The sequence below is a fragment of the Miscanthus floridulus genome, chromosome 3 (genome assembly GCF_019320115.1).
Source record: "Miscanthus floridulus cultivar M001 chromosome 3, ASM1932011v1, whole genome shotgun sequence".
Classification (NCBI taxonomy): Eukaryota; Viridiplantae; Streptophyta; class Magnoliopsida; order Poales; family Poaceae; genus Miscanthus; species Miscanthus floridulus.
In genome coordinates, this window is record NC_089582.1 from 120,513,473 (window position 1) to 120,585,262 (window position 71,790).

The 71,790-nt window shown below is 46.1% G+C and overlaps 4 protein-coding genes across 4 annotated transcripts; 2 read left to right on the plus strand and 2 right to left on the minus strand.

Annotated features, from left to right (window-relative positions):
• Positions 1-20,528: 20,528 nt before the first annotated feature.
• On the plus strand, positions 20,529-21,189 carry LOC136546696 (auxin-responsive protein SAUR36-like). Its single transcript, XM_066538654.1, has one exon. The coding sequence runs from the start codon at positions 20,604-20,606 to the stop codon at positions 21,033-21,035; it is 432 nt and encodes a 143-aa protein (XP_066394751.1). The 5' UTR covers positions 20,529-20,603; the 3' UTR covers positions 21,036-21,189.
• Positions 21,190-23,021: 1,832 nt separating this feature from the next.
• LOC136546698 (auxin-responsive protein SAUR36-like) lies at positions 23,022-23,655 on the minus strand. The gene is made up of 2 exons (XM_066538657.1): positions 23,279-23,655; positions 23,022-23,166 (listed from the first exon to the last, which is right to left on the minus strand). Exons 1-2 carry the CDS (start codon positions 23,577-23,579, stop codon positions 23,024-23,026), a joined length of 444 nt encoding a protein of 147 aa, XP_066394754.1. The 5' UTR covers positions 23,580-23,655; the 3' UTR covers positions 23,022-23,023.
• A 1,056-nt stretch (positions 23,656-24,711) lies between these two features.
• Positions 24,712-25,414, plus strand: LOC136546697 (auxin-responsive protein SAUR36-like). Its single transcript, XM_066538655.1, has one exon. It carries the CDS (start codon positions 24,802-24,804, stop codon positions 25,231-25,233), a length of 432 nt encoding a protein of 143 aa, XP_066394752.1. The 5' UTR covers positions 24,712-24,801; the 3' UTR covers positions 25,234-25,414.
• An 11,905-nt stretch (positions 25,415-37,319) lies between these two features.
• LOC136546699 (uncharacterized) lies at positions 37,320-40,304 on the minus strand. Its single transcript, XM_066538658.1, has 7 exons — positions 40,012-40,304; positions 39,768-39,900; positions 38,962-39,065; positions 38,694-38,865; positions 38,449-38,589; positions 38,274-38,365; positions 37,320-38,186 (listed from the first exon to the last, which is right to left on the minus strand). The coding sequence occupies exons 1-7, from the start codon at positions 40,119-40,121 to the stop codon at positions 37,511-37,513; spliced, it is 1,428 nt and encodes a 475-aa protein (XP_066394755.1). The 5' UTR covers positions 40,122-40,304; the 3' UTR covers positions 37,320-37,510.
• Between the last annotated feature and the right edge of the window lie 31,486 nt (positions 40,305-71,790).

Consider the following 71,790-nt stretch of genomic DNA (forward strand, 5'->3'; position numbering starts at 1 on the left):
GATCCTAGAAAAACGGCCCTTATCGGGGCCAACCTGGATCCCAAATAGGAAGACGCGCTCGTCAGGTTCTTGAGGAGCAACGTGGATGTGTTCGCATGGAAACCTGCTGACATGCCCGGTGTACCTCGGAATTTGATCGAGCACTCCTTGAATGTCAATGGCAAGACCAAACCTATCAAGCAGAAGCTACGATGGTTTGCTCGCGACAAAAAGGAGGTGATTAGGGTAGAAGTTACATAGCTTTTGGCAGCCAGATTTATCAAAGAAGTGTATCATCCAAAGTGGTTAGCCAACCCGGTTCTTGTACGCAAAAAGAATAATAAATGGAGAATGTGCGTTGATTACACTGATCTCAACAAACACTGCCCTAAGGACCCCTTTGGCTTACCTCGCATAGACGAGGTCATAGATTCAACCGCCGGTTGTGTGCTACTTTCCTTTCTCGATTGCTACTCTAGTTATCACCAGATCACTCTCAAAAAGGACGATCAGATCAAGACATCTTTTATCACGCCTTTTGGCGCCTACTGCTACACGACCATGTCGTTCGGGCTCAAGAACGCCGAGGCTACCTACCAACACGCTATATAGGCCTGCCTCAAAGACAAGATAAAAGATAACCTCGTCGAGGCTTATGTTGATGATATAGTTGTCAAAACCAAGGAAGCACATACCCTTGTTGACAACCTGGAACGCACCTTTGTGGCCCTTAACACATTCCAATTGAAATTAAACCCAAAGAAGTGCATCTTTGGTGTTCCTTCTGGCATACTACTCGGCAACGTCGTTAGTCATGACGGCATATGCCCTAACCCAGAGAAAGTCAAAGCTATCTTGGACATGAAGCCATCGAAAAAGGTGAAGGATGTTTAGAAGCTTACCAGGTGCATGGCTGCCCTCAACTGTTTCATATCAAGATTAGGCGAAAAAGGATTACCGTTCTTTAAATTGCTCAAAGCATCTGAGAAGTTTGAGTGGTCGGAGGAAGCAGATGCTGCCTTCACACAGCTAAAACAATACCTTACGTCACCTCCGGTCCTCACTGCTCCTAGAGAAGACGAAATACTCTTGCTTTACATTGCGGTGACTAATCGAGTGGTCTCCACGGCCATGGTGGTCGAGCACGATGAGCCCGGCCACATCTACAAGGTATAACGACCAATCTCTTTCATCAGCGAGGTACTCAATGAATCCAAGACTAGGTACCCACAGATTCAGAAATTGATCTACGCCATACTGATAACATCCCAAAAGTTGAAACATTACTTCGACGGATATCGTGTGGTGGTCATGACTAAGTACCCTCTGTGAGACATAATTAGCAACAAGGATGTGAACAGGCGCATCGTCAAATGGGCAATGGAGCTATGCCCCTTCTCCTTGGAATTTGCAAGCCGTACTACAATCAAGTCTCAGGCACTCGTCGATTTCATCATCGAGTGGATAGACTTAAGCACGCCTGCCTCTCAGGGGCCCAACGAGTATTGGAAGATGTACTTTGATGGTTCTCTCAACATCGACGGCGCAGGAGCAGGAGTCCTTTTCATGTCACCATCTAAGGAGTAGCTCTGGTATGTCCTCAGGATTTATTTCCCAGCATCTAATAACGCCGCCGAGTACGAAGCATGCCTACATGGTTTGCGCATTGTGGTCGAGCTCGGTGTTAAACGTCTCTATGTCTATGGAGACTCAGCTCTGGTCATCAACTAGCTCAACAAGGACTAGGACATGACCAGCGAAAAGATGGATGCATACTGCAAATCGATAAGAAAGCTGGAAGGCAGGTTCTATAGCATCGAGTACACACACGTGGTCTAGGACAAAAATCAAGCAGTAGATGCGCTGTCAAAGTTAGGATCATCCCGAGCCAAAGTCTCACATGGCATATTCGTCCAAGTCCTGCTCACGCCTTCTATCGAAGAGGAAGATTCCACGGTCGACAAGCCTCTAGACCAGCAATTGGTGGCTACGGTTCCGGTGTCGAGCACCACCGAACCACCTCCAACCACTCATGAGCCTAAATGGAGAATACCTTTCATCAAGTACCTGATAGATGGCAGCGGTTACACTGATCGGACAGAAAACGAGCGCTTGATGTGTCGTAGTAAGCAGTATCTGCTCGTCGATGGCAAGTTATGGCACAAGAATGCAAAGGAGGAAATCTTGATGAAGTGTATAACCTAGAAGGATGGTGAACATCTCCTGGACCAAATCCACTCTGGCTCCTGTGGCAACCACGCAGCCTCGAGAACGCTGGTCGTTAAGGCTTTCTGAGCAGGGTTCTATTGGCCGTCAGCGGTAGCCGATGTAGAGAAGCTAGTCCGCCATTGTGAGGGTTGTCAGTTCTTTGCCAAGAGAATCCACATGCCAGCACATGAGATCCAGACAATACTAGCCTCTTGGCCCTTCGCATGCTGGGGACTGGATATGATCGGGCCTTTCAAACTAGCTCCTAGGAAATTTACAAGTGCCTTTGTCCTGATCGACAAATTTTCTAAGTGGATAGAGTACATGCCTCTGGTATAGGCATCCTCAGAAAAAGCTGTCACATTCCTCGACTAGGTCATCCACCGCTTCGGCATACCCAACAGTATCATCACTGATCTAGGCACTCAGTTCACTGGGAACGCTTTTTGGGACTTCTGCGATGAAAGGAGCATAGTAGTAAAATACGTCTCGGTGGCGCACCCTAGAGCTAATGGATAGGTCAAGCGGGCAAACGATATGATTTTGGACGCATTGAAGAAGAGGATGTACAGAGAAAATGACAAAGCTCCCAGAAGAAGGCTCAAAGAGTTACCAGCCGTGGTCTAGGGCCTCAGAACCTAGCCCAGTCATAACACCGGCGTCTCACGTACTTTATGGTTTACGGCGCTGAGGCAGTCCTCCTAGCAGATATAGTTTTCAGATCAGCACAGGTCGAGAACTTCAACGAAGGCAAGGTCAACGAAGTGTGGGAGCTAGAAGTGAATAGTGCAGAAGAGAAGTGGCTTGATTCTTGCGTACGTATAGCCAAATACCTTGCTGTTTTGCGCACGTACTACAACAAGAACGTTAAAGAGCAATTCTTCATGGTCGGGGACTTGGTCCTAAAGTGGAAGACGAATCAGGCTAGGGTTCATAAACTCGCAACTCCATGGGAAGGGCCCTTCATGATCAAGGAAGTCACACGACCAATGTCTTACAGGTTAGCTCACCTAGACGGTACGGACGTACCCAATTCATGGCACATCGACAAGCTTAGGCGTTTCTATGCTTAACTACTGAGATATGTACTTCTCTTGTACTTTTGATTTAACTCAATAAAGCTATTATGATTTCTCCGACCACTATGATGTGTCACTTTGAATTTTACAGTTATTCTAACTTAGCCAGTCAAAGCCGACCACCATTCCTTCCCGGGTTTTCGGAGCAGGCCCTGTCTCCGATTTCCTCCCAAAGTGTGCATGGGATCTGCTCTCTACGCTACGAGTGATCTGTAACACCCCAGGTGTTTGCCACCAGTTAAGCAATGGGTTTGAGCTAAAACATGGAATATTAAGTGATGATGAAGATGTCAAGGTCAAACCTATAGAAACGAGCCCCAACCTAAACTTGGATATTGCACCTTTGCTCGCCTATAGACCCCTTTTCAAGATATATGCTTGGGTGGTGTTATTGGAATATCTTCATGTGTCTCACATCAATACCCATCTATATGGATCATTGGAAAAGTTTCATGAAGTTTGGAATCAAAAAGTCACATGAAATGATAAGTTATATCCTTATTGGAATGATTTTACTAAGTGCCTGAATTGCACTATAAAGTGAATGGAATTCTTGATCGTCAACCAAATCTTGCAACCTTGCCCAAATGACTCTAGATGAACTCTACAACAAAAGTCATGAAAGGTTCGTGTTGAGGAGAAGTCAAGAAAATGCCTCAATCGGTCAATAACTCTAATTTAAGCTTTATAGTGACGATACTTTGACCTATGTTGACCAACCACTTACAGTGCTTGTATGGAGTTGCACCTTAAATAAAAGTTAAAGATTGGGTAGAGTAGAACAAACTTGGTTTTTGGACTAAGAGCTAGATCAGCTTGGAAGTAAGTCAAATCAAGGTCACAAGATCAAATTTGCTGCTGATTTCAGCACTTAGAAAAATTTCTAAGTCTGGAATCCATTGTCATCACTGTTGGCATTCCGCGTTCTCCGAAATTCATTAAACAACTTGAGTTGGTCCAAAAAGAGAAGTTGAAGGTTATACTATGGAGAAGAGCATGCAAAAAGTTGCACTGAGTTTGACCGAGTTTTGACTTCCGAAAGTGAATTTTCGTGACCGTTATCAAGGCGCTGACACTGACAGTTTGTGGCCTAATTACCCGCTGTTAAAGAACTCTAATGACCTTGGTCTCTAAATGAAAAATGTAGAGCAGCTCGCGGGCTTCAAACTTTGTTTTAGGCCCAGTAACTAATTCGGCCTGTAGCTAGCCAGAACTGACGCCCGCTCTGCCCACTTCTACGCGCACCACGTGTTCGACGATATGCCGCGTGGTCTTCTTGCATGGACGCCGCGCGCCCTCTCCCTTGCCGCGTGCCCTCGCCTCCCTGCGGTCGCTTCGCTGCTTCTCCGCGCGCGCCAGGCCGTTATGGACGACCGGGCTCACTCTCTCCCTTGCACCCTCGCCTCGCTGTTGCTCGCGAACGCGGGCAGCCATGGCCGCCATGGCCGAGCTCGGCCTCGTCGCGTCCCCGCTGCTCAGCCCTTCCTCTTTCCAAGCCGTCAGTTCCATCACCTTCCTCTCACCACGCCGCACCTCTGAACCTCCTTTACCGACGCCTTTGGCCGCTGATGCTCCCCGCCGTCGGAGCAGCTGCCGTCGCCGCCGCGGCTACTGTGGCCGCGCCACCACAGGCCGCGTCGGGCCAAGCTGAGCAGCCTAGCGTGTGCGTAAGGGCCCCCTAGTGCTCCCCCGCCCCTCAGCCGCCGACGACGTGCCTTCTCCGGCCGGATTCCGCGAGCTCCGACGACCTCTCTGTTCAAAATTCGCGTCAGGGACTTCGCGCGACAATTCGACAAAGTGAAGGGGCCTAACTGCATTGTCATTGACTCATGTGAATAGTGCGTGAGGACTGGTTTGTAATTATTTTGCAGGAACTTTGGAAATTCATAGTAAATCGTAGAAAATTCGTAAAATAGTAAATGAGGACTTTTTGGAATCCTTGTGAAATTGTCTATGCAGTGGATCTATAATATGGCATGTTTTAGTTTAAATATTTTGCGGTAAAAATAGATTTGTGCAGTAAGGTTTTAATGCTAGTTGAATTTGTTATTTTTCATAACTATAGATCTAGGGCTCCAAATGAAGTAAAATTTTTGTGGCATGCTACTCATGTGATAGTTGATGTGTGGTAAAAATTTCATGAGTATTGGATGAAGTATGAGTGAGTTATTGGTTTATCTTGCTCTCACATGAATTCTTGCTTTAGCAACTTGTCTTTTTCGTAGAGGTTGCTATACATATCCAAATGGAGTGAAATTTATACAGTAGACTATTAAGAGGATATGTGAGCCACTGTAATTTTTGTAGAAGCTATTGTGCACTTTTGGTATATGTTCATTAAGTCACCTTATTATCTAAAATAAATTAAGAAATGCATTAAAAGAATTTATTTGGTCATGGACACTGGGTTTTCTGGTGTTCTTTAGTCATGTGTGACATGTTGGTAAAGTTGGTTTTGCCTAATTATGTATTTGTAACATAAGTTAATAATTATTTTCTTGCCGATGTGGTTTATGGACAGATCTGGGAACTTAGCAAAGTTCTTCATGATAGTGTGCTTTGTTGTGAAACTTGTTTATACAAAAGTTGTAGATAATTCATGTATCTAGCTTCTATTAAAATTTGGTGTCATTTGGCCAAGTAGTTTAAGAGTTATAGCTGTTTAAAGTTGGGTTTCAGAAATGGCTGTTTTCTGTCAATTGTAGACCAGTTTCTGTAAATGAATATATATTTGACTTAGTTAACTTGAGAATCATGCTGAGATGATTAAAGATGAAATGTAGATAATTTCCTAAGCTTTCCAGAATGTCTTGTTTCATATCATTTGGATTTATAAAACTCCAGATATGATTGATTTATGAAGCTGCTGTTTGCAAGTCCAGAAATTGGCATATTCCGGTTATAGTTGTTGCTTCACCTTGACTTGCTTTGCATGTTGCTAAGTGTGGTTCACGTCCTTGATAATTAAGTTAAATACACCTGAGATCTTGTGAGACTTATGTGCCATGTATAATATTCTTTGTTATCTTAGCATGATAGATTGTGTGATGTTAAGTTAAGCATCGCAAAGTACTTAAGTGTGTTTAGTGTAAACGATGCTTGTCTTGCTTGCTATTTGTGATGCGTCTCATGGTACTATTCTTCATATTCATGCACTTGCTTCTTGCATCTCATTTAGGTACGCTAGATGAACCATGTGAAGGACGTGATGTTGGAGCCAAACCCGAAGACGGTGTTTGATGGATCTATCCCGAAGATGGAAGGACTAAGCGAGTGCTAGGATCTGAGATGTCACTAGGATGGTGCAAGCTAACTGAACTGACTTGTGTCGGATCCCAGGCAAGCCCCGGAGCATTATAAGCCTCCTAATTTATAAAAGCAATTCTTTCTATATATGAGTTATATATTGTTGCATTAAGTTGTAGGAGTTGGTTGAAACCGTTGATGCATTTATTACTATCCTTGCCTACCTTATTACCTTTTTACCCTGTTAGGTCAGGATCGAATAACTGCTTAGCCTTGCTTAGACCGGTAGCGATCGGTGATATCCGGTCACCTACATTATAGGTGGTTACTGGAAGAATTTAGCTATGGAAAGAATGATATCCTGGAAGTAACCATGGGGTAATGTAAATGGAGACCGGACGGGATGTCGATAGAGAAGCAACAAGACATGGAGGTCTTGGGTGTGGATCTATCCCCGTCTGTGTCGATTAAGGACTGACCGTTGTTGGGCCTCGAGTCATGTTGAACGCATGCCTTACATTTAGCTGGCCGGATAAAGTACCTTCCGACCGCGAAGCTGGGAGATTTTTCGGGCCGAGTAGATTGCCCGCAACGCACTGTGCCGGAGCAGGTGTGGTAGGACACGGGGGCGAGATGATAAGACCAAAGTGCAGTCGGTCGGCCCCCGGGTACATGTGGTTCCTGGCAAACTCGAGATTCCTGGAAAGTTGACTCGGTGATCAATATCTCACTTTAGCGGGTGAGTGAGGTTTGTGTAAGGAATAAATCACCAGCTGGTTAGGAATCGATTCGAATCGCCATCGCTCCTGGATAGTGAGCACTTGACTCGAGTTACTTCATCGTAGTAATTATTATGGAACAATGATGGTTATCTGGATGGTATGGGATATGCTAAATTTAAATTGGTAACTGGATGCTATTGGTTAATCAAGTGATTGCTATAGTACAGGTGCTTACCTAGATGGATAGGTCATAATAAAGATGATGCAAAGTACTTAAATTGGTTTCTTCATGATAGCTTATGCTTTTCGCAAATAAGTCAGCTAGCCCACTAAAGAAAGCCTTGCATGATCCTTGGTGTCATTTGTTTTGGTTTTCGACGGGTAAGTCTGGCTGAGTACATTCAAGTACTCAGGGTTTATCCCACCTTGTTGCAGGTGATGTTCTCGACCTGTTGATGATGGTGGCTAACCACCGGTGGGCTCGGTGATTCTATACTTACTTCTCATCTATATGCTTTTGTCGGATGATGTCACTTATGCTAGCACTATATTTGGAACTTATATTAATGTAATCATTGAAAGCTATGTTGTTTTCACTAAGCGGTTTTGAAACCTAAACTTGTACTATTATTTGTTAACCCCTTTGTAATATTATTTCCGCTGCAACTCGATGTATGTGATGTGTATTTGCTTAATCACGCGATCTTGGTTGTGATGTTGATTTACCGAGGTCTTTCGGGACACTCGGCGGACTACCGGGTTTATATGAGTGAAAGTATGGGTGTGTCAACGTGTTAGCGGGGACAACCGTACTTGATCTTGTATAAATTGGGCGGTTCTGTTACATGATCGGCAGGTTCCCCCTGGTTTGACTTGTCCGCGTCTACGTGTGCATAGGTCACGCACCTCACACTCTGACCACATGGCAAATTAGGGCCATACAAACTTTTTAGGATGACATGTCGAGTAAACTGGTACAACTAAACAGAACGCTAATATGTTCTCACTTAGTTACACCAACACGAGTTTCAAGCTTAAATACATTTTATACAAAACAAACAAGCTTATGATGATATACAGTTACGTTATTACAAGCTTGCCTGAAGAAGTCCAAGTTTACAATAACACAACTACGTCCTTCTTCTACGGCTCTAGCCTATCCTGTTGGCTGGTCAGGGCATGTGGCACCTGCTGCTAGCCGCTTCCAACATCCTGCTCGAGTCTCGAGGACTCTTGTACTGGTCGAGCTGAAGAGGATGGCCCCGCTGATGCCTAGCTAGTCGAGACCGCAGGCTTCACCGGTTGGCTCACAATTGATGGCGTTTTTAGCTGACTTGTTGATGGCGTACCCTATATAGGTGCTGTCCCACCTCCACACAGGTTAATGTCGCCAATTATCTTTGAAGATAGGTCCAGCTGGGTCATCTGAAGCTCCTCAGCCTTGTCTGGATCTACCTCCTTCGGGTACCCAGCCTCCAGGCACTTAAGATCGATCAAGGGGTAGTGGGCATGCACCATGCTTAGCACATGTGCGCCTGTGTACTCGCCTGCCTCCTTCATGAACTCTTGGAACCATCCCCATGCCTTTTGGCATCTCTTGACCAGTCCGAGCTGTGGCGTCCTTGGCACTTCCTCTGTAAGCGCTGGGTCGATAAGGTCGAGGACGGGCAAAATGCCAGTTGCCACTTCCTAGCACCGGTTCTTCCATGTGTCCCGATCCTCGATGATCTCTAGGCATCGCGCCTTCCAGCCATCACGATCTTTCATCATGTTTTCCAGATGCTTCTTGGCATTGACTTTTAAAACTGCAAACCGCACAAGACATTAAAATGTCACGCCATGACAAGATAAGGCGGGCAACAAAGTGAGCAAGGTAGTCTAGAACACTTACTTTTCAGTTCCTCCGTCATCTTAGTTGTGTGGTCCTGGAGTTGCGACTGGTCGTGCGCCAGTTTCTTGTTGTCCTCCTTTAGGCGACCACACTCTATGGCCACACGACTATTCTCCTCTTGGAGATGGACTACTTTGCCTTCTAAGCCTGCATTACAGCTGTTACTACCAACAATGCAACTACACGTGTCATGCACTTGTTGTGATAAAGTGACAACTTACTTGTTTTTTCCTGCTCTTTATTACTGAGCTGGATGACCAGGTTCTGGTTCTGTGCCTCTTGCTCCGTCCTCTCCTGGTCGGTGGCTTCAAGTTGGTGGCGCAAGCATTCCACCTGGGCCGCCAGTTCTCTATTGCTTGCTGTGATCCCCTCAATCTGGTCGAAGCACTTCTTTCGGTACCTTGCAATCTTCATCAAGTCCTACATGTAAAAAAAACTAAGTCAGACAGTTTGACTGGATAGCAGGATCAAGTGGTCAAGCAAAACATACCTGGACTTCCATCACCAGACGTTTTGCCACTCATTCAACTTTCATGGTCTCTTCGACCTCTAGGATTTCCTCATGCATAACCCATTAGTCGTTCCGCCAGCGTGACACATATACATGTTGTCGCTTGTCCTGGGGATGGCCCAGGACCTCTTCTACTTCGTCCTCTTCGGTCTCTTGTCCGGGCAGCGGCGTTGGTCCGAAGTTTGCAGCCTCTGTGATCACTATGGCTTTCCCATGGGCCGTAGCATCGACAAACCTGCTCTGTGCCACCTCTGGCTACTGCTCCTTGGTTTGGTCTGATACCCTTGGCGCCGAAGTATGCCCCTCAGCAGGGTTAGTGCTCAGAGCACCTGTACTTGGCTTGGCTCTCCCCCTGACCACCTGCTCGGGGACTGTTGTCTGGCCGCTCGTCTACTGAGGCTCTGGTGGACTTTTTACTATAGGTTCCTCCATAGCCGGTTGCTGGGCAGTTTTCTCTGGGATTGCTGGTAGAGCCATGCCGCACCCGGCTAGTTGGTCAGGATTTTTAGTGGATGCCGACCTAATGTATCAGAGATAAGTTCAGAAGACAACAGTATTCAATATAAATTGTAAGCTTATATCAAGGTTACAAATACTTATAGCTTGGAAGCACAGAATGATGTGGCGAAGGCATGTCTCTTCGTCTGTGCTTGCTCCACGTGTTCTTCAGGTGCCACCGGGTCTCTTTCCACGACCAGTACCGGCACCGGGGCTTGGTGCTCGACCCCTTTGCCGCCTGTCCTCTACGTTGCAGTGGTCGGTGATGCGAGTCCCACTGGCACGGAGGAGCCACCCTGCTCCGTCGACTCCAGTTGTCTCCTCCTCTTTTGAGGGACGAGTCGGAAGATGTCTGCATCCTCTGTTTCATCATCTATCAATGTAAAGATGGCCTGACGACGCTTGCTGGCCGCCGGTCGCTTACCAACAGCCTTAGCCATTGCCTCCTCCCCAACTTTGAGTACGGCCCAGTCGATGTCTTCGATCCTGGCGCTGGTCTGGGCGATGGGGCCGGCAACTTGCAGCCAATCCACACCAGGGGGTGGAGACACAAACACTGATGCTCTGTCATGACCATTAATTTGGGAAACACAAAGGCGATAACACACTAAGTTTCTGTTACAACATAACACTACGGGTACAAGGTAGCATAATTTACCTTTGGGGGAGGTCGGGCCAGCTTGAAAGCGTGCTCGATGTCGCTCAACCTGACATAATTTGGATCAGCTAAGTTGAATAGCTCTCCAATCTTGGCTTTGACTTCTATCTTGTCAAGTGCCTCTTGCCTGGTCCTAGTTGGGTCTGCGCTACCTTGGTACTCATAGCCGAGATGTACCCTCCTCTGGCAAGGCTGGATCCTTCGGCTAATGAAGTTCCTAACCACGCTTGGACCATCTAGTTTCTTCCACGGGATCATCCCAAGAAGTTCTGAGATCTATTCCAAGTGCTCGGGCTTCTCCGACCAGCTGTTCTTCTTCTCCGAAATGAACCCCACATCGCATAATGTGATTGTGTTTGGCTCCTCGCGGATGTAGAACCACTTCTTGTACCAGTCGTCCAGCAATGTGTTCCAAGGGTAGTGCAAGTACTAGGCCTTCATCCCATCACGCAGATTGAGGTACACACCTCCAGCTATCTTCGAGCCGTCGCTTCCTTTCTTCTGTAGACAAAAAAAGATGGTGAAAGAGGTCGAAATGGGGCTGGAAGCCACCATATGTTTCGCAAAGATGGATGAAGGTGGAGACAAGAAGAATCGAGTTGGGATGCAGATTGCAAATCCCAATCTCATAATACAAACAGAGCCCCTGAAGGAAAGGGTGCACTGGAACCCCAAAACCCCGCTTGAAGAAATCCTCGAAAACCACAATCTCACCTGGTTGTGGATCGAGGCAGCCTTCTCCTTCTGGTGCACGCCATCCTACGAGTGCCTTGTTGTGGAGTACTCCCATGATGACGAGGTCTTCGATGGTCTGCTCGTTGCTCCTTGACTTCCACCACTCCTTCGCCATGACTCCGGCTTTCTTCTGGGTGTCTGTCTTCGCCATGAATCCGCCCTTGCTAAGGGGGTGGATACGGTGGAGGGGTGATTGGTGATGATCTCAGAGGTATAGGGTTTGGTAAGAGGAAGAAGAAGGCTACGGTGGCGAATGGTAATGGGGATCGGTAAAAAGTAACTTACCAGTTCTATATTATAAATAACCAAGAGTTTCACCGTTTTGTCTGCCCAAGATTCTTGGGAGATGTGCGCATGTGCCGTAGACGGTTGTTCCCACAACCTCGAGATCTATGCCAATATATGCGCCTCTTCGTTACCAGTGTACGTGCCTCTTCGTTGCTAGTGTTAGAGGGCCCGCACTGACGCACCTCCTTACAGGTGCCAAGCGACTATTTGCTTGAAAGGACAAGAAGGCAGTATGACGTGCTATACCCGTCTGCTTTTTTGACCAGACATGTCAGATTGGACTTGACAGAGAAAGAAGATAAATAAATGCAGCAAACAAATAGTACAAGCGGCATCCATTTCTTCGCTGCATCTCTCGCGCTCAGGGATGGTCCAGACCACTACCGTGCTCGAGGACTGCCCGGACCACTACCATGCTTGGGGACTGCCCGGACCACTACCGTGCTCGGGGACTGCCCAGACCACTAAGGTGCTCGGGGATTGCCTGGACCACTATCATGCTCGGGGACTGCCTAGACCACTACCGTGCTCAGGGACTGCTCCGACCACTACTATGCTCAGGGACTGTTCCGAAGATTGCTCGGCGATTGCTCTCCTCGGCTACATGTGACGTGTACTCGCATATAGTCGAGAGGCATTTATTTGGACCTTGCTACAAGGCTCATACCTCGCCTTCCAGCAAGCTCGAGGACTACATCGGTATGATGCACCTGCCAGTGCATCTTGTATCGCCTGTACGATGATTGGGTTCTCAACTTAACTAGGAATTCCTTTTAGACCCTGGCACCACGTGCCTACATCACCTACTACTAGGCTCGGGGACTAAGTGGGCACACTTCACCTTGCAGTGAATGTGTATATTTTATCGACCCCTACGCTTTGATTAATTGCCAAGATTACTATTGTCCAAGGGTCACTTACATTTCTTATCAGAAATACAAGTGGGCACACTTGATAAGGAAAGAAATCTTTTTCTTTTTTCTTTAAGAGCACCATGCATTCTTCGGACAACCGGAATCTTCGGTTATAATCGTGGTCTACTGCTTTCAGTTCTGATCAGAATGCTGGCGCATTTGATTGGTCAATGTTTCAATCAGTTGAAGATGACATGAAGACAGATCACATTAGTCGAAGGAGATCCAACGACGTGTCGCAACATAATACATGGTGCTCGGGGACTAGCTGTGGGGGTATTAACCCCTATACCCTTATGGCTAGGCTTGGGCCGGCCCGGATCAGGGGGTCTGGTCCACTGGAAGACGACGCGCGGCCCGGCCAACCTGTTCGGAGTCCCGCGCAAGGAGTCAAGGCAGATTTGAAGATCGAGCAAGATCCTGGTCGGTTAGAATAGGAGTCCTTATCCGGCCACCTATGGCAATTGTAATTAGCTAGGATTAATTTTCAGATCTGTAACCCTGCCCCCCGGACTATATAAGGCGGGCAGGGGACCCTTCTAAAAAACATCTCTCATTGACATACAACAATATAATCAGACGCAGGACGTAGGTATTACGCCTTCTTGGTGGCCAAACCTGGATAAAACCTCGTGTCTGTCTTGCATCACCGTCTTGTTTGTGGCTTGCGCATCTGTCTATCGATAATCTACTACCTTGGGCATACCCCTAGGTAGACTGCCGACCATATTTTGTCGACACCTACCCAAGGCAAGCCCCGGTGCATAACCCATATTTTTAATGATCACTGAATATATATATATATGATGTGCATTTAAGTTATAGGAATTTTATGAAAACTATATGCATAAATATATTTACCTATGAGTCCTACTAGCATAGGTCGAGTAGCTGCTATGCTCAGGATATCGGTAGCGTGAGTAACCTGCCGTTACTCACAAGTAGGTGATAAATATGATCACTCATGATAAAATGTGTAAAGGTAAATGGTGACCGGATAGGGATGTGGTTTGGGTATTGGTGGGTGTAAAGGGTTGTGTCCTGTGGCCAACAGGGCATAGCTCGGTTATACTTTTTCCCTGTCTATGTCGATTAAGGACTGGTCGTTGCATAAGTCTCTAGGCAAGTCATAGATCTATTGTCCTAAGCATATACTTGTGTATGGGCGTAGGGAAGACTCATTGCTCTCTTGTCGTAGATCTGGCTCTTTCCAGACCGACTGATGGGAGGCGGGGCGGTGGAGGTCCTTGCACCGCACTGAGTCCGGGACTCAGGAGTGGGAGCTTGGAGTCCAAGTTTAGACGGGGACCTGGACACCTAGAACAGGAGAGTGATGGGTTGGTCCTGCTTGTGTTTGGGGTACAAGCGAGGCGTGTGTCTTTGGGGGCACCCAGCTAGGCATATTGATTCGTAAATCGTTGGAAAATCTGGTACTGCTTGTCTGCGGTCTAGCACCATAGTAAGAACTAAAAGATGAAAGGTGATGAAATGGAACTGATTGCTCAACTCTTGCTTGAAAGTAGAACAGGTGCTTATATAGACTGGATAGATAATAACTTAATATGGCTGATAATAATAACATAAATAAGGACTCACTATTAGTATTGCTTTCTGCTAAAAGAAAACCAGCAGACCATAAAGCTTATCATATTCCTTGGAGTCGGAAAATTATTCCCACTAGTCGGATAAGTCTTGCGAGTACATTGTGTACTCAGGGTTTATTTACCCCTGTTGCAGGTGATGCATGAGAAGTACCTTTATGGGGAGGATTCTTCTAGTGGGCTTAGACGGAATCCTCGTTCTTATCGCTAGATGTTTATTTAAATTCTGATGTTTATCATTTCGCACTCTGACATTTGGTAATGTAATAATGTACTTTTTAATAACCTCTGATGTATGAAATGGACCTGTATTGTAACTCGTTCTCATTATTGGATCATTGGAAAAATGTGGATCTTTTGGGTTCTCCCTTGGGGAGTGCCCGATGGATACCGCTCGCTGTAGCCTGTTTTCGGGGTGCTTAGTGTCTGGTGGGAGATGAGCACCTCTGTAAGCATGCTATTTCGGGTGGTTTTGCCATAGAAGCTCCACGTGCTGAGGACTGATCGCGGCGATGAATTCACTTCGGTGGAGTTCGCTACGTACTACGTGGATCAGGGTGTGGTGCGACACCACACCATGCCATACTCGCCACAACAGAATGGTATGGTGGAGAGGCAGAACTAGACAGTGGTCAGCATAGCCCGATCCATGATGAAGGCCAAAGGCATGCTGACAAGGTTCTAGGGTGAGGCAATGACCACGACGGTGTTCATCCTCAACCACGTTTCGACCAAGGCCCTGACGAGCAAGACGTCATTTGAAGCTTGGTATGGGCATAAGCCGAGCATGTCCTTTCTCCGGACATTCGGCTGTATCGGCCACGTTAGGAAGACAAAACCAATCCTCACCAAGCTAGAGGACAGGAGCACACTGATGGTATTCCTAGGCTATGCAGAGGGTACCAAGGCGTACCATCTCTATGACCCACGTAGAGACAAGGTGCTTGTCTCATGCGATGTCATGTTTGATGAGAAGGTGGCTTGGGACTAGAGCAGTCTGAGCACGGGGGAAGCTGGCGGCTTCACCAGCACCTTTGTCATCAAGCATTTGGTCATCCACGGTGGTGGAGACACTAGGGAATAGGTGTCGAGCACTTTGGGAGGGGTGATGAGCACTCCAGCAACAGAGCCGAGCACTCCTAGGGTGATGTTGAGCACTTCGGGAGGGATGCCGAGCACTTAGGGAGGAGTGCCGAGCACTCCTAGAGGGATGCCGAGCATGCCAGGATTGATGCCAGGAGGTTCTATAGTGGTGGTGACTACTCCAGGACAGGTGTCGAGCACTCCTATAGTAGAGCTGAGGGGTCTTGCAGTGGTGCCGACCACTGCAAGATGTGTGCCGAGCACTCCGGGAGGGGTGCAAACCAGTCTAGGAGTAGTGCCGAGCACTATAATTGGGGTGCCGAGCACTCCAGGTGTTGTGCCGAGCACTTAGGCAGAATAGGGAAGTCCATCAACACTAATCGAGTTCGCCTCACCTCTAAGTGACATCAATGAGTTCGTGGATGCCTTCCATGAAGGTGTGGAGATGTGGTTCCGTAGGCCGGACAACATTGTTGGCAGCACATGGCCCTCAGGCCTAGCTGGTCGGCTACTCAATGACCAAGAGCTACTGCTCGTCAGTACAGAGAAACCACCCACGTTCGCGCTGGTAGAGCACAACAAAAACTAGCTACAGGCAATGCTGGAGAAGATGTAGGCGATCGAGGAAAACGAGACATGGTAGCTTGTCGATCCACCTCCAGGATGGCGTCCGATCAGCCTAAAGTGGGTGTACAAGGTCAAGCGGGACGAGCTCGACGCCATTATCAAGCAAAAGGCGCACCTCGTGGTCCGAGGCTTTGTTTAGCACGAGGGCATAGACTTTGAGGAGGTCTTTGCGCCAGTAGCACGCATGGAGTCTGTCCATTTGCTACTAGCCTTGGCAGCAGCAAAGGACTGGCGCATCCATCACTTGGACGTTAAAGCGGCCTTCCTCAACGGTGAGCTGGCGGAGACGGTCTTCATCAGGCAACCTCTAGGTTTCACCATCAAGGGAGAGGAGCATGGGGTTCCAACTGCGCAAGGCGATCTACGGGTTGTGGCAGGCCCCACAAGCATGGAACGCCAAGCTTGACGCCACGCTGGGCGAGCTTGGGTTCCAGCGGTGCGCAACCGAGCACGCGCTCTACACGTGGCGACGGGGGAAAGAGGAGCTCATCGTCGACGTGTATGTGGATGACTTGATCATCATCGGCGCGCGCACAGAGGACATCAACAGCTTCAAGCGCGAGATGGCGGCTTGTTTTTGAATGAGCGATCTCGGCGCACTCTCCTACTACCTTGGCATCAAGGTGAGATAGGGGAAGAAGGAACTCACGCTTGGTCAGAGCGCGTATGCCTCAAAGCTATTGGAGCAGAGCGGCATGGCTAAGTGCAAATCATACGTGACTCCGATGGAGGAGTGGCTGAAGCTGATGAAGGCCAGCACCACAGTGACGGTGGATGCAACACTCTATCGGAGCATCGTCGACGGTCTGCGCTACCTAGTCCACATGAGGCCGAACATTGCATTTGTCGTGGGCTACGTCAGTCACTTCATGGAGGATCCCAGAGAGGATCACTGGGCTACGGTGAAGCGGCTACTGCACTACATCAAAGGGACAGTGGATCAAGGGTTCATCTTTCCCAAGACAGGCGGGAGTAGGCTGTAGCTCACTGTGTTCAGCGATACAGACATGGCGGGGGATATCAACGGACGGCGGAGCACCTCTGGAGTGATTGTCTTCCTCGGGTCGGCTCCAATTTCATGGCTGTTGCTGAAACAGAAGGTGGTGGCGCTATCTACATACGAGGCAGAGTACATAGCGGTGGCCACAGTGGCGTGCTAGGTTATGTGGCTGCACCGGCTGCTGGGCGAGCTAACCGGTGCGGAAGCTCACCCACCAACACTGATGGTGGACAACCAGCCCGCTATCGCCCTCGCGAAGAATCTGGTTCTGCACGACCGGAGCAAATACATCGACGTAAAATTTCACTTCCTCAGGGACTGTGTCGATGGAGGGCAGATCGTCATCGAGTTCGTCGAAACTAGTCGGCAACTCGTGGATGTCCTCGCCAAGCCGCTCGGACGTCTTTGACTCACGGAGCTGAAGGCGATGATGGCATGGAGGTGGTACAAGGGATAACAGTAGAATTAAGGGAAGAATTGTTAGATAATCTACTGCTTCCTTGTATGAACACATAGTAAGAGAAGACGGCGCCGAAAAGGCTCCCTGCTGTGGTACTGTAGCCGCTGTAGAGGCAGGCGCCGAACGACTCACCTGCCAGACTGTAGCCACATGCAGAGACAGGCATCAGAGTCAGCCCTGCTGTGTTATCTAATCACTGTTACAGCATGAGAGTTGTACTAGGACTAGATGGATAGAGTTGTAAATATAGTTTGCCACTGCAACTCAATAAAAGGAGTTTAGTTTTGCCATCTCCTATACAGGGCTCCGGCCAACGTTGGTGCTTGTACTGTGTGTGTATGCTATGTTCTTACTCTTCTTCTACCTCTAGCCAGAGTGTGTGTGGTCGGATAGCCTCTGTCGTGCTCGGCCGTGGTCGGCAAGACTGGTGAGTGGTCGATTCACCTGAGCCGGTAATCCAGTGGGCTAACACACAACACAGTGTCCTTTGCCAGCCACCGATGTCGAAGCATGGGCGGACCCAGCACTAAGGCAACTGGGGCCATGGCCCTAGTCGTGGCCCAAATAGCCAAGGAGCAACACTTCGGTTTTTGGCCCATCAGCCCAATGACACAAGCAGTCTTAGGCAGAGAGTAGGGCAGACCAAGCGAGTCGCGCTCGTGCTTTCGCGCCGTGCCGCCGTCGTCGCACTGCCCAGTGCCCCTCTGCTCTGCGCTTTGTTCTTGGCCGGCTGCTCTCGGACTCCGGTGCTTCCCGTTTCCACACTCTCGCTCAGCCCCGCTGGCTGCCGTCACACTTACCATCTCGCGGAGCGTCGGAGGCAGAGTCGCGGTCTCTCCGCCACCGCTGCCCAGCGGTTGCCGCCCCGCTCGTCTGCGCCGTCCCCACTCTCTGCAGTACAACACTTAGTAAGAGGTGTCCGTGTTTCATGTTTGTCTACTCAAATATTGAATACTTACTGATTTGTGAATTGTGCCTACTCATTTTTGTTCAATTTCGAATGTTCAACAAATATCAATATTTATTTACTAACAATTGCATTTTACTTTGCATTATTTCATGAATCCTCATTGTTCTATGTATTGTTTGAGCACTTTGAATCCATATCAATCTTTGTTTGATCCGCCAGACCGCCACTGTGGAAGTGGACGATGCCAATGCACCAAAATGTCATTTGCTATTTATTTTTCAACGTTCCATGATTTTCCTTAGCTATTGTATCGTACTATTAATTATGTAGTCGAAGAATTTCTCTCGATTTTGCAAACTTTCCTTGATAATAGTTGTTTTTCTCTCTATATATATGGTCATATAGACCATGGTGTAGCTTTCAGTTTTTTGCCGCTGAAGTTTTGCCCTAGTCTTCACCAAATCCTAGGTCCGCCACTGCGTCGAAGTGCTGCACGATCCTTCGCTTTCTTTTGCCAGGATCGGCATGACCCTCTTCCTCGTAAGGGCGGCGATCCTTTGCTATTTCCTTGCCATTTGCACAAGTTTATTGGCACTGATCATGGTTGCCGGCTCTCCTTTCGACTGAAATTCAGAGAGCCTGTGTATATCAGGTGGTGTTCAGCTATGCTTAGCTTGTTGACAGACTGATGAAGAGTTGCTGCTAATCTGATGCATTTATAGATGAGAACGAACTAATGAGAGAGGAGCATGCGGTCCAACTGTCCAAGTGATCTATCAACTTGGGCTGTCTAGAGAGTAGAGACAAGCCCACGAGCTCTGAACTTGCATTGCTTCAAGGAGAAAATAGTGTGTGGTTTTGATTAGATTGCTCTGGGGGCATCTGTTTGGCACTTGTTGGATCCACCAGTAGCAATGTCTGGGTTGCTAGGATATCACAATGTGCTGCCATACTGCAATGCCTCATAGGCCATGAAGACCACATGCAGATTGGGTCCAAATTGTCAGTACCAATTGTTATACATTCTGGCACAAGATATCTGAAAGTTTTCGTGCCCACGACACTTTGTCTTTGAGCAACCTGATTAAGCCTATCCAGCGTCCCAGTCTCCGAGACAGCTTGCTAGACAGCTTATCTCCTCTTCAATTTGAGGTGTGCGGATGGATCACTAGCACATCATGTGAGCTCTACTACGCAGCTGCTTCTTGCAGTTCTCCGCATTACAGCTTTCCTGTACTATTATTATTCTTGCAGTGTGCCACATCCATCTGATTGAAGCACTCAGTCCATGCTTTCCTGTCCTCATTTTGCTGTGGCCATGCCGATGTATCTGACGACACAATTGACAGCTGAACAATTCTGGCCCTCACTCTTCACGTTGGCCCCAACAAACGTGGGGTCCTCGTGCTGCTTCCCCACAACACCAGAATGGGTGATGTCCAATCCAAGCACCGAAAGCGCACCACGACCGGCACCAGGCACACCACACTCGTGCCCGCAGACGCGTCTTGCAACCTCGCACTCACCGTGCCCATGACCGTTAGAATAAAATACTGTTTTCTCGTGAAAACAGCAAGGGAAGATGACGTCGAAAGATCCTCTGCTGTGATACTGTAGCCGCTGCAGGTGCAGGTGTCGCACGGCTCACCTGCAGCACTGTAGCGATGCAGAGGCCGGCGCAGAGTCAGCCTGTATGTTATTTAGTTACTGTTACAGCATGTGGGCTGTATTAGGACTAGATGGATAGAGTTGTATAAATAGACTACCACGACAACTCAGTAAAGAGAGTTCAGATTTGCCATCTCATAGACAGGGCTTCGACCAATGCTGGTGTCTTATAGTGTGTGCATGCTCTGTTCTCTATTCTTCTTATAGCTTCAGTCATAGCGTGTGGGGACGGACAACGCTTGTTCGTGGTCGGCAACACTAACAGGTACTCAACAACACTAGCAGGTGCTCGACAAGACTAGTGAATGATTCACCTACCTGAGCCGATGATCCTATGGACCAACAGGCCTCGTCCCTTGCCCAACCATTGCACTCCAGCAGTCCTGTGAGCTATATGTTCAGGGTCAGGTGGCCTCTGAACATCGTCACTTTGCAGCTTCACAAATCAACTAAAACACAGCAAACAGAAGTTACAGCTCTCCAGCTTTCATATAGAAGGAAGAAGGAACAAGCCAACAACCAACCATGCCGAGCGCCAAGAGGATTGCTCATCTGGCCAAGAAGTGGCAGAGGATGGCTGCACAAGGGAGGAAGCGCCTCACCTGGGCTGCGGCAGCAAAGGAAGCCGTCGAGTGCTGCAGCTCCGTGGCGAGCAAGGGCCACTGCACTGTGTACACGGCCGACGGCGCGCGGTTCGAGGTGCCGCTGCCGTGCCTTATCACCGCAGTCTTCGGGGAGCTCCTGCAAATGTCACAGGAAGAGTTTGGCTTCACGGGCGGCGATGGCAGGATCACGCTCCCCTGCGACGTGGCGGTCATGGAGTACGCCATGTGTTTGCTCAGGAGAGGCGCCTCTGCCGAGCTAGAGCAGGCTTTCCTTAGCACCATGGCGATGTCGTGCCACTATGCCAGCCATGTGGCGCCGTGTGTAGAAGCCAGCCAACAGATTGCTGCTTAGTGCTGTTCAGTGTAGTGTAGGTAGTAGAGCAACGATATTAAATAGATAGGTATTATTCAGAGCCTTCTGATCCTGCAAGGCTGCAACTGATCAAGTAAGGTATTACAAGTACAAGAAGTTAGAGAGACTACTTACATATGTTTCCCTCGATATATTGGCTTATGAAAATTGTTTGGACTACTTACATTACATGGCAACAGAGTTTCTTCTGCAGAACTCTGACTTAAAATCAGCTCTGAGGTTGTTCGTTCAAAATAAAAATCTGAGAGGTCGCTTCATGTGGCAGAAGTGCACAACGCAAAAGATATGGATAAAGACAAAAAATGGAAGATAAAAATTGGCTATCATTCATGAGATGCCAAATGGCATGTGCCCAGCATGTCATATACTCTTAACTTTCTTTGTTTCATAGAGATGGGAATGGGCCGGGTCGACACATTGGATAGTTGACCCGACCCAAAAAATTAGGGCCAATAGGTCATAGGGCCGGCCTCAAAAACTAAAATGGGTCGATAGGGCCGGTACCTATTGACCCAATGGGTAAGATGGTTGACTCATTCGTCACATAACAACATTTGCAATCTTATATTATCATCGTACTTATCAAGTGTTGGCGCTGAGGACCATATCAGGCAACTAGCCATGCAGTGTGGAAAACAACCTATGCCGTCGCATAAAAAAGACGGTTTCAGCCACCTCCAAAAAAGAATTCTAGAGTCGGCCGGCTAGAAACTTATTTTTAAAGGCGGTTCTTGATAGAACCTCATCTGCCAAAAAAATTGGAGGTTCTTTTTTTCACGACCATGCATTGGCATGTATATCATTAAGTAGAAGTAAGAGTTGCAATGGTAAACTCCGGTTGGCCTAGGACGCGAGTGGCACACTACGGCCAAACAGAGTTAACCAGGCAACAGGAAGCGAAAACGGTAGGCAGTAAAGCTAAGGCGATATTACATGACAACAAATGTTGCGACGAAGGGGCTGCCGAAGATCAGGCGCCATCAATGGCCACCCAGAGTGCAGCTAGGTGGCCGTTCCCGGCCTGAGACCACCGAACCGCCTCCTCCGCTACGGAGTCCGCGACCGCGACAACCGACTGGCCGACGCCATCGAACACCCTCCGGTTTCGCTCCTTCCATAGGCACCACGATCCAAGGATAGTGAGGGAGTCGAAGCCTTTGCGACGTGCCGTCCCCAGCAGAATGTGGCGCGACAGCCACCAATCTAGGAAGCTAGTCCCTGGCTGCGGCGTGAGAAGCTCATGGCCGATGGGAGCAAGCACCCTATACCACACCTCCCTGGCAAATACACATTCACCGGCAAGGTGCTGCGCCGTCTCCTGTCCCTGATCACAGAGAGCGCAAACATCCTCGTCCTGCAGCCCTCGACGCTTTCTTCTTGCCGTTGTCCACAGGCGATCATGTAACAATAGCCAGAAGAAGAATATGCACTTAGGCGGTGCCCGAGCCTTCCAGAGTTCCTTTGCGCCCCGTAGAAAAATCGTTTTTAGTGTTGCTTATTTGCAAACTTTGGGGGTTATGATTTTTCCTTCTACTCTCTCGGTCCTTAAAAGAATGAACTACTTATAATGCTAAGTCAAACCATCTTAAGTTAACCAAAATTATATTAAAAATACTAATACTTACTATATCAAATAATTACCATTAAATTTATCATGGAACATATTCTCATAAATAACATACCTATTTAGAATCATACCTATTAAAACTATTTACAATAAATTTACTTACAATCTTAAAGGGTTCAACTTATATCCGACGTATAATTACATTCTTTTGGACCGAACGAGTCCCTACAATTCATTAAACAAGACGAGTTCAGAACTTCAGATAGAAAAAAACCAAGAATCTAGTCACCACGATTGCAAAGATCGGTGAGATTTGTGATATACTTCATTTCATACCATTCCCTATGATTCTAGAAAAACTTAACAAATGAATTATATACATCATCACAGCTATATTAAGTCATACACAAACAGCTAGCCGCTGGTTCCATGGTGCCACGCCGCTGACAGTGTGGCATGGCCTGACCATGGAACTCAAGAACGCTCTCACAACCTCTTCAGAGGCATCTCTTCTAAGCAAACACATTATGTACTCCATCACCGCTGCGTCACAAGGCAGCGTGATCTTGCCATCGTCGCTCGTGAACCCAAACTCTTCTTGCGACAGCATTAGGACCTCACAGAAGGCCACGGTGCCGAGGTGCGCCAGCGGGACCTCGAACCGCTGCGTCACAGGGCAGCGTGATCTTGCCGTCATCGCTCTCGAACCCAAACTCTTCTCGCGACAGCATTAGGAGCTCGCTGAAGACCACTGTGCCAAGGTACGCCAGCGGGACCTCGAACCGCAGCCCCTCAGCCGAGTACACAACGCAGTGTCCTTTGCCAGCCACCGACGTCAGCGTGCTACACGATCCTTCGCTTTCTTTCGCCGGGATCGGCATGACCCTCTTCCTCGCGAGGGCGGCTATCCTTTGCCACTTCCTTGCCATTTGCACAAGTCTCTTGGCACTGATCATGGTTGTCGGCTCTCCTTTCCTGACTGAAGCTCAGAGAACCTTATGTATCAGGTGCTGTTCAGCTAGGTGTAATGCTTAGCTTGCTGATGGGCAGATGAAGAGTTGCTGCTAAGCTGATGCACTTATAGGTGAGAACGAACGGAGAAGAACGAGCAGAGCATGCGGTCCAAGTGCATCTATCAACTCAGGCTGTCGAGAGACAAGCCCACGAGCTCTGAACATGCATTGCTGCAAGGAGAAAATAGTGTGTGGTTTTGATTAGATTGCTCTGGGGCCATCTGTGTTGGCACTTGTTGGATCCACCAGTAGCAATGCCTGGGTTGCTACGATATCACAATGTGCTGCCATACTGCAATGCCTCATGGGCCATGAAGACCACATGGAAATTGGGTCCAAACTGTCAGTACCAATTGTTATATGTTCTATCTCAAGATATGTGACAGTTTTTGTGCCCACAGCACATTGTCTCTGAGCGACCAGATTAAGCCTGTCCAGTGGCCCAGACAACTTGCTCGACAGCTTTATCGCCTCTTCAGTTTGCGGTCTGCAGCTGGATCACTTGCACATCAAGTGACCTCTACTTCGCAGCAGCTTCTTGAAGTTCTCTGCATTCCAGTTCTTCTATACTACTATTATTCTTGAAGCATGCCATTGCCATCTGATTGAAACACAAAGTCCATGCTTCCCTGTCCTCCATCTTGCTGGGGGCAGTGCCTTGTTATCAGTCTGAAAGCAAACAAGGAATCCTCATCACCCTGTTCTGAAATAAACCCAAGCTTATCTGCTGATGTATCTGATGGCACAACCGCCAGCTGAACAATTCTGGCCCTCACACTGCACGTTGGTACGAAGTCCCAACAAACATGGGGTCCTCGTGCCGCTTCCCCGGAACACCGCTCGGCATGGCTCCAATCCAAGCACCGAAAATGCACCACGATCGGCACCAGCATGTGCTAGACACTCGGCCCCATCAGAATCTCATCCAAATCGTGCTCGCAGACGCATCTTGCAACATCGCACTCACCGTGCTCATGGCCTTGTCCCTTGCCCAACCATTTCGCTCCAGCAGTCGAGTGAGCTATATATTCAGAGTCAGGTGGCCTCTGAACATCATCACTTGCAGCTTCACAAGCAAAACAAAACAGAGCAAAGTAGCAAACTGAAGTCTCAGCTCTCCAGCTTCCATCCAGAAAGAAGAAGAAAAAAAAGCCAACAAACAACCATGATCAGCGCCAAGAGGATTGCTCATCTGGCCAAGAAGTGGCAGAGGATGGCTGCACAAGCGAGGAAGCGCCTCACCTTGGGGGCGGCAGCAAAGGAAGCCGACGAGTGCTGCAGCTCCGTGGCGAGCAAGGGCCACTGCACGGTGTACACGGCCGACGGGGCGCGGTTCGAGGTGCCGCTGGCGTGCCTTAGCACCACGGTCTTCGGGGAGCTTCTGCAAATGTCACAGGAAGAGTTCGGCTTCACAGGCAGCGACGGCAGGATCACGCTCCCCTGCGACGCGGCGGTCATGGAGTACGCCATGTGTTTGCTCAGGAGAGGCGCCTCTGCCGAGCTAGAGCAGGCTTTCCTTACCACCATGGCGACGTCGTGCCACTATGCCAGCCGTGTGGCGCCGTGTGTAGAACCCAGCCAGCAGATTGCTGTTTAGTGCTGTTCAGTGTAGTGTAGGTGGTACTAGTAGAGCAAAGATATTAACTAGATAAGTGTTATTCAGAGTCTTGTGATCCAGCAACTGATCATGTAAGGTGTTATAAGTACAAGAAAATAAAGAGACATGATTCTTGTTCTGAACCTATGCTTCGCTGCAGTGTCAGAGATAATTGGTTTATGGAAATTATGAGGACTTACATTACTTGGTAACAAAGTTTCTTCTGCAGAACCATGGCTACAAATCTGAGAGGTCGTTCGTTCAAAATAGAATCTGAGATGTTGCTTCATGTGGCACAAGTGCACAACGCAAAGATTTTTTTTTTAATTTTAACACTTTTTGGAAACTAATTTTAAATCTAACATTGTCGGTTTTTTTAACTAACACTTTTGGCCGCGTCTAATGCATGTGCCGCGCCATGTATGGTGTCGCGGCAGCGGGCTGACGTGGCGACGACCGGAATCGTGATCGGTGACGTGGCAGGGCTCTGCCGCGCCACCGATCTTGGCGCGGCAGTGCCGCGCCCTGATCCGTGGCGCGGCAGAGCCGAATAAAACCCCCGCGGCCAGTCCCGCTGCCAGAGCAGCAAGGCCGCCTAGCCGCCGCGCCCACGCCAGCCTGCCGCCGAGCACGCCGGCCGCCACGCCACGAACGTCGGCAGCCCCCCCCCCCCCCCCCCCGCCCGACCCTCCATTGCCGCCTCCCTCCCTTCCCATCCATTCCCCGACCACCTCCCTCTCTCCTCATCCTCGTTCAAGGTATGACGCACATTTTATTTTCGTTTGAATGGTGGATAGGATATTATGAATGTGAGTTAATGTTAGGAGGAAAATTATGTTTGGGAACTATGGTCTACGGTTTGAAGGAAGATATTGGTTTGATTTTGTCAATGTTAAGGTTAATTATTTAGTTAGAAGTATATTTACTATGTATTTTTTTATTGCTATAATTGTCGGTTATATTATTTTAGTTGCATTGCAAATGATTATATTTTACATTAATTTATGTTGTTTTGACTGATGTTTAATTTTAATCGTTTTATTAGATGGAAGACATGTTTCGGGAGCAATTATGGTGAAAACGGGGTCGTCCTAGAGAATTATACCCTGACGAGTCTAGCAAAGTGCCCCCGTCCCTCCTGAACTTTCTGTCCCTAACTGTGACTATGGTCGTCCGACCGACATGTTTCAATCGAGACATCCGGACACAACGGCTCATTGCTTTTACACATGGAGTCGTTTTAATGTAAGTAATTTTTTCCATATGTTTTTTTCTTCATTTGTATTACTAGGTTACTAATATTTTGTTGGAATTTTGTTGTGTAGGCCCATGAGAGGTGCTTTTTCTTTTAGTGGATCGACGATGCAGACAAGTTTGACTCCGGGTATCTCCTTTTCGACGATTGGTGAAGAGGGCGACATCCACGAGAGCACTTCGAGTGGTGGGTTCCACCTCCCTCTAAGCCCCCTCCAATGACAACTAAGGAGAAGTACTTAGCCGCAGTTAGACGACTCGAGGAACCTCCTTTATGCCATTGCGGAGACCGAGCCATGATAAACTCTGACAATACGTTAGAGTTTGTATGTCCAAACAAGCATGAAGTAAGTGCAAAGTATATGTGTTGAAATATTGAGCTATATGTGTCATGTACTAATGTCAAGATATTTAGGTGTATTCAATGGAGAAGTGTCGTTTCAAGGAATGGTTGTATTGTCCTAAGAACAAATGGCCCGAAGAACCTCCAAAAGCAAAGCAAAAGAAGAAAGAAAGGTTAATTTACAAAGCACCGTCAGTCAAGTGCGAATGTGGTGTTAAATCCAACTACGATCTAGTCCCTTCGAAGCTTGGAATAAGCCATTATTGCGGCTATATAATTGACTATGATGAGGTTGGTTATTTTTGTAGTAACCATGAAATCGTATTTTGTTTCTTTTGCTAAGACATATATGATATAATTTATTGTTTGAACAGAGCACTAGGAAATACAGGTGGGAATATTATGATGGTCAAGCTAAATTCTTGGATGAACTGAAGGGGAAGCAAGTAATTGCACGAAAGAGGGGATATGGACCTGACTACGTCAACCTTTTCGTTAAACATCACAAAGACAAAATGCGTGAGTTTGCTAGACAGCGCGGTATTTGTAACCTGATCGACGTTGGACTTGTCAAATAGGGATTGGAGTGACGGATGACATTAGAGGAGGAGAGGGCAAGGAAGGAGGCAAGGGATGAGACAAGAGTACAGATGCAGGCCTTGAACGAGCATGTTGTTTCATTATGTGCCAGTGAGTGTTTGGAAGCCTTTTTTCGTTGTTTGATTTTAAATGTAATATAGTCGCGCTGCTAATTGATTGCATTTTATACATGAAGGGATTGGATGCAGTGAGGACCATGTTACAGAGATGGCTCGTGCAAGGTATGAGGAAAAATAATTAGATGAGCACAGAAAGCGAGTTGGTCGCACCATTGAATCACCGATTGTGTTATCTGATGAGGGGGACGAGGATGAGGACGACACTGCCAGACTCAGCGAGCTCATCGCTCTAGCAGAGGCGGGCTTGCAGGCGAATGAGGTTGAAGACGACACTGGTAGACTGAGCGAGCTCATCGCTCTAGCAGAGGCGGGCTTACAGGTAAGGATGAAAACGGACGGAATCGAACGGAGAACTCCTCAACCGTTTTCTACTTTTACATTTGAATATGAAAACGAAAACGAAAGCGGACAAACCGAACACGAAAACGAACACGAACTTACGGAATATCGAGAATTTCGAAAACGAAACAATTCGAGCGGAATTATATCGAACACGGTCGGTATACGAAAACTCAATACGGAATACCGACCCATAGACCAAGTGCATGACTAAGTGCATATATGATCAAGTTCAAGTGCATATAATAATTAACAAGTGCATATTATAGAAACATGAACTCGAACTGAGTCAGAATAATTTTATTAATCTTTTTAGAATAGATGTAGTATTTTATTTTAAAGATTTATTCAGATTTTTCTTTTGAGTAACAAAGATTTATTCGGCTGATGCAAAAACTATCAAATGATTGACTTTGCAGGTGGGGGTTAAACCGATGAGCTTGATGGGCTATGGCCCAGGTGGGCTTTCGTGTAGATGCTGCCGGTTTCCTGACATTTAGCACCATCTCATGAGGTGAAGAGAGACGAGGCTGAGCGCCGTCTATAAGAGAGGGCAGCTGGCCACCAGTAGAAAGAACACAGCTGCGTGGTGAACAACCTGTAATTGGGTTATATGACCTGTGCAGTTGGCCAAATTCGGTTTAAACCGAATTTTCAATTCGGAATATTTCAAATTAAAAGTAGAAAAGTAGAAAACGGTCGGAAAAATGTCTAAACCGTTTTCTACTTTTACATTTGAAATACGAAACATCTGAAATGCGAAAGCGAAAACGGTAAAGTCGGACAAGAAAATACGGATTCGATCGGATTAAATATAAAAAAACGATGCGGTTCGGTTCGGGATATTTCCGTTCCGTTTTCATCCTTACTTACAGGCGAAGGAGGCTAAGGACGACACTGGCAGACTAAGCGAGTTCATCGCTCTAGCAGAGACAGGCTTGCAGGCGGAGGAGGATGACGACGCGTTCTTCACTCAGGCCGCAGATAAAGCAGAGGCCGCTTACTACAGGCGAAAGGCAGATCAGGGCAATACAGGTGAGCCTAGCCACAGCAACAGGGTTATGGTTAAGGATTGGTACTCGGACGACAAGTTGCTTACTCAATATGTTTCTGACTGAGGGTTTTTTATTGCGCCGCCTATTAGTTTCATGCTTTATTAATGATCAATGTAGCTATGTAGTAGAAATTCCATTATGTTGTCTTATATTCCATTTGAACTACCGATGTATTGTACCCATGTATCATGTACTCGGATTACCCATGATCGATCTTAAGTGATCACATCTGTTTGTATCATGCATTCAAAATTTCTAAAACGAACGTAATCGGGTGAAATTATCTCGAATACAGCGCCATAGCCCACTGGTTTGGCCGTGCCATAGCCCAGGTTTTGCCGTGCTAGAGTCCATGGAGCGTCAGTGACGCGCCATAGACCACGGCGTGGCAGTGACGCGGACAGACAACATCCAGCTTCAATTAAGGTGTTGTCGGTGCTGTACAAAACTACAAGTGCTGCCATGACCGTGCGCAAGTTGAAACGAATATGAAGCAAATAAATGGACGACAAGTTGCCACATAACATTTTCATTGGTTTATGAGTTTGCAAGTTTTCGACGACAATATTCGTTCGACATAAGTTCGACGTAATGAACTAAGTCTCAGGAATGTAAGTATTCCTCGAACGTCTCTTGAAAACCTCGTCGTCCAGTGGAAGAATGGGGTCGTCGTACTCCACCTCAAGAAGGGGGTATAGCTAGTGCGGCGTGGGAGGGGCCATCCTGTTACAAATTGATAAACAAAGGGTTAGAGTATTCAAATTAACAATATTCAGATTAACATTATGTAGCATTGCAAAATTTGAACTACTTGTTATGCAATACGAACACAATATGAAATCACCTGATGCCCTCGTCTTCTATGCTGGCTAGCCTTATGACCAGATTGTTTGCAAACAGAGGAAAGATTCCTGCCACGGGTCTCGTTGAAGTCTCCTCCGCCTTACATGTCTTTGTCGTACCCTCTTATAGCATCCATGTCCCCCTTGAGTCACTTCTTCTTCCTTCTACCCTTCCCTACCTTCATTAGATCTGGATGCAGCACGTAGTCATAACCATTATAAGGTGGCTGCTGTGTCGGGTCAAGGTATGGCTCGAAGCTCATCTCCCAGATACTAACGGTGTTCGAACGGAGATACAAGGATGACATATATGGCAGATCCTCATAGTTGTATCCACGAACCCTGCGAGCCGTGATCATATGAGAGCAAGGGGCATGCATGATCTGGGGGACGTTGCAACTACACTCTACCTTTTCAAGATCAACTCGGTAGTTTCGTCCACCATAACGTTCGTCACCCAAGCTTGTGCCACCCTTGCCCCGTACACTAAAGATATAGCGGCGGGGTCTATACGGCTCGGCGGTGTGCTGCTTGGCCAATTCCTCGGCCACCTTCAAATGTTCAGCTTCAGCCTTTTCAAAACGCCCCTGCTCAGCTATATTCCTCTGTGCAAGTTCTCACCTCTTCACAAAATATTCGTTGCACTTATGAAAGGAGAACTCAGCAATTCCAGACACAGGCAACGATTGAACTTCGGTGAATACACGGTTGAAGGACTCTGAGGAGTTAGTGGTCATGATGCCATACCTAAAACCTCCCTCGTCATATGCTAATGCCCACTGAGCCTTATGTTCCATCTACGCCTCTAACCAAGCCTTTCTCGCTATATTTACCATCTTGTCTAGTTCTCTATTTGTCTCCTTGAACTGGTGCTCTGTACGTACACAACATAGAGCCTTTACCTTGTCACATACCCCCTGCTTCCACTGACGCTGCCAGAAATTAGCGGCAAAGTGTCTCATGCACCATCTATGTACTAGAGGCGGGAACCCATCTATATGCTCAGCTGCAACATTAAGAAGCCCTACGTGATGGTCCGAGATCAAACATATAGTGCAAGTTGGGCCAAGCACTTGCACATGTAGAAGCCGCATGAACCATGACCACGATTCATTGTTCTCTCCCTCTACCAAAGCAAAAGCCATAGGTACTATCTGGTCCTTAGGATCAACAGCAGCAGCCATCATCAAGATGTCCCTTTACTTTCTTGTTAGGAAAGTGCCATCAACAAGTACAACTAGCCGACAAAACTAGAATGCATGTTCCGTTTGCACGAACGACCAGAACACACGATAGATGACATGCCTCAATGGGTCCCAAAAAAACATCCCTCCGGTATCCACAAACCATTTCAAGTCAGGGTTATAGTAATGCATTGCACATAAGATGTGGGGCACCCTGTTGTACGCTTCCTCCCAAGTACCCCATCGAATCGCCAGAGCAATTTGCTTAGCACGCTAAGCCTTTCCGTATGTCACGTTGTACTTAACGAATCCAGATATGGACTGTTGTAAAGAAGGCACTGAGATGTCGTTATTGTCATCAACGAGCCCCAATATACGACGGGCAAGGTAACGTGCAGTGAACTGCTGATGATTTTTCTTTCCCCTATTGTCTAGGCAAGTGTGGGGCTCGACAACTTTAGTTATCCTCCACTTACCATCACTCTGTCTCTTTCGTGCATTTAACCTCCACATACAACCGTTTTTGCATATCATATGGTACCTCAACTTCTGGTTCGAATGAGTGATGGTGTACGGCCTATGGTGGTACACAGCATAGTCCTGAAGGAAGAGTTTTATCTCTGACATTGTGTTGAATATCATCCCCTTCCTAAGGGTTTCTTTCTCATGGTTGTACAATGAATTCCTACACATCTAGAGACCGGTGTCACAAACTGCCATATCCGTTATGCTGACATCCCTATAGTTCGGAACGTCCCTGAAAGGTATGTTCTTAGACCTTAGTTGCTCAAGCTCAGTCGCTATATAAGGTGGTGGTGGAACATACTGTTGCGCTTCGCTAATTCTAGCCCATGAATCATAGGGGGTATCATCTGCAGCCAAATCTGTGACTAGTCTACCCTAAGCCTGGACACCATGCAAAACCTTAGTTGGTACTGGTACTGGTATAGTATGAACCGGTACTGGCATGGCATCAGCCGGTGTTGGCATAGCATCTATACCTCCTTGGTTATCATCAGAATCATCAGAATCACTGCTAACTACATCACCGATCTTGTCCTCCTCCTCCTGCTCCTCTTCCCGTTCGAAATCATTCACATCGAAGTCATTACTTATACAACCTACTGCAGTCGAATGAAACTGCTCCTGCGTCAACTGACCGTCCAAATCCATATTATCCTGAGTTGCTTCCCCTTCGACCCCTAATTCTTGGTCATTGCCTCCAAAATCATCAATGGACGGGCCGACCTGAACACCCTGCATCCTATACCCATTCTCCACCATCACCTCAGCCATGGGCACATTGGAACCTTGGAGAACCCTAGTGTAGCGATACCAGTGAGCAGAGTCGCGCAGGGCATAAGGACATAGTGTGCCCTAGTCTTTTCAGTATCCAACCTCCCCTTCAGTGTGAAATCACCGCCAAACTTTGTATTCAAACGGACACAAAGGTCGTTGAAGCTAGGAGGTTCATCAAACCATTCCAATTCTTCATCCATATCCTCAAACATACCATCTTCTCTCCTAACACTTCCTCCCAACAAAACTCTAACACAACAATCCATCTGCAAAAGCATTTTAAGAAACTTCATCAAGTCGTCGAAATCGACGTACGTAATCTCCATAGTAATACTAATACATATTCTAACTATAACTATACTAACTAATCTAATATTAACATCTATACAAGGCTAACTACAACAACTAATTAGACTAAATTCAATGTATAACTAGACTCAATAACTGTACTAACTCAACTACCTAACTTTACTACCTATACTAACTTACTATATTACCTATACTAACTAAACTAACTAACTTTACTAACTATACTAACTATACTTTAATAATTTTAATAACTTTATTAACTATACTAACTATATTAGGGGAGTACCTCGCTGCAGCGCGCTAGACCGGGCCGGGAGGCGCGGGCGCAGGCCTCGGCGGGCAGCCGTCGTGCGTGGCTGGAGGGGGTGGCGCGCCGGCGTGCGGGCGCGGAGGTCGTGCCGTGCTCGGCGGCGGGCTGGCTGGCGCGGGCGGACGCGGCCGCGGCGGCCGACGTGTTCGGCGGCGGGCTGGCACGGCCGGACGTAGGCGCGGCGGCCAGGCGGCCTTGCTGCGCTGCTCGGGCAACGGCGGCTGCTCGGCCACTGACGGACGCGGGACGCCGCAGGGGTTTTATTTGGCTCTACCGCGCCACGGATCAGGGCGCGGCAGTGCCGCGCCACGATCGGTGGCGCGGCAGGCCCTGCCCCGTCAGCGATCAGCGATTCCGGTCACCGCCACGTCTGCCCTCTGCCGCGCCACCATGCATGGCGTGACACGGGCATTTGGCCACGCCCAGGGAAATAGGTGCGGCCAAAAGTGTTAGTTTTTTTTAAAAAAACGACCATGTTAGATTTAAAATTAGTTTCAAAAAGTGTTAAAATTAAAAAAAAAAATTCCAACGCATAAGCCATGCGCAACTGCCATGCAGTACACCAACTCAACCGAATCTTGAAACTGTGCCTCCAGTTCGGCCTCTTTACTGAATGCCAGCCAATTGTGAAATGAACAGCAGAGTTGAGATGCAGAGAAAGACCAATGATGTAACTTAAAAACTCAAAGGCAATCAAGAATTCAAGATTCAGGAGCTGCAGGTTAGGAATAATCCTGTGTGTATATGTGCATGTAGTGTCTAGGTTCATAGTCTTTACTAGTTAAATTTGAGAATCAAGTAATAGGAGTAATAGCCAATAAACAGTAGTCGTTGTCAGCACATTTAATAGGAAATATGCCCAGCCCAAATTGTAGCTCATGGCTGCCTATGTATGTAGAAGAGAAAACCAGAAAATATTAAGACATTCCAGCCACCAAATCCACTGTGTACATGTGTGTGTGCGTGTGCGTGTGCGCGCGCGCGTGTTACTGTGACCTGTTGTGGGTTATTTGCCTATCGCTGCAAAATGGCATGTGTTCTGCGTGTCCTGTACTTGTAACTTCCTTCATCTCCATGTCCATATCTCTTGGACTGTATTTTTTTACTTAGGAGTTTACTGATCTTCATTGTCAGATAGCCTGTATAAAACAGCAGCAAACCAGGAAACTTGAATAGGTCGATGGATCTGCTTTGTAGAAAAAATTGTATGGAGACCCAGCGAGCCTTACCACAGAAATTTGCATGGTAATAGAAGTAGAGGCAAAATGAGCAAATACTTCATACTTCAAGCAAGTATATCCTGGAATAGCTCTAACACACAACAGAGGCCCCATAGGCTACATGCATTTCAGCATATGTTCAGATTGGGCTATCTAAAACTTAAGCTTGGGCCAGTCAAAAGTTAGACCACCACTGAGATGGTACAGAAGACTCGGGGGGGGGGGGGGGGGGGGGGGGGGGGGGGCGAGCCAGCACAGGGTTGAAAGACATTACTCACTAAGATCAAACTGTAAGTTCTCATGTTTGAGCATCTGGCATCAGAAATATGGATGGAATCACTTATAATTCTTCAGGTATCAAGAATAAATCCAACCTTTGTGGCATCATAAATTTTCTAGAGACAATATAAGTGTCACGACGCTACTGGTTTCTACAAGCGTGGAGCTTGACATTTTTTTTATAAGCATCACAATGGAAACAATGCAACACTTGTCAGAATTGAGAGGAAAATGTGAAGAATGTTGTAGTACTATTGATTGATTACCTCCACATGTGACAGATGCAGAAATGTTACCATGTATATACCATGGAAGATGCAACACTCTTTCCTTCAGGAAATACCATTATACTGTTGTCTCGTGGAAACAAATACCCCAATTAGGAATGCAGCATTATCTGAAACTCTCTGTGAATCCTAGTTTTGTTGATCAAGAAAAAAATCTGTATAAACCACAAAAGGCCAAGAGAACAAGAAAAGGCCAATCTGACACGGTAATATGTAATATAATCACAATAAGAACTGATCATTACCTGTACTGTAATTCACTGGTTCTAAAAATTTGATGGCAATATCTTTTCTCGAACGCGCTTGTTGGCGATATCTTGATGCTGCCATGCTGGTATCATATCAACCCACAAGATAATATTTCACAAATGTAACTAAAAAAAGATCTCAATCAACATCTTAGTGTTACTGAAAAGGGGAATTTTAGTATATGTACTTCATAAATTTGTCAATCCAAGTGCTGCTCATGTGTACAAGTGTGTGCTGGGTTTGAAATAAATTTCTTAAACCACCTGGCCAATGCTAAATCACACAAAAAAAAATCAACTAAATCACAACACTAGGGTGGATTAGAGAAGAAAGAGAAGCAAAAGCTACTAGTCTACTACTAGCTGTTGCCTGATGGGTCTATAGAGACTATAAGCTGGTCCCTTTAGAAGAAAATGGATTAATCATCCCAAACTCCAACTCCAAATTTAAGCAACATGCACATCAAGCAGAAAAACTGTTCTGGCTAATTTGTTGCGAGAGGAAAACACTGTTCCGGCTGAAAAAACAAGTTGAAAAGTACGGATTATAAGAGAAGCGAACAGAGCCGTAAAGATAGAAACCAGATTGTTGATTTAGGGCTTGTTTGGTTGCAGCCCTGAATCATTTTATGTTGCCTGCAAATCGATTCGATTTTGCCTAGCTAGGCAACCGCATGGGTGACTGTTTGGTTGAAGCTACTGCCTGGAAAAGAGAATTGTGGGCCCCTGGAGAGTTTTCACGGTGATTAAAGTCCAGGCAACTGCAAGCAGCAGCCAGGCAGTCGATTTTAGGTTGCCGGGGGAAGAAGCATCTGCCTGGCCCAAGCTGCTGCCGAGGGCTTCAACCAAATACCTTCCGGGCAGATTACAGGCAACAGATTTTCCAGGCAAAAGTGACTCAGGGCTGCATGGGCCTGTTTGGTTGGAGACCAGGAGGACTTGCATGACAAAAAGTGTTGCCTGAGAGTTGTCTGGAAAGTTGTTGATTTTTGCCTGGCCAGGTAAGTCTGAAGAAGGTCCGTTTGGTTGGAAGCCTGTGCCTGGATAGACTAATAAAGATATAATACCATCTTTAAAACATACGTAATATCATTTGTATTATTCGTATCAAGATAAACTATTTGTATTAGTCTTTTCCTAAGCTCGTAATATTATTTACAATAATTATGTTTTCTATATTAATTAGAGGGAGCACGAGAGATTGAAGGAAATAATTGTTTTGCTAGTTTGTCGAGTCCGCAAAACCATGCCTTGATTAAGGAAAAAAAAGACGATGAAACCATGTGATTAGCAGGCCACACGTACTTCTGTTAGCCCAGGCAAGTGTGCTCGACCCAGGCGCCGGATATCGTCTGCCTGGTTGGGGAATCTGTTGTCTGGAGCAGGCAAGGTTTCAGGCTGCAACCAAATGGTACACAGGCAAGGACCAGGCAGCTGTCTATCCAGGCAATTGGAGCCCAGGCTTAGAACCAAACAAGCCCTAAGCGGTCAAAAGGCGGCTAGACAGATCGCTATAGTTGTTAACATCACAAGTGCTCTAAGATGGATGCGTCAAACATTCCCAAACAAACAGAATCACCCGCGATGTTAGTATCAGTTTGCTATCTCACACACCGTCTAGAGTTTACACATTTCACCGAACTCCAGACGGGCATCTTCTCCTCTCTGGGCGGAGAGGGGACGTAATAAAGGCCGTGCTCTTGGAGATGCAAGCGGATGAATAACCCGCGATGCCAACGAGGAGGATGAAGTACATTAACGAGAGAGGGTGCACCTGAAGCGCTTGCGCTTAGCCTAGTACACGGCGAGCTCCTTGCGGCTATCCACCACGACCTGCGGGCTCCGCCTGCGCCCGCACCTCTACTCCGAATGGCTTGTTCTACCGCCGCCGCCGCCGCCGCTCGCCCTTGTGGTACGGTTCGAAGCAGAAGCATGGTTTTGAAAATAAGCGACTCGCTCCCAGATTTATCCTTGATATCACCTACTCGCTCCATCGAAGAAAAAAAAAACTTGCGATCTAGCTCATCGTTAAGTGTTTAAGCAGCTCATTTGTTTGAGAATACTTTATAGCGATATCACTATTCAACTGCTGCTGCTATGCAGAACTGAAACGAAGGGCGCTAGGGGCGGTAGGCTAGGTGGAGGACTAGAGGCCATGGAGGACTGTGAAGTAATTGCCTAATTGGTGATGAGTTCGCTTCATTGTTTCAGTCCTGAGGTGTTTTATACTATTACTCCGGAGTAATCTGAACCATCAGTCAAGTAGCTCTCTGAAATGGGTCAAAATCGTATGGTCTTTGCACCGCAAGCAATGTATATGGACTGTTTAATGAGGCTCCATAACATGAGGTGTTTCTTCAGACGCAACAAGCCTGCTAGACCAGAGCAGATCGCAGAAACAGTTCAAATTATCATTTCAACCAATCTTTATATACCCGAACAATTCAAATGCAGCAACAGTTTGAATCGACAAATCCTTAGGCTCAGCCAAAATCAAATCAGTAGACACTGTACCTACTATAATATGTGATATTATACAGAAGCAGCAAGAAGCAATTGTAACATGGCAAGGCTGCTTTTTTTCATGCACTACGGAAGCTTGCCGGACTTGAGCGCCTCAAAGCGTGCAGTGAGAGTTTCATAGTCAAGAGGCATATTTGGATGAACACGAGAATGAAGGTTTGCCTTTGGCAGTTCAGGGAAATCTTGATCAGGTTCTTCGTCTTCTGAGTGACGGTTTTCTGAAAAAGGCTCTCTCGTAGGAGGTAATGGCCTTTCCACAGACTGAATCTCCACATCAATTTCATCCTCGGATTCTGAACAGAGTCCCTCAGAATCATCAAAATTTATCTCTGAGTGCACCTTCCGAGCAGCACGGCCGTTCCTTCTCCATGTCTTCCTAGAGTCCAAATCTGCAGGGTACCTGTCTTTGTCATCTTCTACATGATTCTTTCCACTGAAGCTTCCTGTGCTGGATGCTCTCCCTCCATGGGGTTTTACTTCATCAAAGGCATCTGCATCTTCTTTCCTGGAGGATCTGCTAGAGTTGCTCATTGACTGTCGCTTGCCTGTGAATTCATGGCTTGAAACTTTCCAATCCTCGTCTTCATCAAATGGATGGTTGTTCTTATTGGCAAAATCAGCTGCAGCCTTCGCAGCAGATGCTGCTCTCTCAGCAGACTCTGCAGCTGCTCGAGCAGCTGAAGCTGCATCTTTGAATTGCATAGTGCCCCTGTCATCATATTCATCATCCGAATACCTAGAGCTGCAGACAGAATTAGAAGGCATCAGGAACCTATGCCACTGCAAATCTACATCATTTATATGGTTACATGATTAGAAGAACCAGAACCTGAAGTTAACTGGATTTGGTTGCACAATCTGTGGTGTCAGAATAGTCTTAACAGGCATATTGGAAGCTTCAACAAATGTACTTGGCCCTTTCTACAAAGAAATCAAACATATTAACTCAAGATATAAGGCATGTAAGGTAAAAGTATGCACAAGAGAGGTTCAGTAGCACATACAATCAACTCTTCAGGAGGTTTCAGAAGCTCCTGCTCACTCTCAGTGGTATCCCAATCAATCTGATGCTCTTTTGCTATATCCTTGAGAACTTTCAGCTTAATTTGCCCAGAAGGCTTCTTAACCGATAGCTTCTCAATCAGCTTCAAAAGGGGGAACGAGTTCAGAGTGGAGAAGAACAGACATAAGCAATATATACAGTTCAGTTAATTGGTCGAATTTGCGTTGAAGAATCATCCATGCTTACAAGGTTGTTAACAGCAGCATCTGGGCGCAAGTCAACTGCAGCAGAAACGAAATCTTTGCCATACTTCTTTTCAAAAATGTCACGCATGCGACCAAGTTCAGGGAGCTCAGAGCACCTTGGAGCTGCAAATATCAAACTGCAGATACCTTCTTTCAAGTCTGCTGGACATTCCCTGAATAAAAGGTTGGCACAAGATTAGGACCTTCTTTTCCCTATTTATGAGAACAAATAATTTTAGGAAGCTAAGTGATGGTAGTGAAAGACAAACTTCTGTTTTGCGATGATGGGAAGGCGTGTAACAATCAGCTCACAGAAGAGCTCAATGATCTCATTGGCTGCCATAAAGTTCTGTTCCCTAATTACGTGTTCAACCTGCAGAATTGCCAAATCCATATGTTAAAGAAATTTTCAGAATTGTTCCATTTCTGCCATACTCCAGAAGAAAATATGGTGCACAAGATATCTTAAGAAGAACATCATGCATTTTAACAAGGTTTAGAGACTTAATTTGCCTCACAAATGACATAAGGGTTGAACCTCACAGGTGTGGCCAATGCTGATCTGAGGGAGAAGTCAAAGAAGGATTTGTCCTACATATGGCACTTTTAAGAAAAATCACTAAACATAATTAATGAGTTTCCTTACGTCAATCCTATTAACTCCATTAATTAAAGAAAGAAACATCATGTTTAAGACAGTTAAATCTCTTACAATGAAAGTTTCCAATTCTGATTGTTTAAGGCAGTAAATCTCTTATATACAATCAAAGTTCTCCAATTCTGACTGTGTACCCATAACTGACGTAAGGGAATTAATCAACTGCTAACTTATACAGAAAGTTCTCCAACATCCCCCATTTCTTGTTATCCCTGGCTCGCTGCTCCGAAAATCCTCCGCAAGACCAGAGACGAAGAACGCACCGCTCCCAATTAGTGAGCTCCACCACTCAGCCGGAGACAAAACCGGCAATCCTGACTCGGTCTAAACGGCAGCAGCAACCCAGTTCCTCCGACGAACCAATCTCTATGCACAAAAGGCTAACAGAAGCAGAAGCTGATGATGCCGATTGCTTACCCTGATGCGTGCGGTGTCCTCCTGTTTGTCGCGGAGGAGCACGGCGATGTCGCGGCGCATCTGGCGCACCTGCGCCTCCCTCCGGTTCCGCAGCAGCTTCATCCGCGCCGTCGCCATCCGCGCCTCAGTCTTGCTGCCACAGCAACACGAATCCAATTCATTCCCAACCCCCATCGCCTCGAAGGAAGAAAGAAAGTGGGGCAGAAAAGGAAAAACAGCGCGGAGGAAGGCGTGGACGGCGTACCACTTGGAGGCGCTGAAGGAGCGGCGGAGAAGCACGGCGGCGACCGCGGCGCCGGCCAGCCGCCGCAGCGCGCGAGCCGGGGACTTGGACTCGCCCGTGGCCATCATCATCGCCGCCGAAGTGGGTGGGGTGGGGTGCGGTGCCGGTGGCGTGGGTGCGCGAGGCCTTGGGCTCGGGAGACTGACAAGGGTTTTGTTGCCTCTCGTTCTCGTGCCGCCCGGTTCCGCGCTGCCCTGCCCAGCCCAACGGTCACCTTTGACTTGGACGGCTGCCGCTGCAGAGCAGAGATGCTCCTCGACGAGGCGACGGCCCGTACAGGGAGGCGTAAAAAGGCAGTGTCTTGGCGGGCCCGAGATGGCAGAGAGAGACTGGGTGGTGCGCGCCCCGCGTTGCCCGCTCCTGTGCCGCTCGTTGTGCGCCCCACATGTCGGCAACGGCAAGTGGGAGTCCCGAAGGGAGGGCCCGGTGGGTGTGGTGGTGGGGCCCGGAGAGTTTCCCGTTGGGGCGAGGAAAGGATCAAGCACGCCGAACTTGGCCCACGTGCCAGCCCAACAGAGTTAGATCTTTATTGGGCCTGATAAGGTTTGGCGAAAGGCCGATTTCGGCAACTTCTAACGCTGCTTCCGTTTCCATTTTCCTTCATTCATAATTTGCCCCCAGATAGATGTGCGGCTGTGCGTTGATAAAATTACGCGCATTTTTCATAGACAAAAGGATAACGGATTCTTACCTTTTTCTTCTTTCAACGTACCCGTACTTGAAACGCAAAATCTATGTGACCACCCGTCACGCTCTGGTTGTATTGCGCGACGCCTCTACGCCGGGCTGGCCCAATAGTCTTCCTCTCTCTCTCTCTCTCTTCTTCTTCATCAAGGAGGTCAAAGGAAGCGGTCCCGTGTAACACCTCAGGTGTTACAATTTTATTTAGCATCGTGATTTAGGTCTACGTAAAATTTTCGAAACGAGTTCTCGGATTTTTGAATTAAAACGTACTTGATGTGACATGTAAATCCGGTGTGACTTAGTTTTGTGGACTAAAAAAAAACGTCCAAGTTAAATTACTCAGTGCGTAAAGATATTTAGAAATGTCGGACAACAATCCTAGCAAATAGATAGCGAATGACTTGTTTATTTGATTAGGCATGAAAAATAATTTCTATAACCAAAAATTTGTTGAAAGTAAATTTGCTAAATAATAAAACCTTAGAGCTTTAGTTATGCTTGTGCATGCATAAAATTGTTTTAGAAAATAAATTTTTGGAAGTTAAAATAATATAAAATATAAGCAGGGAAAAATCATATCATCAGCAGGATACGAACATTGTGAATATGTTGGAACGCTTGTTGGAGTGTCAACGTGATGTTGTTGGTTTAAAAATAATGACGAGAGTACCACTGGCCACTCGGCTCATCTACCTCGCCGGTACGACGCGCGCGTTATGAGATAGGACCGAGCTTGCTGGCCTTGTCGGCTGCTTGCTTCCCCTCCCTCTGTTGGTCTTGCCACGTTTGCCTAACGGTCGTCTCGTGCGTTCGCATGCCTTGTCTCAGTCGGTTGGCACCTGTCCTGCTTTGTCCTTGCGGTCGCCACGGTTTGTGGAGAAGAGCCTTTGTTATTGCAGCGAAGCCCGCATCCTGAACAAGTTCATCGCGCGGTTTGTGGAGAAGAGCCTTTGTTATTGCAGCGGAGCCCGCATCCTGAACAAGTTCATCACGCAGGAGCGTCTGTAAATGAGCACGTGGTTCTGCCCCTGCCCACGTCGCGTCCTCTCACTTTCCTGAGCGCGCCGCTGCCGTCCAACTCGTCGCATCACCCTGTAGCACCATCAATGCCCTTGTCGTGCTCTCTGCTCTCTGACCTTGCTTGTTTTGTCTGCCTCTGCTTGTCTCTGCTCCACTGTTCCCTCTACCAGACAAGCAGGTCAGCACCTCCGTGTTGTTGCTACTGCCTCCTACCTCTGCTTCTTGAGGACGCAAGCCACTGCTCGCCTTGCTCACCATCTCTCTCGGTCTCTCCCTCCCGTGCGCCCATGCCCGCAGCGTGGCTCCTCCCATTCCCTTGCGCGCCGGCACCCCTCCTCTTCCTCCGCTGCTGTGGCCGCGTGTGCTCGCTGTGCCCTGCCCCGGTCCACGCTAGACTGGCGACTCCACAGCGCTGCTCCTCCTTGCCTCCGTGGCTTTCGCGCCGCCGCACCGCGTCTCGCACCTACTGGTGCCGGCCCTCTCCCGCGTTGGGTCTCCTACTCCGCAGCACCGCGACGCCGTCTTAGGGCCAGCCGCTCCACCTCTGTGCAGCAGTGCTGCCCTCCCAGCGCGATAGCCACCGTGTCCTGGAACGCTGCCCCACGCCATCCTTTCGGGCGCCTTCCTCGCTGCCGCAGTCAAGCAGGGCACCCGTCTACTGTAGCCGCTCTTGTTGCCCGGCCACCGTGAGTGCAGGCGCGCCTGAGCCTTGCGTGCTCTGCACCCCACCTCGTCGTGGCCCGCACGTCGCTCGGGAACGCCGTCGCCCCAAGCTATGACCCACATCGCCCTCATCGTTGTCCGCAGCCACCGGGCTCCCCAGCCGGCCGCCAGCGCTCGTGGCTGGACCACCTCGGTCCGCGCCATGGGCAGGCAGCCGCTAGTAGCCGCGTACCTCCCCGCGCGGGCGCTCATGCAGCTCACCGGTGGGCTTCCCGCCGGTCAGACCTCCTCTACACCGTGCTCTGCTACTGGAAAGGAAGGAAGGTGAATAAAAACAAATACGGGGTTCTTATTGCAAACTATGTGACTCAAGTGAATAGTGCATATGTCCTGCGGATTGATTTAAGAAAAGTGCGGGGACCTCATCGCAAAAGTACCACCGCTGTCCTACCCTAACCGCGTGGGCCAGCTCGCTGGTCGTGGACCGATCTGATAGCCACTGGCCTTTTAACTTTCTAAGCGATTGCTAATTTAGTTTAGGAAATAAAATTGTAAAATCAATATAAAATTTTGTAGGTGTCCAAAAATGGTGAAACTAATTTTGTTAGGTTCCTAAAATCAGGATCTATTTGTTAGTATAATTTGTTCACCTAGTTTTAAGATATTTCTAGGGTTGCTTTAATTATTTTAATATACTTAATATTGCTAAAATGTAAACTTGTAGGAATTTCCGTGATAAATTGATGATAGTGTTAGCTCTAAAAATTTTACAGTGCATTACTAATATTATTATCAACTCTCTGTAATTTTTATACCTCCAAAGTAATTAGTTTGCTAGGTAGATAATGATGCCCAATTTTAAATAAAGATTAAATCTATAGAATGAAATAACGAAACAACAGGTTCGTATAACGGAAATACTATTTGGGAAATGATGCCTTTCTTGACGATGTTGATACGTAGATTAGTACGTTAGTCATTAGAGCTAGCTTGTTAGTTCGCAGTATGTACTCTGTTTAAGAGTTGTTGTTGTTGTGTTAATTAACTATTGCATCATCTCTGCATCGCATTGCATATCATAATAGGAACAACGACGGTGGATCGATGGTATCAACTAGAGTAGCTGAAAAGATGGTGCTAAGGATCATGTCACAAAGATGAAATGCTAACTTTTGATTATATTTTACCTAAGCAAGCCCTGGTGCATAACCCCTACTTTTCTACACTTTAAATTATATTTGTGAATTAAGTTTTCAGAAGTTGAATGAAAACCCACTTGCATATATATATATATATATATATATATATATATATATATAAGGATATATATTTATCCTATGAATCTTACTAGTATGATAGGATCATGTAGATTGCTATGCTATAGGACTCCGATAGAAGTCGAGTGATTGACTGTCACTCGTGAGAGATAGGAATTATATTACTGTATTATTATCACTTGGAAAATATAAATGGTGGAAAGAAAAAATTGGTGACCGGACAGGGATATGATTTGAGTTTTGGTGGGTGTAAAAGGTTGTGTCCTGTGGCCAACGGGACATAGCTTTGTTACACTATTTTCCCCTGTCTGTGTCGGTTAAGGACTAGTCGTTGCATAAGTCTCGAGGCAAGTCACAGATTTATTATCCCAAGCACATACTTATTTATGGGCGCTTGAATGACTTGTTACTCTATTGTCATGGGTTCCGACTCTTTTTGGACCGACTGTCATGGTAGTTTTTGGGTTTAGGAGGTCCTTGCACCGCACTGAGTCAGGACTCAGGGGCGGGGGCTTAGAGTCCTAGTTTGGACGGGGACCTAGACCCCGTGATAGGAGAGTAATGGGTTGGTCCTGCTTGTGCCTAGGGTACAAGTGGGGCATATGTTTTTGGGGTACCCAGTTGGGGGCATTGATTCACGAATTGCCGGGCAATCCAGTATGGCTTGTTTTATGTCTAGCACCATAGTAAGAACTGAAAGATAAAAGATGATAAAAGAAACTCTGATTGCTTATCACCTGCTTAAAAGTAGCACATGTGCTTACATAGAATGGTTAGTTAATGAACTAATGCACTGCTAATAAAAATCAAATATAAGGACACACTTTTAGTAATGCTCGTACAGATGCAATAAACCCACAAGCCAGATAGCCCTACATATCCTTAGAGTCTTTTCTTTCATCCTATCGGGTAAGTCTTGCTGAGTACAATTGAGTACTCAATATTTTATTTCCCCCTGTTGCAGGTGACAGGAGGATGCTAAAGCTAACCTTTATGTGTGGATTCCTCCTAGTGGGCTCAGAAAGGACTTCTTTACGTTGCGATCATAGTTTTTATTTATAACTCTTACTAAATGTTTTTATAAATGAAAGTTTTATAATATGTTGTCCTAGTTATTTTTCAATGCTTCATCATGCCCTTAATAGCTATTTATTTCCATTGTAATTCTGACCACATATTTATATTTCACTGTTAAATTAAATTATTCATACTCTGATAATATGATTACATTCCGCTGTTATACAATAAATATTATACTCTGATGTTGTATTAAAAGTGATGTAAGAAATAGTCAAGAATGATGTAAGCTTTATTCTCTCATTTATGATCCTGATGGAAAAATGTGGATTTTTAGGTTCTCCCTTGGGGTGTGCCCGATGGAACCGGGTAATTTAGTGTCCTTCTTTGAGTGCTTAGTGTCTAATAGAAGATGAGCACTCTAGGGAGGCATTGGATTAGGCGGTTCTACCACATCCTGGTAGTGGGGATAGGCAGTCCCGATGGTGGAGACACGAGAGACGGTGGCGAGGCGGAGCGGAGGAGACTGTTGGGTGGGGTCGGGGTTGAGGCGACCATGGGTATGGGCCCGAGGGGGGAGGGGAAGGAGGAGGTTGCCACGGTGGGGCGGTGGATGGCACGTCAATTGGGAAATAGACAGGGTCACACGCTTGTTAATAGCGCGACCCGTTGGGTGTTATCGGCATTCTTTTTTGTTTCTTCTCCCTCCAATCGCTACCTTGTGTTCATTTTCCTCCTCATTGGATAGTTTTGTGCCAAGGAATCCACAATGATTGACCACCGACCACTTCTTCATTGACTCTAGTGTCGTCCTCTATGGGTGGTGGCTTTCCACAACTACCCTGCCACCTGGTCGGCCACCTAGACTTGTGTGTAAAGTGTAAAGGCAAATTTTCTTTGTACTAATAAAAGAGAAGCATATGCTACTACAATAGAACCGCTTTTAGTCACGGTTAGAGTTGGTTTCCATTCATACTAGAAACCTAGGCACAACATTGTCATGCCCTATCGTGCGATAGCCCTCAACACCGAAGACTTCGTAAATCACCACTGTCGAGTAGAGGAGATTTGGTGGGAGAACTGTGGCTGAAGAGAAATCATGTATCTAGATTCTATGGCAAAAGAGGAATTATGTATGTATCTATTGAGAATACGCTATTTGTTGTATGTAATGGGGAGAAATCACATGAGTGGACGTCATGTCCCAAGCCCTGTGTGAGTTGACCGCACTACGTCTGCCGGGTTATTTCGCTGCGTGCCTTGCGAATGTCATCGGTGTTTGGTCCATTTTCACATGGTCATGGCATCGTGTCGCACTCGTCGTCCTTGTGCACTGTGCACTTTTCCTTTTTCTCTAGTATCTAGTCGTGTCTCTACTCCATGCCTCATCCCTCGTATCAGACCCCCCCCCCCTTTTCCTTCTCCTTTCTTTCTTCTTTTGGGGACACGACCGCCCACACACCTCCCTCATTGAGCGCACCCTCTTATCTCCTCTCCTTTATTTCCCATCCTCTCGCTTGTGTTGGGAGCGCACCATGGCCGTGTCTATCCCCATAGCATGACCATCTATGTATTCCATCCATGCCACCTCCACTTCTGGTATGTTGCTCCCCACCTCCGTTTGCCGCTATAAGATCCCCTTGGTCCTTGCTCTTCTTCTTCATCCCATTCCATCGCATTCAAGGCAGAGTTACGAAATCTAGCTGCCATTGTAAAGCTTGGTTCATCAGTCTAAGGTGATGGTGTAATCTGAGAAGAAGAAAGGATCTTGTTTCCAAAGAAGTTCAAGTTCCCTTGGTTAGTTTGGTCTTAGGGTTCACAATGTTTGAGTTCTAGGAGTCCTGTTTCTGGATCTGTTGGTGCTACGCCATGTTTTGGATAATCGTTATCTTGTTGTTTCTCCATTGTCCTTGTCTATCTCGCCTTCTAGATTAGGTCTCGGTTGTACCAGGTTGCTCTTAACCATGTATCCCTAGATCTCCATGTGGTTTAGCATTTGAAGTCGTGTAATCCCCGATCTACGAAATGTAATCATGTTTCCCCTCTTTTGGTTCTTGCTTCGAATCTCGAGACAAGATTCTTTTTAAGGGGGTTGGTTGTAACACCTCTAGTGTTACGAGCTCATTTAGCACCATGATTTAGGCCTAAGAAAAATTTCTGAAATGAGTTTCTTGGGTTTTTAATTTAAAACATACTAGAGGCGATAAGCGAATCCTGTTTGACTTAGTTTCGTGGACTCAAATAAACGCCCAATTTAAATTACTCAGTGCATAGAGATATTTAGGAATGTCGAACGATGATGCTAGCGAACGGTTTGTTCTATTTGATTAAGCATGAAAAACAAATTTTATAAACAAAAATACGATACAACGGGTATATATAGTACTTAAGTAAAATTCATAGCATGATTTTTGTTGCATTTAAAATATTGAGTAACAAACTTTAGTGCTTTAACCGTTTTTGAAAATATATATAGTCGGCTTGGAAAATGAATATTTGAGAGATAAAATGATATATACTGTGGGTTGAAAAATCATATCATCAGTAGGATATGAACATCGTGAATATGTTGGCATGCTTGTTCGAGTGTCAATGTGATGTTTGTTAGTTTAAAAATAATAACAAAAGTGTCGCTGGCCATTCAGCTCGCCTAGCTCATCGGTACGACGCGTGCGTTATGTGATTGGACTGAGCTTGCTGGCCGGCCATTGCTACTTGCTCGCTGCCTTCACGTCCCACCAGGTTCGAGTCGTCCTATCAGTGCGCAAGTGTGACAATGGTAGTGTGTCCCCCCTGCTCTGAATCAGTCATTTGATTTATTGCGTCGCGTCGTGTTGCCCTGCCTACCATGTTGTGCCAGGCCGCCCTACCCCCACACCGCGTCTATGAGGTTGGTGGTGTACCACATGGCTTCTCATTTTCCCTCTCGTGCCTGCTCTGCACTGCCTCTGTCCAACTGCCAGTGTCGTCGCATCACTCTACTGCCTTTTGTCTACCTCTTCTTGTCACAGCTCCCTTTTTCCTTCTATCAAAAAAGCAACACGGAGTCTTTACCACAGAGCAAAGCAACACAACTCATCTTGTCGCGTACGTCATGGCACTCCAAGCTGGCCGAGTCTCGCGCTGCTTCTCTTCCTCCTTTTCTTCTTTACTGCTGAAGGGAGGCATCCCAACTCCTACTCGCCCTCCTAGTTCGCTCTCCTGCTCTTCCCTGCCTTGTCTGCTTGTCTTGCCATCAAGCCATGCACCCACGGTGGCAGCGCCCATTCGCCGCCGGCCGTGGTGTGTGTGCGCATGCGCGCGAGTTCCATGGCCTACGCTGGACAGCTCCACCTCCGGCTTGCCCTCCCCGCAGTGCCCGCCGGGGCCACGCCATGCTGGTGCCATGCCATAGCGCCGCTCCTCCTCTGCTTGTCTCACGACTACATCTCGTTCTTTGTCTCCGCCAGCCACACCGCACTCGGCGCCACCGGCGGCTACCTCGGCCTCTTCAAATCCTCAGACTCTGTCGTAGCTTTCACGATCCTTGGAGTCTGAGGATTTGAAGAGGCCTTCATGAATCGCCTTGCATATCCTTAGAGTCTTTTCTTTCCTCCTATCAAGTAAGTCTTGCTGAGTACAATTGAGTACTTAGGGTTTTATTCCCCCTGTTGTAGGTGACAGGTGGATGCTAAAGCTGACCATTGTGTGTGGATTCCTCCTAGTGGGCTCAGAGAGGATTTCCTTTACGCTGTGATCATAGTCTTTATTTATAACTCCCACTAAATGTTTTTATAATGAAAGTTTTATAATCTGTTTTCCTAGTTTATTTATCAATGCTTCGTCATGTCATAAATAGATGCTTAATTCCGCTGTAACTCTGTTCACATGTTTATATTCCGCTGTTTAATTAAATTGTTCATAACTCTAATAATATGATACTCTGCTGACTTAGGTAGGCCTAATCAATTTTTCTACAGGTACACTAACCCGAGCATAGTTCGATAGTATCGACTAGCTACAGAGAGAGAACGATGTACCAAAAATCTAAGAACGGTTGCCCTATATGTTGGCAATAGTGGAAGGACGTATAGGACATGCATTCATGCATATCCTGTTTGTGCATTATAGTGCCGTATTGCTTATAGATACGCCATCCATAGGTGTCACGCATGTCGTATTATGCACGACTAACTCATTCCTATTCCAAAGTTAGGTCTGCATTGTGGCTTTGTGCTCCACGTTCGCCCATGGTTCACGCCGGTCATAACCCATGTCTCCCCGTACCCCTTTTCTGTACTCTTGTCGGACACCTGCCCTGTAGTCGTACTAGTTAGTAATGGCCTCGGACATCGCATGCCTTGAACACACGGAATTTGGTCGATTCAGTCGTAGTGATCTCACACTGGAACCCTGGTGGATCGCGTCTAAATGCTCTACCTTTATAAGTAGAGCCTGGCTTAGCCATTGGTACCACCACTCGACACACTTTAGCTAGTCTAGCTTTTCACTTTGAGCAAGCTTTTTGCTTAGCTTTCCACACTACCACCTCCAGAAATGGTAGGAGCTTGGGTTAGTAGTCACTTTGAGCAAGCTTTTCGCTTAGCTTTCCTCACTACCACCGCCAGAAATGGCAGGAGCTTGGGTTAGTAGTTACTATCTAAACATTGAGGGTTTTCCCGGTATCAACTAGCTATAGGAAGAGAACAATGTACCATAGTTCGATAGTATCGACTAGCTACAGGGAGAGCCCATTGCCCGTACCCCCATGAGGTTCTTTCCACCTTTGGATAAGAATCGATGGGCATGGAGGGCTCGCATGGAGGCTTTGCAAGTGTGGGATACACAAGAAGATAGTCCTACCATGGTGCACTTGACCACGTACCTGCTTGCTCTGGATGAGCAGTATGACCGGTAAGCCTTGAAACTGAGGATCTACCTCCGGTGGGTAGAGGAAGCCGAGATCTTTATCCAGATGCTCTAGGTGCAACTTGTCAAAGTGCATGCTAGTGTTATAGCTGCTGAGAGCTAGGAGACCGCCATGTCAGAAGCTCTAAAGGAGGCTGAACATCGGCACATCCATCAGCTGTGTGAGGCCTATCTTGTTACCAGGGCTAAGCAAAGGACGTTGGCTGCTGAAAGGCAGGATGCCCCGATCTTGGAAGGGATCCCTATCCACCCGCTAGAAAGAAGAAGAACCGGTGTTGCAGTGCCGCCAGCACCTCCACCCTCAGAAGTGTCAGAAATAGATGCTTAATTCCGCTATAACTCTGTTCACATGTTTATATTCCGCTGTTCAATTAAATTGTTCATAACTCTGATAATATGATTTTATTCCGCTGTTATAATAATAAATGTTATACTCTGATGTACATGTAAAGTGATGTAAGAAATAGTTAAAATAATATAAGCTTTATTCTCTCATTTGTGATCTAGATGAAAAAATGTGGATTTTTGGGTTCTCCCTTAGGGTGTGCCCGACGGAACTGAGTAATTTAGTGTTCTCCTTTAGGTGTTTAGTGTCTAATAGAAGATGAGCACTCTTGGGAGGCATTAGATTAGGTGGTTCTGCCACAGCGGGTGCCACCACCATCCATGTTAGGCTGCTCCTCTGACGTCCCATAGCCACATGGGGCGGTCGTGGCCACCATGGAAACCTCATCTACCAGTGCCCCACCGCCCCATCCATCACCGAAACCAGCCGTGACCACCCCAAGGTCGTGCGTGGAGGATCCCCCACCTGTGTTGGACACCATGTAGGCCCAAACGGGCTCCCCAGCCGGTGCCGAGCCAGCGGGCTCCGCACAGCCTCGCTAGGGGCCCCGATCTGGTGTCATCCCACACGCTCCACCCCCCTTTGACGCCGCTGGAGGCTGCTGCTGCCATGGCCATCATCGCCAAACCCACTGAGGCTGCTAGGTCGGGTGCAGGCACCTCGACCGTTCGCAGGGAGGCCGCGCCACTACTAATGTCGCCTGTGGAGCCCACTCCTTCCTCTACCGAGCTGACGGCGCCATCCATGCCCCCTTCACCACCGGGGGCAGTCACTGTTGACACGAGCTCTCCGTAGCCCTGTAGGGGAGCCATCTTTGGCATGCCCCCCCACCGCCAGGCATAGCCGCTGCCCAGCCCGAATAGCAGCTGGTGGAGGATGAGTCGCTGGTTCTCGTCAAGGATGTCTCGGATGATGAGGATGCCTCGACGCCTAGTTCACCACAGTGGCCTGCTTCGGTGTCGGGGCTCAACTTCTTCCTTGTGCACCCCTCCACGCCCAGCCCATCATCCTCTCTATCCACCCTAAGGATGGATTGATGGGACGTTCCAAGGCTTGTCGTTGGGCGAATGAGGACCTTGATGACTCTGATGCAGAGAGGTTGCCGATCACCCCCCCAACCTCCTACCTCGATGCAGTCTGCCAGGGGTCATAGCTCCAGACATCACCTTTGCTGGAGCATGCCAAGCCACGCCTCACTCGTGGCAATGCTACTGGCTGAGCGGGGCAAGCGCCCCCTGGCTGAGAGGGGCTAACCAACCAATGTTGTAGGAGGTGCGCACAATAGTGCTGCTGGTGCTGGCATTGTGCATGGGTGGCGTAACCACAGGACTCACCGACCATGGCCGCGCCCCTAGCTGGTGCACAGCCTGCCTGCTCAGCCTATGGATGGCTATGTCCCCACTCGACAGCGCCTCGGACATCGTGGAGGGGTCTTCGCCCGCTAGGGCATCTCTGCTCCGGACGTCGACGGCTGGCGTGAGGTCCTATCGTAGGGGTCATTAAGCGGTGTCGAGGGGCATGCCCCGCCCACAATGCATCGGCGAACCAGCGGCCCCCTATCTGCTATCCAGTGGATCTACAAGGGAAGTGCTTCAACTGTCTCTCCACCGCGCATAGGGTGGCAACCTACAAGCTGCCTCCATGCTACCTCCGATGCCTAGGGATATGTCGAGCTGTGGCCCGGGGGTGCGGAGAGGGGGCACGGGCGTCGGGAGAGGTCCGGGAGGCCGCGGTGGCAGGGCAGCCTAACGGCGCCGGGAGGAAGAAGAGAGCGTCCAACACATCTCTACCCGAGTGCCCATGGTTATATACCTAGGAGGATTTCTAGGGGCAGTTCCTGATCTAGCCACCCCTAAAAATATTTTATATTTTATTAAATTATTAATTATGTATTTTTTATATCACAAAAACACAAAGTAATATAAAAATAATTGTATATATGCACAAATATAATATTTTGTATTATTCTATATATGCAGAAATATATATAAAAACAATTGTAGTTAAAATAATATAGAAAAACAAAAACAAAACAAAATTAAAAAATTAAATTTTAAAACTTCGACTATAATTTTATGACATTAAATGAAATAAAATAAAAATGTTGTACACATAGAAGTTGTATAACTCATTAACATGTACAACTTTTATTTTGGTCATCTTGTCATGTGACTTTGTTTGAACGATTCAAAATTTAAAATTCAAACAATTTTAACTTGAAACAATATTTTAAAAGAGTAAATGAATTCAGCTGAAAAACTCATGAATACCAAAGTTGTAGAACTCATCAATATGTACAACTTTTATTTTGATCATATTTTAATTTTACCAAATTTGAACAATTGAAATTTTAAATTTCAATAAATGGCAACTTCAAACAAGATTTTGAAACCTTAAATGATTTCAACAATAAAAGTCATGAACATAAAAACGGTTGAACTCATCACTATTGACAACTTTTATTTTGGTCACTTCTTCATGTAACAAAATATTAGTAAACATTGTTCATAAATTCATATATGACTCATAGTTTCATGAAATATACGAGAAATATGTTGATTTGTAAATAATGTTTACTATCACTTTGTCAGATGAAGAAATGATCAAAATAAAAGTTGTAGATCTTGGTGAGTTATACAACTTTGGTACTCATCACTTTGTCAGCTGAAATCATTTAGTAGTTGAAAATTTCGTTATAACTTGTTATTTTTTTAAATTTGAAAATTTGAATTGCTCAAACGTTCTCAAATGAAAAGAATGACCAAATCAACACAGTAACTTGATAGGGTATGATTTTAGAAATTTTTAGGAAAAAATTATCACATTTGAAGTTAATATGAGGAAGAAAGACTAGTTATAAATCTACCCAGAGATTAAAAAGAAATATCACAACTGTTCATAATGATCAATGATGAACAAATATGATTTCTCTTTTTAATCTGTGGTTGAAACTTGTAACTAATTTTTTTCTCTCATACTAACTCCAAATGTGGTGTTTTTTTTCTAAATTTTTCTAAAATCATGCTCTACCATTTTAGTCTAGTCATCCATCTTTGTCACTGATTTTGAACAATTCAAATTTTGAATTTCAGAAAATGACAGCTTCAAACCTAATTTTTAACCAATAAATGATTTTAGCTGTAAAGGTGATGAATATAAAAGTTGTTGAACACATCACTATTTACAACTTTTATTTTGGTCATCTTTTTATTTGACAAAATTTAAATAGTTCAATTTTTAAATTTCAAAAAATAACAGCTTCAAACCTGATTTTCAACCACTAAATGATTTCAGCTGTAAAGGTGATGAATATAAAAGTTGGATAACTCGTCAAGATCTCCTACTTTTATTTTGACCATTTCTTTATTTCATAAAGTGTTGAGTGATTTCATAAAGTTTTAGTAGTAATAGAGTGGATGTTGAAATAGATTTATCTAGATGTTGCAAAGGGTAGTCTCGCACACATGCATAAATATAGTCTCACACACATACAAAAATATATAGTCTTAGACACATACATAAATATATAGTCTCACGCGCATGCATAAATAAAGTCTTACAAACACACACTTACACAAACACTCTATGTTCAACAATTAGCTAGCCCATTGTAACGACTTTCCCCTTGACACCTTTTCGTTCCTATGGCAATATGTCTTTGGATAGGTTCTTTTCCACAATACTGATCCTCTTAGGAAAGTCTGTGAATATCAGTATCTCATCGTAGTTATTGTAAGCTTCAACATCATCGACGCCATCAACTTCAATAATGTGATGTTTCCCGGAGGCAACCACATGCTTTGTCTTCTTCTTTGGGGAGAGGTTACTTTGTGGGTCAGACATATAGAAAAACTTATGTGACACATGAAGTGAGCACCCAAGGGTCATCTTGGTAGCCTAGATTCTCAAGGTCCAAGACTCTCAATCTAATCTCGTTCAGTTGGTGTTGTTTGATTTAGCGGCATCGAACATAGGGCCACCGTTATATCCCTTCCATAGTCAAGTTCCTATATCTCTTCAATGATGCCAAAGTGTTGGATCTTTTGCCCTAATCCATCGAGAGCCTCTATTCGAACGCCGCTATTTTGATTCACATATTTACTATCTTTTACGTGGGTATAGTACGTATACCCATTAATGTCATAAGCATTTCAAGATGTCACTTGTCTCGATGGCCTCTCCGCCAACCTACTGATGGTAATAGAGTCTATGGTTTCTCCAGGCTGTATGTTTTGATCCTTCAACTATGTAGTTAGTCGTTGCTTGTGTTGTTTCATGACCTAAGCATCCGAATGACTATTTCTCTCTGCCATAATGATAGCCAAGTGTTCATCAATGTATGGTTGTATCAGTTGTGTACTCTGCAAGACACTGTAATACGCCCGACTCATCTCTTTGTAATCATGGTCGATGCACACTTTTCTACCACTGGTGCCCTTCCCAGCCAGCCTATCCTTGTGACAAGAATCGGGTTTACCAGTCCCTTTCTGTACTTTTAGGTACTCTTGACAACACTCAATGACTTCTTTAGTACCATAACCCTCTATCATGGAGCCCTCTGGGTATGCTCAATTATGCATGTATCAACTTAGAACCAACATGAACCGCTCATAGGACCATATTTTATGTAAGTAGCAAGGGCCTAGCACTTGTATCTAATGAACCATGTGAATCATGAGATGTGGCATTATATCAAAAAAGCAGGAGGTAAACACATCTCTAGTTGGTTTTGTGTCTCCACCACAAATTCATGTAGGTCACTCAGCTCTTGCTTGCCAATCGTCTTCTGTGAGATCTTTGAAAAGAAGTAGCACATGCGGGTGATGGCCATTTTCAAGAACTCTGGCTTTCTAGCCCTGATTGCAATAGGTAGAAACACTATCAGCATCACATGACAATCATGAGCCTTGCAGTGTGTTATTGACAAGTCCTTCATCGATACTAGCTTCTTCACATTTGCTAAAAACCTAGTAGGGACTTTGACCTCCCTCAGGAAAGTGCATATATCTCTCTTTTTGTCTGGTGTTAGGTTGAAGCACGCCACGGGTAGAGTGTATTTTCCATTAGCCTTAGGTACTGGGTGAAGTTGAGGCATCAAGTTTAGCTGCACCATGTCTTTCCGTGCTTTCAGACCATCCTTTGACTTGCCTGTGTCCATCAAGGTAGCAATGAGACTCTCAAAGACATTCTTCTACACGTGCATAGCATCAATGGCATGGGGGACCTCTAAGTCTAGCCAATAAGGCAGATACTAAAAGAAGATTGATTGTTTCTTAAAAGGTATGCCTTCGATAGGAGGTGTGCTTCTATCTTTGTTCGTCCCATCCGGATTCTTCTTTCCATAGATGATGCGTATGTTTTTTACCATTCTATACACATGTTCTCTATTATGACGTCTCTTCGAAGGGGGTTCCATCTTAGGGTGTTGTCATAAAATCTAAAGAACAATTTGTTGCGGTACTTGTGACTTATCTTTAAGAAGCGTCGGTTCCTTAGGTAAACTATCTTCTTAGATGCATCCAAGTACACCCATGTAGTACCATCCAAGCAAACCAAGCATTCCATCTTCCCTTTGATTTGTCTAGACAAAGCAAACAGCGTAGGGTAATCATTAGTAGTAACAAATATTATTGCTCTACATATGAAGTCCTCCTTTCAGAATGCATCGTACATTGGCTCCCCATGCCTCCATAGCCTCTCCATTTCTTACATCAAAGGCTTAAGGAACACGTCTATATCAATGCCTGATTGTTTAGGGCCAGAAATAAGAATAGTAAGGAGAAGGTACTTTCTCTTCTAACACAACCACGTTGGGATGTTGTACATGGTCAAGATCACTAGCCAAGTGCTGTGGTCGCTCATACTCTCATTGAAGTGATTCATTCCATCGGTGCTCAAGCCAAACCGTATATTCCTTAGGTCATCGTTGAATTCTTTATGCTTATCAAACCATTGCCACTGACTATAATCACCCGGGTGTGCAATCTTATCATCATCCACCTTGCGCTCATCATCCCACCATGTCATGAGTGCGGCTTCTTTAGGGTTTAGAAAGATACATGTCAAGTGGTCGGTCATCGGTAGGTACCACATTACCAAGGCAGGAATTCTTCTCTGCTTTGAATCATTGCCTAATGGAGTATCCTCTAGGGACTGAGATTCTTGTACCACCTTTTTTGTACCCTTCTTATTCCTCTTTTTCCCTGTGGAGCCTTCATCCCCACCATAAAGGTCATTGTTTTTGTACCAGCTGGCCCCACACCGGAGACATTTATCCAGTGACTTGAATGTTTCACCACAAAAAAGTATACAGTGGTTGGGGCATGCATGGATTTTTTTCAACCCCCATTATCAATGGACTTATGACCTTCTTTGCTTGGTATGTGTTGGCGAGAACTGAGTTTGGTTGTGGTAGCACCCATGACAGGAGATGCAATAGATCATTGAAACTACAGTCTGACCAGCCGTACTTAGCCTTCAGGATGAGTAGCTCAAGCACAAAACATAGCAATGTCCAATGTATCGGACAACCCTTTTCAACACCATACATAGTCTCCTTCGATACTTTTGTCACTCTTTCTAAATTTTCTAGATCTTTTGGGCTATTTCATAAAATCTCTGGTCCAAGGGCTCGAATCGTGTCCTCCAAATCATCTTCATCCCCGACACATGCTCCACCATCATTATTGGCACCACCTTCGTCGTTACCATCCCACCCACCAGCATCACCACCTTGTTTATTGCCAAACTCAGAATCCATTCATGCATCAAGCTTTGCTGAATATTGGGACAGGGATTCTAGGGTTTCATCGTCGTATTCCTCCTCATCCTCATCGTTAACAATAACTGTTTCACCATAATGAATCCACACTATATAGTCCTCAATAAATCCTCGCATAATCAAATGTGATCTGATGATAGTCACATTTGTCCATGCCATACGGTTCTTTCAATCTTTACAGGGACAAATAATTGTATCATTATTCTCTATCAACGTTGCTACATGCTTCTCTATGGCTTCAATAAATTTGTCCACCTCTTCATGGAAACCTGCCTTAAACCTTAATGAACCATGCATCCAAGAGTTCCTGTACTCTATCTTTTACAACAAAGGACTACTTATTCAGACATATATAAAAATATATCAAATTAATAATTACTTGAGAATAATTATATATACTTTAGATATATATGAATATAAATCAAATATAATTACATGAAGCATACAAACATACCATGGTAGAGGAAAATTAATTAATGGCCCATTTATCCATAAATAATTAAAATACATATTTGTTGATTACAATAAAAAATTTCAAAGACAACAATTAGCAATAATTATATTTTACCCAATATCTTTCATACAAACCCTAGTCTAGTTTCATCAAACATAAATTTACAAAAACAAAATTAATAAAAAAACCAAACCCTAGATCTAGATCTACATGCACATGAAACATCCATAAAACTAACTAATTGTTCACTAAAATCAAGAAACATGAACCAAATAAGAGTATGATCTTGTTCCCCTACCTAATTTACCCAAGTACATTCAAAACTTGGGTCTAATTTGCTTCATAAGTAGCTCAAGCACCATAGAAGAGAGATAAAAACAAAACTCTAATTACTCACTAACCAACCATTAAAACTTCGAAAAAAGTGTGGAATAGCATTTTCTTACCTTCTACAACCTCTCCACCAAAGGATTTGAGACCAAAACCTTCCCCCCTTAGTAGAGCAATTTTTGGGACGTGCCCAAGGCCTCCCCACCATTCTTTCACGAGTTGGAGTGAGTGACTGAAAGGTCCTAATGGATAGAGGGGGGGGTGAATAGCCTATTAAAAATTTCTACAACAACACTTAATAAAACGGTTAGACAATTATGAGGCGAAGCAAGTGTTGCGCTAGCCTACTCAAAAGGCAAGCCACCTATCACAATTCTAGTTTAGATAGTGTCTATTCACATAATAGCTATGACACTACTCTATGTTAGTGTGCTCTTAAAGGCTAACTAAAGAGCCACACCAACCAAGCATGCAAGCTCTCACAACTAGTTACACTAAAGAGCTTGACAACTAGTTTGCGGTAATATAAAGAGAGTGGTCAGCAGTTCAAGGATGTATCCAAGCTAAAATCTGGTATTCCTTTTCACATAATGTACTTTGCAGTAGTTGGCTGTTCATTTTTTTAAACCGTTGATTTTGCAGAGCAAGATGCAGAACTCAACCAACTTCGCCAAACCGTTGAGCAAATCCGTCAAGAGAAAACGAAAGAGTCGGAGCGAGCAGATAAACTGGCCGAAGAATTGAAAGGTAGGTACCCCCTGATCGGAAGTGATGTCATAATACTTTGTTGTCGTGACGAACCGTTGTAATTCTTTGTAGATTATTGACATAAAACCAAGGCGCAGTTCGATGTGCCGGTGCAGGAAGCTAAAGTCCAGAAAGACAACTTCAACACTATAACCGCCGCAATAAAACTAGTACTCGACTGCATCGACGTTGAACCGGCGCCCTGTCCTGACATCATGCAGCAAGGGCCAGATACCATCATTCAGAGATGCAAGGCAGCGTGGGAGAACTTCAAAAACTTCAACCGTGATGTCGTTTTGACCGCCACTACTCATGCCCTTGCAGTGGTTCGGTCCCATTATCCGTCCATTGACATCCAGTCGATAGGTGGTGGGTTCACCGATGGGCTTAGTGACGCGCAAACCCAGCAGCTAGAGGATGATGTTGAGGACGTAGAAAAAATTCTTGTCGGCGATATAGACCTGTTTGGTGAAACAGAAACTGATGGCGAAGCTTAAGAAACTGCCCGGATGTTATTGTCTGTAACACTTGATTAACCTGGCGATGGAAAAACGTTGTATTTACTTCCCGATGCTGTTATGCATAAGTAGTGTTTGGTCAGTTAGTTTTCACTAATCTTGACGCCTTAGCTAGGCCGTAATCCATAACGCGTAGCGCGGAGCTCATGCGTATGTTGGAAAAACAGGTCTTATCACAAAACCGTAGCCTACCGTCCAACACGCAGAGCACGGAGCTCATTGCACGTTTGGTGGGATGTTGGACCCTTGGTGTCCTCCGGAGTTCTCATTGTTAAAAAACATGCTGTTCAGCAGCCAACTTGACTAACTTGGCGAAAAAAATAGTTCAAGTGGCGTCCGAGCAGTTAGTTCAAGTGGCGTCCGAGCAGTTAGTTCAAGCCTGAAATCTAGGCCTTGACTAGCCTGTAGTCCGTAACATCGAGTGCAGAGACCCTGACACGTGTAGGATGAATAGGCGTGACCAAGGAACCGCAGCCGACCAACCGTAACGCAGAGCGCGGAGCCCCTAAGCGCGCATAGGATGTAGTCAGAGACTGGGTCTTTTCCATAGAAAACAGAAGGAAAAAACGTGTGCTGCTCGAAGATTGGCGAGCTGTGTTTTGAAATTTGGAGCGAAAAATCGCCGTCGTTTTTGGTAGAAAAACCTGTGTGATCCGAAGAAAACATAGTAGTCGATTTATGGAGAAATCGTACTCGACGAATTGGAGAAATCGTGTTCGGCGATTTTTGGAGTTAACGTGTTCGACGAATTGGAGAGATCGTGCTCGGCGATTTGGAGAGATCATGCTTGGCGATTTGGAGAGATCGTGCTCGGTGATTTGGAGAAATCGTGCTCGGCGTTTTGAAGAGATCGTGCTCGGCGATTTGGAGAAATCGTGCTCGATGATTTGGAGAAATCGTGCTCAGCGATTTGGGCGTACTTGGCGAGCGTATTGGAGGCCGTCACGGAGTGGCGTATAGCCCGCTAGCGGTAAGTGAAGCTTATGATGAAGGAAAAAATGGAGAGAAATTATGGAGACCAGAACTTTATTAATATTAAAGTAAAGAATACATATCTATGTTATTTTAGGGGTAGAAACATATAAGGAGCTCTATGTGCCAGGAGTTGGGAACATCGAGTCCATCTAAGTCGCATAAGCGATAAGACCCTAGTCGAGTAACACCTTTTACGACGTAAGGGCCCTCCCATGGTGAAGACAGCTTGTGAAGCCCTTCGGTTTTTTGTTTCCGACGTAAGACGAGGTCGCCGATCGTGAACGAACGACCTTTGACGTTACGGTTGTAATACCTCCGCAGACCTTCAAGGTACTTGGATGTGCAAATGCAAGTAATTAGATGTTCTTCCTCGGCCCGATCAATGTCTTCTGTTCGAACAGCTGTGGCTTGGTCTTCATCATAGTTTTCTACTCTGGGTGCTCGGAATGCAATATCCGCTGGAAGTATAGCCTCTGAGCCGTAGACCATAAAATATGGAGATACGCCAATACTGTGACTAGCTTAAGTGCATAGTCCCTAGACCATAGCTGGTAGTTCTTTGAGCCATCTGCCCGGATGTTTTTCTTCTTTCTGATAGAGCCTTTTTTTGAGGGCGTCGAGGATCATACCATTGGCTCGTTCGACCTGGCCGTTAGCTCTAGGATGAGCAACGAAAATGTATTTAACAGAGATGCACCGTTCTTCGTAGAAGTCCCAAAAATGATGGCCGGTAAAAGTTGTCCCGAGGTCAGTGATGATGCTGTTCGAGAGACCAAATCTGTGTATGATGTCTTCAAAGAGCTCGACTACTTTCTTAGCAGTAGCTGCAACGAGTGGTTTGTACTCAATCCACTTGGAGAACTTATCAATGGCGACATACACATACCAGAAACCTCCTGGCGCTGGTTTGAAAGGTCCGATCATATCCAGTCCCCAGCATGAGAATGGCCAGGAAGCTGGGATGGTCTGTAGTTCCTGTGCCAGTACATGTATTTGCTTGGCAAAAAACTGACAACCCTCACATCGTCGAACGAGATTTTCCACATCGGAGATGGCCGTGGGCCAGTAAAAACCTACTCAGAAAGCTTTGCCGACCAGAGTTCTCGAAGCCGCATGATTGCCATAGGAGCTAGAGTGAATTTCGGAGAGTAGCTTCACACCATCGTCTTGGATGATGCACTTCTGCAGTATCCCTTCCTTGGCACTTTTCCTCATCAGGCTACCATCCACCAACATGTAGTGCTTACTTCAGTGAATTAGTCATTCGGTTTCGATTTTGTCGGTGGGTACTTCACCGTTGGAGAGGTATTTGATGAACTGTTCCCTCCAATAGGCGACCTACGAAGGTATCATGAGTACCAACTGCTCGGCAAGGGGTACTTCTACAACTTCCTTATCTTCTTTAATGGATGGTGTCAAGAGGTCCTGAACGAAAACCCCCGGCGAAGCCGCGGTGCGAGAAGATCCTATCTTTGATAGCTGGTCGGCTATTTGGTTTTGATCCCGTACCATGTGGTGGTACTCAATGCCGTAGAATTTCCCTTCAAGCTTCCTGATTTTGGTGCAGTAAGCGTCCATCTTCTCACTGGAAGAGGACCAATCTTTATTAAGCTGATTGATAACCAGCGCGGAATCCCCGTATACCATGAGGCGTTTGACGCCAAGCTTGATGGCTATATGGAGGCCATGGAGACATGCTTCATATTCCGTGGCGTTGTTGGAGACCAGGAAATGTATGCGAAGAATGTATCAGAGTTTATCCTTTGTCGGTGTGATGAACAAAATGCCCACACCGGCACCATTGATATTAAGGGCGCCGTCGAAGTACATCACCCAGTGCTCGGGGCAAGTGGCGGTGATGGGTTCTTGGATTTTGGTCCACTTAGCGATGAAATCGGTGAGCGCCATCGATGTAGGCCTCGATGTTATGGCTGATCTGTTGGTCGGCGATGAGTTTATCGGCGGTTTTAGTCTTGACGACCACGTCATCGATGTAGGCCTCGATGTTATGGCTGATCTGTTGGTCGAGGCACGTCTAGATAGCCCTTTGGTAGGTTGCTCCAGCGTTCTTTAGTCCGAAGGACATAGTGGTGTAGCAGTATGCACCAAAAGGCGTAATGAAAGACATTTTGACCTGGTCTTCCTTCTTGAGGGAGATCTGATGGTTGCCGGAGTAACAGTCAAGAAAGGAGAGCAATTCGTAGCCAGCGATGGAGTCTACAACCTTGTCTATCTGAGGCAGGCCAAAGGGGTCCTTAGGGCAGTGTTTGTTAAGATCAGTATAATCAACACACATTCTCCATTCTTTATTCTTTTTCTTAACAAGAACAGGATTAGCTAACCAATCTGGATGATACACTTCTTTTATAAATCCGACAGCTAAGAGCCATTTTATTTCTACCCTAATAGCCTCCTTTTTGTGTGGCGCGAATCGGCGAAGTTTCTGCTTGATCGGTTTAGCGGTCGGCGAGACATTCAAGGAGTGCTCGATCTTCTCCCGTGGTACCCCCGGCATGTCTACAGGTTTCCAAGCAAACACATTGGCATTGGCATGTAGGAAGGAGACGAGCGCGCTTTCCTATTTGGGGTCAAGGTGTGCCCAATTTTAACCGTCTTGAAAGGGTCGTCGAGGCCGAGGCCGATCTCCTTGACTTCCTTGGACTTGGCGGAGGCCCAAGGAGGCTCTAGGATCTCCATGTCATTAGCACATGCGGTCTTGGCTTTGGCGACCACGCTAGCCATCTAGATGGAGAGGTCGGTGGCTTCGGCGAGGGTGAGACTTTCTGTCTCGCTGGTGTAGGCGACGGAGAGGTTAGCCCACAGAGATAGGACTCCTGCGGGCGAAGGCATCTTCAACACCAAATACGCATAGTGCGGAATGGCCATGAACTTGGTCAGAGCCGGACGCCCTAGTATGGCATGGTAGGCGGTGTCGAAGTCAGCGACATAGAAGTTGATATGCTCCACTCGGTAGTTGGATGCCATGCCAAACTGTACTAGTAGGGTAATTTCCCCAAGTGGTCTGGATGCCCTGCCAGGTACCATGCCCTAGAAGGAGGAGTCTAAGGGCGTGAGGTCTGTTGTCCTGAGGCCGAGCTCCCTTAGGGCCCCGACGAAGAGTAGATTCAAAGCGCTCCCACCGTCGACGAGGACTTTTCTGAAGAGCACCTTCTGGATAGTCGCGTTAAGGACGAAGGGAAAACGCCTTGTGTAGGGTATGTCCGCCCACTGGTTGGCCCTGCTGAAGGTGATGGAGATTTCGGACCACGGGCGATAGCTGGGGTTGGCGGTAGTTTCTTCTAAAATGACGGCGAGCACTCGTCGGGTGGCGAGCTTCTGTTCCCTTCTGCTCTCGTTGGAGGCGAAACCCCTGAAGATGGTGGCGACCACCTTGTTGTGGTCCTAGAAGGCATTATTATTATCCCCAGGTGGTCGGCGTCCTCCGTTCCCACCATTTTCGTCGTTGTACTTTTTCTCCTAGAACTCCTTAACCAAACCAAGGCAATCTTTCATCTTGTGTTTAGCGTTCTTGTGCAGGGGGCACGGACCATCGAGGATCTTCTTGTACTGCTCATCATAGTTACGCTTTGCGCGCAGCTCATTAACGTTGGCAACAAAGTGATCTGGTCGGCGACGACGATTCTGACCAGGTTTGAATCCATCTGGCCGATCATGTCCGCTGTCCTGATGGAAACTATGGTCGTCATAGCGGCGATCGTTGAACTGTCGATTGTCGTTGCGGTCGTCGTGGCGGCGAGGCAGGCGATTAGTGCCCGTATCTTCATTAAAACACACCTTCGCTTCCTCGGCGTCGGCGTACTGGTCGGCAGATGTGATCATCTCGCCGATGCCAGTAGGTGGCTTTCTGTTGAACTTAGAACGGAGTTCTCGGTGATGAAGTCCTCGGACGAAGGCGGTGATGACCTCGGCCTCCGTGATGTTGGGAATAGAATTCCACATCTCGGAGAAGCGTCTGATGTAGTCGTGGAGTAGTTCAGACGGCTTTTGGTTGATGCGGTTGAGATCGTGCTTGGTGCCCGGTCGCCTGCATGTGGCCATGTAGTTGTCGGTGAAGACTCTCTTCAGATCTTCCCAAGAGCCGATGGAGTCCGGGGCGAGGCTTGTGAACCAGCTCATGGCGGCTGGCGTGAGCATGACAGGGAGATAGTTCGCCATGACATTGGTGTCTCCTCTGGCGGCACGGACGGTGGTGGCATAAGCCTGCAGCGATTGAGTTGGGTTCATCCTTCCTTCGTAGGGCTCGACTCCGGTGATTTTGAAACCATGGGGCCACTGGAGCGTTCGGAGTGCCCTAGTGAACGTAGGGGGCCCTTCTAGGCTGTCGTGGCCGACATCGGTAGTATTGCCGGTGACGATCGGCTCTAGAGCTGAGTTTGGGTTACCGTACTCTTGCTTGTACTCCTGGCGACATCGTACTTCATCTTCATGGCGCCTGAAACATCGTTGATCGATACGCCGTCGTGCGTCCCGAAGGTTACTGAGGTGCACTCAGGTGTCCTGTTCGACCTCTTGGTCATGCAGGCGATGATGCTCGGTGTGGTGGCCTCCAACTCCCCCCTAGGGAGGTAGTGACTAGTCAGCGAAGCAGCTTTGACTAGGGTGGTGATTAGATCTAGGATCGGTTGATCGGTGGATCACGCTTGTGGAGCATGAAGGTCTCTGAACTTCTCGGATCTCGTTAACTTGACAGTGTGCCGCTTTAAGCATAGCGGCGACCTTGGTGAGCTCGGGTGTCTATGGGAGGTGAGCAAGTTCGTTGGTGGCCATGGCCAGATTGGCGCTCAGAGTCTTGAAAACGTCGTGGCCGTCAACGCAGAGGAATTCTTCGTTGAGGTTGCAATGGAGGGGCCTTCCTTGTGAATCGAACTGGTTATCACGAGCGGCCTCAGCCATCGCAATGGCGTGTTCGTTATCACGCCGTTGCATGCGGTTGGCGTTCCTGTTTTCACGGGCGACGCGTTCCTCATCTGTTTTGCCATTCTGAGGGGGGCTGTCGATACTAACGTTGAAGATTGTGCCACCCCGGAAAGGCAGGAGAGGAGGTTGCTTGGTGAAGGTCTCGGTGAGGGGCTCGGTGGATCCTTGAGACTCAGAGTTCGGATTTTCCTCAAGGATAGTTTGGAGGGATGCTCCGAGACCCTAGCTAGCGTGCAGCATGTTGACGGTTGGTGGAAGCTGGTCGGCGAGCCGGTCGGCGAATTTGCCCCTCAGGGCGTCCTGATATGTAGCTACAGTGTTGGCGAGCCCGAAGGGTAGGACGGCGAGCCCTAGAGTTTGCCGAGCATTGAACATCAATAGATCGGGATCGGAGGGTGCTCGGTGCTGAACAAGGGTGTCTAGAGCCAACTTAGCAATGGAGAGGCAATCGGCGAGTTTCAGGCCGACCCGATCGATAGATTTGATCAGATCGTCATTGTTGACATGCCTCCTCTGGTAGCAAGGAAGCGAGCGGTGAGTGGCTGATGGAGTCAACCCCAGAAGTGGTTCTGAGATTGGATCTGCGGTTGCAGGTGCAAGGGTGGTCGGCGCAAAACAGATCTGCACCGGCTCAAGAAGCTCTCCAACTCCATCGGCGTTGATGACCCACGTGATGGATCCAACCATGAAGATCTGGCCAGGCTACGGGAGGGATGAAGAGCCTATGGAAAAAACCATCTTGTTCGACAAGGAAACAGTACGCACACCCCTACCTGGTGCACCAACTGTCGACAGAATATTATCGGCAGTCCACCGAGGGGTATCCCATGATGGTAGATTGATCGGTAGAGGAGCGTGTAATCAAGAACAAGAAGGCAATAGAGACACACGAGTTATACAGGTTCAGGCCATCAGTATGACGTAATACCTTACTCCTGTGGTCTGTTGGTTTGTATTAGCTATCATATGGTTTGCCATGATTTTGTAGGGGTTCCCTGCCCGCCTTACATAGTCCGGGAGGCAAGGTTACAAGATGGTTAGATCTGAGAGATAACCGGAAAGTAATAACAGATTACAAGAAACACGGGATCGTGCATATCCTATCAGGCTACATGACATCTTTTGGATATCCTTCCCATGCCTTGCGGGAGGCGCCGAGCAGAATCGTGCCCCGCAAGGCTCCTTCTCGTGGGCTGGACTGCCCCTAGAGGCGTAGCCCATGTGGCCTACCATGGGTATCCAGGGTCGTACCCCCCACAGTGGTCAATAAGATTATACCACCACGTAGATGAAGGAACCAATCAATCACAAGGATGAATAACAATGAAGATCAATCACCTAAGAATCAATGATGAACACAATGATTTTTACCGAGGTTCACTTGCTTGCCGGTAAGCTAGTCCTCGTTGTGGCGATTCACTCACATGGAGGTTCACACGCTAATTGGCTTCACATGCCAAACTCTCAATAGGGTGCCACACAACCAACACAAGATGAGGATCACACAAGCCACGAGCAATTCACTAGAGTACCTTTTGGCTATCCACCGAGGAAAGGCCAAGAATCCCTCACAATCACCACGATCGGAGTTGGAGACAATCACCAATCTCCGCTCGATAATCCTTGCTGCTCCAAGCCATCTAGGTGGCAGCAACCACCAAGAGTAACAAGCAAAATCTATAGCGAAACACGAACACCAAGTGCCTCTAGATGCAATCACTCAAGCAATGCACTTGGATTCACTCCCAATCTCACAAAAATGATGAATCAATGATGGAGATGAGTGGGAGGGCTTTGGCTAAGCTCACAAGATTGATATGTCAATGAAAATTGCCAAAGGTACGAGCTTCAATAGGCCATGGGGCTTAAATAGATGTCCCCATGAAATAGAGCCGTTGTACCCCTTCACTGGGCACAACGCGGGCTGACCGGACGCTCCGGTCAAGTTGACCGGACACTGGACCTCAGCGTTCGGTCGCCCAATGACCACCACGTGTCCCGACTTCAACGATCACTTGAGTTCACCAGACGCTGCACTATAATTGACCGGACGCTAAGCCACCAGCGTTTGATCGTTTCTAGTAAGGTTCTAGAAAGGCCTTTTGCCCACCGGACGCGTCTGGTCATGCACGACTGGACCCTTCCATCGTCCGGTCAGAAACCCTAGCTTCTGAGCGCTGTTCGACAACAGGACCGGACTCACCTCGCCAGTGTCTGGTCAGTCCATGACCCAGCGTTCGGTCGATTGACCGACACTGGCGTCTATGCTGCCACACTTGACCGGACGCATCGGTCCTACAGAGACCAGTGTCCGGTCACTTAGTGGCCAGCAAGACTAACTCCTTTTCACCTCTAACTTCTTCACCCTTGCTCAAATGTGCCAACCACCAAGTGTATCACCTTGTGCACATGTGTTAGCATATTTTTCACAAACATTTTCAAGGGTGTTAGCATTCCACTAGATCCTAAATGCATATGCAATGAGTTAGAGCATCTAGTGGCACTTTGATAACCGCATTTCGATACGAGTTTCACCCCTCTTAATAGTATGGCTATCAAACCTAAATGTGATCACACTCTCTAGGTGTCTTGATCACCAAAACAAAATAGCTCCTATGGTTTATACCTTTCTCTTGAGCTTTTTGTTTTTCTCTTTCTTCTTTCCAAGTCCAAGCACTTGATCATCACCATGGCATCATCATCATGCTATGATCTCCATTTGCTTCACCACTTGGAATGTGCTACCTATCTCATGATCACTTGATAAACTAGGTTAGCACTTAGGGTTTCATCAATTCACCAAAACCAAACTAGAGCTTTCAATCTTCTCCTTTTTGGTAATTGATGACAACCCTTATACAAAGAAATGAAATAAAATTCAATTGAATCCATGTTGCTTGCCCAAGCATATTTACCAAGTGTAAAAGAATATAGACAAGTTTCATGAACCCTAAATGGTAGCAATTGCTCCCCCTACATATGTGCTAAGAGTTTGGAGTGTAGCTTGCACATATGCTTAGATAGGAAATATAGGAGACAATGTCTACCAAATGATGCTAAGGTACAAAAGATGGACCTTTGAAGTGTGATACCAATCGGAGTGCACCATTATACCATCCTTAGCATCATGGTTAGCTTGATACCACTTGTACACATGCTTTGAAAAGATACCACTTGGAAATACTTGGAAATGAAATCATTAGATGTCCTATGCATGCTAGTTTTTCATTTTATAATTCAAACCTACAACTAGCATACATCACACAAGCATGGATATTGAAATTTAAAACTTGTGCTATGCCAGCAAATATATGAAATGCACATTCAAATGCACCATACAAATCCATGAGCTTGCTCCCCCTACTTGTGTGCTCTCCCCCTATGACCAATTTTCCCTTATCACTTGTATCTTTATTTCTCTTCCCCTTTGTCACTTATGTCTTTGTTTCACTTATATCTTTGCTTCTCTCCCATTTCACTATCTTTTCACTTTATCTTTGTGCACGATTTCTCCCCCTTTGTCATCAATGACCACAAAGGCTTAAAATATAGATAGTACCACGTGTAGGGTCGAGATTATCGATGTCAATCAATGGGGTGAGGATTATTTTCCCAAATTTGGTCTAATCTAGATCATTCACCAAATATATTTAACTTGGTTTGATCCAAGGACAAGCTTCTTCACACCTCCAAATGAGCGTTACCTTGTACCATGTTGAGTTAAACACTTAGAGTTTATTTTCTAGATGAAACACTAGGTTTACAAGCTCATAAACATGTCATATGCCATCACTAGATCAAGTCAAGCATAGAACCAATAGTGATACCATATAAACATCAAATTCATTTGTTTTTCATGAATGAGCCTAATAAAATAGAACCACTTGAAGGTCCTAAAAAGATTGAAAGCGTGACTAGATACACTAAACATGTCCTTAGAAAGGATGTATGTCATGCCAATCAACTTTTACCTCGAATAGCTCGAAGGAGAGGCATGTCATATAAGTGGGGAGTGCATCAACACATATTTGAGAAATCTAATATGTTCAACTCATTCCTTAGCTTGCAAAACCTTTTCTCATCCAATGGCTTGGTGAATATGTCAGCAAGTTGATCTTCGGTGCCTACACTCTCAATGCAAATGTCCCCTTTTTGTTGATGATCTCTTATGAAATGGTGGCGGACATCAATGTGCTTTGTTCTTGCATGTTGAACCGGATTATTGGTTAACTTGATTGCACTCTCATTGTCACATAGCAATGGCACTTTCTTGAACTTAATTCCAAAATCACTCAAGGTGGCCTTCATCCAAAGTATTTGTGCACAACAACTACCGACAGATATGTATTCGGCTTCGGCGGTTGATAATGCAAAACTATTTTGCTTCTTTGATGACCATGAAACAAGTGATCTTCCTAACAATTAACATGTGCCTGAGGTGCTCTTCCTTTCAACCTTGCATCCCGTATAATCCAAGTTGGAGTAACCAACTAGCTTAAACTTTGCTCCTTTGAGATACCACAAACCAACATTTTGTGTATGCTTCAAGTACCTCAATATTCTCTTTGTAGCCTTCAAATGACTTTTTCTTGGTGAGGCTTGAAATCTTGCACACATGCATACACTAAACATAACATCCAACCTTGATGCGGTCACATAGAGTAGGCTTCCAATCATAGACTGATACAACTTTTGATCCACTATATTGCCACTTACATCACTATCCAAGTTGCCATTGGTTTCCATTGGTGTGCTAATGACTTTGCTATCACTCATGCCAAACTTCTTGATCATGTCCTTGATGTACTTGCCTTGACTTACAAATGTACCATTCTTTAATTGCTTGATTTGAAGACCAAGGAAGTAACTCAACTCTCCAATCATAGACATCTCAAACTCATTAGCTATCATCTTTCTAAACTCATCACAAAAATCTTGATTGGTTGATCCAAATATGATATCATCAACATAGATTTCCAAAACAAATAGATCTTTTCCAATCTTCTTGATGAAAAGAGTGGTGTCAACCTTGCCCATTGTGAACCCTTTAGAGAGGAGGAAATCCCTCAATCTCTCATACCATGCTCTAGGTGCTTGCTTCAAGCCATACAATGCTTTCTTTAACTTGTACACATGGTTGGGCTTCTTGTCATCTTCAAAACCGGGAGATTGCTCAACATATACTTCTTTATTGATGTAGCCATTGAGAAATGCACTCTTAACATCCATTTGATAGAGCTTGATGTTGTGGGCACAAGCATAGGCTAGCAAGATTCTAATTGCTTCCAATCTAGCAACCGGGGCATATGTTTCTCTAAAGTCAAGACCTTCAACTTGTGTATAGCCTTATGCTACCAATCTTGCTTTGTTCCTTACTACTATCTCATCTTGATCTTGCTTGTTTCTAAAGACCCATTTAGTTCCAATCACATTGTGTCCCTTTGGTCTTTCTACTAACTCCCATAATTGATTTCATGTGAAATTATTCAACTCTTCATGCATAGCATTTACCCAATCAACATCCTTCAATGCTTCATCTATCTTCTTTGGTTCAATAGATGACACAAATGAGAAGTGTTCACAAAATGATGCCAATCTTGATCTTGTTTGTACATCTCTTGAAATATCACTAATGATAGTGTCCAAAGGATGATCTCTTGCAATATTGGTTGGTTGGAGTATTGGGACTTGATTGCTTACACTTGCTTGATCATTTGGCTGAGATGATGTACTAGCCACTTGATCTTGTTCATTATCATGAGAGCCACTTGCACTAACTTGATTTGTATCATCTTGCACATTTGAGTTAGAGAGCACTTGCACTTGATCATCTTCATCATCATTCACTTGCCTAGGCCTCAATTCACCAATATCCATGTTCTTTATGGCATTTGAAAGTTGAATGCCTCTAACATCTTCCAAGTTCTCATTCTCTACTTGTGAACCCTTGATTTCATCAAATTCAACATCATGAACTTCCTAAAGAGTACCACTATTCAAATTCCAAACTCTATATGCTTTACTTGTAGTGGAGTAACCAAGTAGAAATCATTCATCACATTTCTTGTCAAACTTGACCAATCTAGTGCCTTTCTTCAAGATATAACATTTGCAACCAAAAACCCAAAAATATGCAATGTTTGGCTTTCTACCATTCAAGAGCTCATATGGTGTCTTCTCTTTCAATGGGTGACAATAGAGGCGGTTGCTACAATAGCAAGCCGTGTTGATAGCTTCAGCCCAAAAAGATTGACTCACATTGTACTCACTAAGCATAGACCTTGCCATATCAATGAGTGTTCTATTCTTCCTCTCAACAAGGCCATTTGATTGTGGAGTGTACTTGGCCGAGAATTGATGTCTAATTCTAAATTCATCACATAACTCATCAATTCTTGTGTTTTTGAACTCACTACCATTGTTACTTCTAACTCTCTTGATGGTTGTTTTAAACTCATTGTGAATGCCCTTGACAAATGATTTGAATGTTGCAAACACATCACTTTTGTCCACTAGAAAGAATACCCAAGTGTATCTAGTGTAATCATCCACTATCACAAAGTCATATTTGTTACCACCAATGCTAGTGTATTGTGTTGGCTCAAACAAATCCATGTGCAATAACTCAAATGCTTTACTAGTGCTCCTCATGCTTTTCTTAGGATGGGTGTTTCTAACTTGTTTGCCGGCTTGACAAGAGCTACAAAGTTTATCCTTCTCAAACACATCTTTCAAGCCTCTAACCAAGTCATGCTTAACCAATCTATTCAATTATTTCATTCCAACATAACCAAGCCTTCTATGCCATAACCAACCCATGCTAGACTTAGTGAATAAGCATGTAGATAATATAGCTTCACTAGCATTGAAATCAACCAAGTATAGATTCTCATATCTAAAGCCTTTGAAGATCAAGTTAGAGCCATCTACACTTATGATCTCCACATCATCTACCCCAAATATGCATTTGAATCCAAGATCACACAATTGAGCTACGGATAGCAAATTGAAGTTCAAGCTCTCTACTAGCAACACATTGGATATGCTCATGTCATTAGATATTGCAATCTTACCAAGCCCTT

Excerpts from the sequence above, each read along its gene's own strand:
- LOC136546696 (XM_066538654.1), top strand. The coding sequence starts at position 20,604 with ATGCCGAGCGCCAAGAGGATTGCTCATCTGGCCAAGAAGTGGCAGAGG.
- LOC136546697 (XM_066538655.1), top strand. The coding sequence starts at position 24,802 with ATGATCAGCGCCAAGAGGATTGCTCATCTGGCCAAGAAGTGGCAGAGG.
- LOC136546698 (XM_066538657.1), bottom strand. The coding sequence starts at position 23,579 with ATGATCAGTGCCAAGAGACTTGTGCAAATGGCAAGGAAGTGGCAAAGG. Across the intron at positions 23,167-23,278 it reads CTGTGACGCAGCGGTTCGAG|CGGTGATGGAGTACATAATG; the intron begins GTCCCGCTGGCG and ends CTTGTGACGCAG.
- LOC136546699 (XM_066538658.1), bottom strand. The coding sequence starts at position 40,121 with ATGATGATGGCCACGGGCGAGTCCAAGTCCCCGGCTCGCGCGCTGCGG. Across the intron at positions 39,901-40,011 it reads TCCTTCAGCGCCTCCAAGTG|CAAGACTGAGGCGCGGATGG; the intron begins GTACGCCGTCCA and ends TTGCTGTGGCAG. Across the intron at positions 38,866-38,961 it reads CCCATCATCGCAAAACAGAA|GGAATGTCCAGCAGACTTGA; the intron begins GTTTGTCTTTCA and ends CCTTTTATTCAG.